The sequence below is a fragment of the Mobula birostris genome, chromosome X (assembly GCF_030028105.1).
Source record: "Mobula birostris isolate sMobBir1 chromosome X, sMobBir1.hap1, whole genome shotgun sequence".
NCBI lineage: Eukaryota > Metazoa > Chordata > Chondrichthyes > Myliobatiformes > Myliobatidae > Mobula > Mobula birostris.
This window is the reverse complement of record NC_092402.1, coordinates 73,751,705-73,823,793: the sequence shown is the minus strand read 5'-3', so window position 1 is coordinate 73,823,793 and position 72,089 is coordinate 73,751,705. Positions and strand designations below refer to the sequence as shown.

General features: G+C 44.9%; 1 protein-coding gene across 8 annotated transcripts; it reads left to right on the top strand.

Annotated features, from left to right (window-relative positions):
- The first annotated feature begins 40,197 nt into the window (after window positions 1-40,197).
- LOC140191392 (uncharacterized) lies at window positions 40,198-70,862 on the top strand. Of its 8 annotated transcripts, none has more exons than XM_072248777.1 (7): window positions 40,198-40,376; window positions 46,685-47,234; window positions 47,821-48,009; window positions 49,720-49,858; window positions 51,524-51,688; window positions 66,322-66,451; window positions 68,835-70,862. In XM_072248777.1, the coding sequence occupies exons 1-6, from the start codon at window positions 40,295-40,297 to the stop codon at window positions 66,412-66,414; spliced, it is 1,218 nt and encodes a 405-aa protein (XP_072104878.1). In that variant the 5' UTR covers window positions 40,198-40,294; the 3' UTR covers window positions 66,415-66,451; window positions 68,835-70,862. The 8 variants fall into 8 exon arrangements, 7 of the variants coding, with proteins under 7 accessions (XP_072104878.1, XP_072104872.1, XP_072104876.1 ...); XM_072248771.1 differs by having other exon boundaries at window positions 46,286-47,234; XR_011883818.1 differs by lacking the exon at window positions 66,322-66,451 and having other exon boundaries at window positions 46,286-47,234; window positions 51,531-51,688.
- The last annotated feature ends 1,227 nt before the right edge of the window (window positions 70,863-72,089 follow it).

Genomic DNA, 72,089 nt, shown 5'->3' with positions numbered 1-72,089 from the left:
TACAAAACTTAATTGATATAATTGTTGAAGAAAGTGCAAAAATGGGTCTATCTATCAATTGCAAAAAGACAGGATGTATGGTGATATCCAAAAAGAAGGAGAATCCTATCTGCAGACTGAGAATAAATGGGGAAGACATAAAACAAGTACAGAACTTTTGCTACTTAGGAAGCTGGGTGACATCAGATGGCAGATGCGACATGGACATCAAAAGAAGAATAGGGATGGCAAAAGACACCTTTACGAGAATGAAGAGTATACTGACCAATACTAAACTAGGCATGACAACCCGCCTCCGAGTACTGAAATGTTATGTTTATCCAGTTATGTTATATGGCTCAGGATGTTGGACAATATCTAGTAACATGAGGAAACGAATTGAAGCAGCAGAGATGAGGTTTTTGAGGAGGATGCAAAGAATATCATGGATGAAATGAATATCTAACAAGGATGTCATGAACAGAGCAAACACAAAAAGAGAAATAATGTATGAGAACATGAAAAGGCAACGTAACTTCATCGGACATGTGATTAGGAAAGAGGAGTTAGAATGCACGGTAATTATGGGAAAGATTGAAGGGAAGAAAGCAAGAGGAAGATAATGACAAATGATGATGAAGACAGCAGCCAGAGAACTGGAAATGAATGCCAATGAATTGATCCACTTGACCCGAAACAGGAGTGAGTGGGCCATGGCAGTCAAAGCTCAAACTGGGCACGGCACCTGATGATGATGATGATGATTGGTACAGAGGGAACAGTAGAATTCATGTTTAAGTTGTTGGCCTGAGGTCAACATAGTTACAGTATGTTGTTGCTTGTGTAAAGACAATAAAGTGCAAGCTTCAATGAATTAAGAGTTGTGTAATGAGTTGTCTTACCTAGATCAGTTGATGATTGGTCAACACAGGATGCCAGCACCACAGTCCTGTATCACTGTCATATGCAAGGAGCCCACCCTCAACTCTATCCCCAGCAAACCTGAAATCAATTATGATCCCTATATATAGAGCAGGTTATGGGATGTCCTTCCTCCTAATGTTTGAATCTTTGTCTGTTTGGTGCACAGAAGTGGAAGATTCACTTGGATTAATGTCTCCGATATCTAATCTGTATACTTCCAGCATGTAATGCACACCAAGCTATGTAATTTAATTTAATATTTATCCTGAGGTGGGTGCTTTGTTGTGATTCAAAATCAAATCCATCGCCTTAATAAATCTCTATCCAACTTGAGGAAGCTGAATTTCACGTACTAAGTCCCCAAATACTGAACTGAGCATGGCATGAGCTACTGCAGCAATAATCTTATTTTTCTACTTCTATCTGAATAAAACATGAGAAAATCATTTTTTTTTTGTTGGAACGTTTGGTCCTCAAGCAGAGGCTTGCTATGAACAGAATGTTCTCATGTTTTTAATTTGGTTGGTGTTGGCACTGAGTGGGATTTGGCTCAATCGAAGCCCATCCTGAGGGGAGTTCCCTGTCAGTTCTGATTCATTGCAATGTTTGGGACAGTGAGTTGATGCATGCATTGGCTAAACTTGTTGGTTATACTGCCAAGAAATAGAAACAGAAACCGCTGGAACCATTCACCAGGTCAGGCAGCATCTGTGGAGAGTAAGACAGTTACTGAGTCTTAGAACAGACAGAAAACAGGCCCTTCAGCCCAACCCATTCATGTTGACCAAGATGTCTAACACAGCTTGTCCTATCTGCCTGTGTTTGGCCCAGATCCATCTAAACCTTTCCTATCTGTATACCTGCCCAAATGATATTTAAAATATCACAATTGTACTTGCCTCTACTTGTCCTGGCAGTTCATTCCATATACCCACACCAGTTGTGTGAAAAGTTGTTTCTCAGGTCCCTTTTAATTCTTTCTCCTCTCATCTTAAATCTATGCCTTCTAGTTTTAGGTTCTCCTGCTGTAGAGAAAAGACTGTGGCTATTCGACAGACCCAATGTTTTATAAGCGTTTTGGATTGAAGACCCTTCATCACAACTGAGAAAGTGAAAAAAATATGCCAGCATTTAAGTTGCAGAGAGTAGGGAATGGATAGATAGGACTAAGAGGAAATCTCTGATTGGCTGCAGCCAGGTTTCCCAGGTGATCCTCATGGTTTACAGTTCTGTGTGGTTAATAAACTGATGAGGAAAAATGAAAGCGAAAGTAAATAAGTGAAAGAATATGTTAAGATTGTGAAATGCAGGTTAGAGCTATGGTTGAACCTGAAACCAAGGAAGGACGTTGGAAATGTCCATCAGATTAGGCAGTGGTATAGAGAGAGAAAACCAGAGCAGATTATCAATAGTGGTTATCTTAAATTGTTGAATTCTAGATTGAGCCTGGAATACTGCTCCCAACCATTGAGCTTCATTGGAACTAAGCAGTAGGCTAAAGACAGAGAGGTTAGAATGAAAGCAGGGTGGGAAATTAAAGTGGCAGGCAACCAGAAACATGGGATCACCCATGTAAACTGAATGCGGATTGTTACATAACCGGCAACAATGAATATAAATCGAGACAGGTTATATAAAAAAACCAAACATTTACTAAACAGGGATAAACAATAATTTAAAAAATCAAATGAAAGCCTTAACCAGAAGTTAACCGCTATGCAGCCGTTTAACAAATCGTCACTCGGCTCTGGCTCTTAAAGCGTTAAATGCGAAAACAGTTCTTAAAGTGGTAAAGTCAGATATAGTTCATAAAATGATAAATTCAAAAGTCCAACAGATTTATACGTTCAATTGGGAAAGACTTCTCTGGTGAAGGATTTCTTCATAGACGCGACTTTCCTGTCGGTTCTGTCCAAAGGATTCACGATGCAGTAAATAAACAGTTTAAAACAACTGACCTTAAATTCTATAGAAAGCAAATCTTGCATGAACTCTTTACTCTTTTGGCAAGAGTTATCTCGATGCAGGTCGCTACTCCTTCAACGAAGACTCAATAAGGTCGATCCTTTGTTAAACTGACGAACAATACCAACTCCTCTCAATCCTTCGGATCCTGTACTTCGATAAAGTCTTCACTCTTCCTTCTGCTACTACTAGAATAAGGTATATCAACACATCTAGCAAAAGTTTCGGTCCAGCAATGTTATTCCTTGCAACAGAACGTAACAACCGTTTAAAAAAATGAAACTGTGTCATAAAAACAAATGCGCAACAGAAATTGAGACACAGTACGTTCTAGCTGGAAATCTAAAAACTAAAAACTAACTACATCATCTGGGATCTTCCCTTTATATACCTGTGGTACACATGCCATCACGTGACCTCACATCGGCAGGAAAATTACATCAGGTGTCCTCCAAAAGACCACTACATCATTCTCAAAAAAAAAATCATCACAGATCTCCTTGAGGCATGTAACAGGGTGCTTTGCAAAATGATCACACAATCTGTGTTTGGTTTCTCCGATGTAGAGAGGGGAACACTGAGAGCAGCAAATGTCCCCCTAGGTTAGCTGAAGTGCATGTGAATTGTTGCTTCACCTGTATCTTTGGTTAGAGGGAAGAGACTAGGTGAAAAATCAGGGATTCAGGAGAGCCATTACATACTTATCCCAGTGAAAGCTTAAATAGGGCAACATGATTACATGTTACATTTTACATAAGCCCAGTGACCTTAACCTTCTGGGCATTCCTACGAGCACATGAGGCTATCAATTTCCTGATCCTCAGCTTGTTTACACTTAGATAGCCTATTGCAAAGTTATCTGAGCTGATAGTGTTGAAAGACGTGTCTATTTTTGGATTATAGAATGGCTGAAAATATATAACACAGAAGGAGGCCATTCAGTCCATCAGGGCCTGTGCTGGTCAAACAAAACTTCTATCCAAACTAACCCCACCTTCCAGCACTGGGTTCCTAACCCTACAGGTCACAGGTGTTCATTATACACCCAAATACTGTTTAAATGTGATGAGGACTTCTGCCTCCATCACCCTGACAGTCAGTAAGTTCCAGACCCCACAGCCTTCTGAGTGAAATTTTCCCTCTAATACTTCACCTCGACTTCTTCCACAGATAATGGGGATAGGCTCCCATTACTTATTAAGTGCCGCTCAATGGCATGCAGCTTAAACAACCTTTGACAATCAAGTCCAGCTCCTGACATTCACACGTGGCTTAACTACTAAGCCCAGCAGAACCACTTCTAATGATGGGAGAAGAGCAAAGGCGGTTTAATGGCACCTTAAAAGTAGTCACCTCAGGCAGATAGGGCTCATCAACCATAGTTGGTAGCTCATCTAGGAGAAGGAAAACGCTGATCTCAAACCTCTGCTGCTTTGTGGCCATACCTACTCATGGAGAAGGCTTCGGGAGTAAACCCTGAGGAAAAATCCAGAGCTGGAGTCCCTAAGGTAGTCCTACATTGAGTTCGACACTGACTGGCAATTACCGTTCCTTTGGGTTCATCAGATGCATGGAGAGAGGGAGCTTGCTACATGGGCAACAGCTTGCTCTCCATATTATATTGCCCTGGTTTGTGTACCTAGACAGCTAGGACACAACATCAGTGGTTGACTTGACAAACGGAGGCCTCAATTCTTCCACCAGTTACTTTAAATACAGTATGTACCTTCTGGTTTACAACTACATTTTCCTTTACAGAGTACTCATGCTGTGGCCTGACTAGTCCCGGAGACAGTTCCAGCATATCTGCCCTGCTCTTATGTCCTGTGCCCCAGCTAATAATGGAATATACCATATATCTTCTTTATTACCTTGTTGACGTGTCTGGCTACCATTATGAATCTGTGAATGGATAGTCCAAGGTCCCCTCTGTTCTTCCACACCACTCAAGATACTCTAATTTATTGAACCTTCCCTTGTTTCATTTCCCTAACTGCATCAATATGAGTTACAAATAGCAAGGAGCAAGTACTGAGCTGTGTGGAACCTTGTCAATTGTGGCCCTTAATTTTGGTTCTAATTTACCACTCTCCCTTGGATCCCTTAGTCTTGTCAAAGATCTTGCTAAACTACATGAACCCTACATCAAATGCACTGCGCTCATCATCCCTCCTTGTTACCTCTGCAAAAAGCTAGTCAGACATGACCTTCCCTTCACAAATCTATGCTGACTATTCTTTTAAATGAAGGTTTATTCTACCCACTAGAATTCATTCTAGTGCTTTGCCCATCACTTTTTGTAAATTAACTGCCCTCTTATTAGGTAGTTTATGTATTCTTTTTCTTAAATGGTACAGCATTGGCTGTGCTTTAATCCTTCAGTATGACTCCTGTACCAAGAAAGAATGAAACATTCTGTTTCAAGCCTTCACAATTTCCTTTCTTCTTTTAACAGCCTGGGATACATTTAATCATCATTTGAGATTTGTCTGTTCTTCAAGATACTACACTACAGTACCTAATACTTTCTTTCTGACCATGTCCACCTGATTCAAAATTTTACAGTCACAGCATCATTGCCCTCTTTTGAAAAGACAATCACTAGGTATCCATAAAGAATTTTACCCATGTACGTCTCATCTTTGGCTCCATTCCTGTAAATAAGTATGCACATACAGGGAGACAGACTTGTGGAATAAAACATCAGCAAAGTCTAATAAAGCAGATAATATCATTGTCCTTCGAAAGCACCTGCTATTTTTTCTGAAGAATAGGTTAACAAAAGGATAAATTAGTTGAGTCAAACTAAGGGAGGAGTTGATCCTTAGCTGCTTGTTTTGAATAGGTGCCACAACATTGATCATTCATTATGTATATCTTATAACATCAGATCTCAGTCACTTCAAGAGCATGATAATCCAGATAAACATTGAGGCCAGGGAAGCCTTCCAGCCCAAAAAATTTCATCAAAGTTCAAAGTAAGTATAAACTACATATATATCACCATATACAGCCCTGAGATGCACTTCCTTTAGGCCGTTGACCAAAACTGCACACAATACTCCAAATTAGGCCTCAGCAACGTCTTACACAACATCGATATAAAATACAATCTTCTGTATTCAATACTTTGATCTATAAAGCCCAATGTGCCAAAAGCTTTCTTTATGACCCAATCTACCTGTGACAACACTTTCAATGAACTATGAACCTGTGTTCCCAGATCCCTTTGTTCTACCACACTCCTCAGTGCCCCACCATTCACTGTGTAAGTCCTATCCTGGTTGGTCCTACCAAAGTGTGACACCTCGCACTTGTCTGCATTAAATTCCATCTGCCATTTTTCAGCCCATTTTTCCAGCTGCTCCAAATCCTGCTGGAAACCATAATAGTCTTCCTCGCTGTCTACTACACCCCCAATTTGAATTAATCATTAAGGAATGTTGAATGCAATTAAACCTAATTTTTATGAAAGTTAAATCACATTTGACAAATATGATTGAAATCTTTAAGAATGCATTTGCATTGGTATTGATATTGGTTTATTAATGTCACGTGTACAGTGAAAGGCTTGTCTTGCATACTGTTCAGACAGATTAAATCATTAGACAGTGCGTTGAAACAGAGCAAGGTAAAACGTTAACAATGCAGAATAAAGTGTAGCAGCTTCTCAGAGTTCAAGCCTTCTGATCAAGGCCCAGCCTGCAGACAGTGTGAGGCCAGTAACAACTCCTGTCTCGTCGGAAAGGAGTCTTCCTGGAGTAGGGTTGCTTGTGAATGCAGCTAAAAGTGGGTGGTAAATTCATTCTAAGGCTAAATACTGGCACAACATTGATAGTCAATAAGTATTGTAAGGGAGAGTTGAAGAGAACTTTGAAGAGGTCAAGAGTCCATTTCATTGTACAAGAGGTCTGTCAAGAGTCTGATAATAGTGGGATAGAAGCTGTCCGTCGGGGAGAGTTGATGGAGGGGAACCTGCAGATGCAGTGCATTTAGATTTTCAAACAACATTTGGTAACGAAAAGCAAAGATCTTCTGTGGGCCAGGTCATGCCACGCAACACTGATCCTGACAATCACAATCCCTGACAAGACCCTGGAAAACATAGAACATAGAACAGCACAGTACAGGCCATTTGGCTACCATGTTGTGCTGACCCTTTAAACCATGCCAAGATCGATCTAATTCTAATCCTTTCCTTTCACATAACCCTCCCTTTTTTCATCCATGTGCTTATCTAAGAGTGTCTTAAAAGTCCCTAATGTATCTGCCTCTACCACCACCCCTGACAGTGTGTTCCATGAATCCATTACTCTCTGTGTAAAATATGTACCTCTGAAACCTCTTCTATACTTTTCTCCAATCACATTAAAATTATTCCCTCTTGTATTAGCTACAGTATTTCCACCCTGGGAAAAACACTGACTGTCCAAGTTACCTATGCTTCTTATCATGTTCTGCACCTCTGTCAAGTCACCTTTCAACCTCCTTCCCTCCAAAGAGGACAGCCCTAGCTTGCTCAATCGATCCACATAAAACATGCTCTCTAATCTAGACAGCATCCTGGTAAATCTCCTCTAAACTTTTCACATTTTTCCTATAATGAGGTGACCAGAACTGAACACAATATTCCATGTATGGTCTAACCAGAGTTTTATAGAGCTGCAACATTGCGTCGCAGCTCTTGAACTCTATTCCCAGACTAATAAAGGTTAACACAGCATACACCTTCTTAACCATTAAACTAAAACTTGTGCTGTAACTCTGAAGGATCTATGGATGTGAGCTTCAAAATCTTTCTATTCCTCCACACTGTTAAGAATTCTACCATTAACCTTGTATTCTGCCTTCAAGTTCGACCTTCCAAAATGTGTCACTTCACACTTTTCCAGATTGAACTCCATCTGCCACTTCTCAGTCCAGCTCTGCATCCAATCAACGGCCCCTTGTAACCTTCAACAACCTTCTACACTACCCACAACACCACCAACCTTTATTTCATCTACATACTTACTAACCCACCTTTCCACTTCTTCATCCAAGTCAATTATAAAATTCACAAAGCATAGGTGTCCCAGAACAGATCCCTATGGAATCCCACTGGTCATCAACCTCCAGGCAGATATGCTCCATCTAATACTATCTTCTACCTTCTATGGGCAAAACAATTCCAAATCCACACATCCAAGCTTCCCTGGATCCCATGCCTCCTGACTTTCTGACTGAGCCTACAATGTAGAATCTTCTTAAACATCTTAATAAAACCGTATAGTCACAGAATCATAGAAAAGTACAGCACAAGAATGGGTCCTTCAGCCCATCTAGTCCGTGCCAAAACTATTTAAACTGCCTACTCCCTTTGACCTGCACTGGGACCATAGCCCTTCATATCCCTACTATCCATTTACCTATCCAAACTTCTCTTAAACATTGAAATTAAGCTCACATGCACCACTTGTGCTGGCAACTCATTCCACACACTCATGACCCTCTGAGTGAAGAAATTTCCCCTCATGTTCCCCTTAAACTTCTCAGATTTCACCCTTAACCCATGACCTCTGGTTGTAGTCCCATCCAACTTCAGTGGAAAAAGCCTGCTTGCATTTACCCTGTCTATACGCCTCATAATTTTCTATACCTCTATCAAATCTCCTCTCAATCTTCTACGTTCTAAAGAATACACTCCTAACCTATTAAATCTTTCCTTATAACTCAAGTCCTCCAGACCTGGCAACCTCTTTGTAAGTCATCTCTGTACTCTTTCAACCTTGTTTAAAGCTTTCCTGTACGTAGGGGACCAAAACTACACACAATGCTCCAAATTAGACCTCACCAATGTCTTATTCAACTTCAACGTAACATTCCATCTTCTGTACTCAACATATTGATTTATGAAGGCCAATGTGCCAAAAGTTTTTTTTATGACCCCATCTACCTGGGACACCATTTTCAATTAATTATGGAACTGTATTCCAAGATTCCTTTGTTTTAGTACACTCCTCAGTGCTCTGCTGTTCACTGTGTAAGGCCAACCCTCATTGGTCAAACCAAAGTGGAAGAACCCCACGTTTGTCTGCATTAAATTCCATCTGCCATTTTTCAGCCCATTTTTCTACCTGATATAGTTCCCTCTGCAAGCTGTGATAGCCTTACTCACTGTCCACTACACCCCCAATTTTGGTGTCATCTACAAATTTGCTGATCCAGTTCAGCACATTACCATCCAGATCATTGATATAGATGACAAACAACAAAGAACCCAGCACCAATCCCTACGGCACAGCACTAGTCATAGGCGTCCAATCAGAGAAGCAGCTGTCTGCTACCTCTCTCTTGCTTCTCCCACGAAGCCAATGTCTAATCCAATTTACTACCTCATCTTGAATGCCGAGCAACTGAACCTTGTTGGCCAGCCTCACCTTATCAAATGCCTTACTAAAAAAGATACTTTTTTTCCCCACTACATGCCTTCATCCACTTTCCTGGCCACTTCCTCAAAAAACTCTATTAAGATTGGTTAGACATGACCTACCACATATGAAGCCATGTTGACTATCCTTAATTAGTCTATGTCTATCCAAAGACTAACATAATAGGTCCCTTTGAATACATTCCAATAACTTTCCCACAACTGAAGTCAGACTATAATTTCAGGCCTGTAATTTCCTGGTTTATGTTTAGAGCTTTTTTTTAAACAGCAGAACAAGAGTGGCTATTGTCTAGTACCTCACCTGTCGCTAAGGATTATTTAAATATCTCTGCAAGGGCCCTGGCAATTTCTGCACTTGCCTCCTGTAAGATCTGATGGAACACCTTGTCAGGCCCTGGGGATTTATCCACCCTGATTTGTTTCAGGATAGCAAACATCTCCTCCTCTGTAATCTGTACAGGGTCCATGAAGTTGATGCTGCTTTGCCTCACTTCTATAGACTCTGTGTCTGTCTCCCAAGTAAATACAGATGCAAAGAGTGCATTTAAGATCTTCCTCATCTCTTTGTCTTTCAGAGGACAAATTTTGTCCCTTGGAATCCTTTTGCTTTTAATATATCTGTAGAATCCCTTAGGATTCTCCTTCACCTTGTCCACTGGAACAACTTCATGCCTTCTTTATGTCTTCCTGATTTCTTCCTTAAGTGCTCTCTTGCATTTCTTATACCTTATTTGTTCCTACCTGCCTAAACCTGTTATGCACCTTCTTTTTTTCCACATCTGGATAACCCAAAAATATCCCACTTTGGATATTCTGTCTTTCCCCCCACCACTCATCAGGAAGAAAATACTAAAGACTGAAAGCAGTAACCACCAGGCTTAAAGATGGCAATGTAATGATCTGATCTGTATGAACAGTATCCAAGACAAGCTTTTCATTGTATTTTAACGTGTGTGACAATAATAATAAACCAATACCAATACCGATGCCCTCTAACAATCCCAAAGGATGATCAAGCAACACACATCAAAGTTGCTGGTGAACTCAGCAGGCCAGACAGCATCTATTGGAAGAGGTACAGTCGATGTTTCAGGCCGAGACCCTTCGTCAGGACTAACTGAAAGAAGAGCTAGTAAGAGATTTGAAAGTGGGAGGGGAAGGAGGAGATCCGAAATGATAGGAGAAGATAGGAGGGGGAGGGATGGAACCAAGAGCTGGGCAGGTGATTGGCAAAAGGGATATGAGAGGATCATGGGACAGGAGGCCCAGGGAGAAAGAAAAGGGGGAGGGGGGGAAAAACGGAGGATGGGCAGCATATAATTCTCCGTAACTTCCGCCACCTCCAACGGGATCCCACCACTAAGCACATCTTTCCCTCCCCCCCCTCTGCTTTCCACAGGGATCGCTCCCTACGCAACTCCCTTGTCCATTCGTACCCCCCATCCCTCCCCGCCGATCTCCCTCCTGGCACTTATCCTTGTAAGCAGAACAAGTGCTACCCATGCCCTTACACTTCCTCCCTCACCACCATTCAGGGACCCAGACAGTCCTTCCAGGTGAGGCATCAAAATTCATCTTCCGCCAATTAAATACATTTCCATAACGTCTGTTTCTTTCCTCACCCAAGGCTATGATAAAGGTCAAGGAGTTGTGGTTACTGTCTCCAAAACGCTCACCAACTGAGAGTTCTGTCACCTGACCAGGTTTGCTGCCTCGTTCTAGATTTAGTAAACTCTCCTCTAGATGGCCTGTTAATATAATGTATCAGGAATCTTTCCTGGGCACACCTAACAAATTCTGCCCCATCTATGCTGCCTGACTTGGTGAGTTCATCCAGTGCTATTTTGTGTTGGTCAAGATTTCCAGCATCTGCAAAATCTCTTCTGCTAATGATTTGCCACCACACCTAACTCTTTTGCACTAAGGAGGTGAAGTCCCAAACTTGCTGGCTGATTTCTCACTGAGATCTTTCACCGATGCCAGATTCCTGTGTGGAGTCTGATGCCAGTACACAAACTTGATTCAATTGCCCAGCACTTGTCCCTAACTCAGAACAATAGTTCCATTTATTGTGCTAGACAGATCAAATGTCTCAGATTTTTTCTTTTTTTAAAATCAAAAGTCACCGGGACCAGACGGGATGTACCCCAGGCTACTGTGGGAGGCGACGGAGATTACTGAGCCTCTGAGAATGATCTTTGCATCATCAATGAGGAAAGGAAAGGTTCCGGAGGATTAGAGGGTTACAGATGTTGTTCCCTTATTCAAGAAAGGTAGTAGAGATAGCCCAGGAAATTATAGACCAGAGAGTCTTACTTCAGTGGTTGGTAAATTGATGGAGAAGATCCTGAGAGGCAGGATTTATGAACATTTGGAGAGGCATAATATGATTAGGAATATTCAACATGGCTTTGTCAAAGGCAGGTCGTGCCTTACGAGCCTGATTGAATTTTTTGAGGATGTGACTAAACACATTGATGAAGGTAGAGCCGTAGGTGTAATGTATATGGATTTTAGCAAGGCATTTGATAAGGTACCCCATGCAAGGCTTATTGAGAAAAGAAGGAGGCATGGGATCCAAGGGGACATTGCTTTGTGGATCCAGAACTGGCTTGGCCACAGAAGGCAAAGAGTGGCTGTAGACAGGTCATATTCTGCATGGAGGTGGATAACCAGTGGTGTGCCTCAGGGATCTGTTCTGGGACCCTTACTCTGTGATTTTTATAAATGACCTGGATGAGGAAGTGGAGGGATGGGTTAGTAAATTTGCTGATGACACAAAGGTTGGGGGTGTTGTGGATAGTGTGGAGGGCTGTCAGAGGTGACAACGGGACATTGATAGGATGCAAAACTGGGCTGAGAGGTGGCAGATGGAGTTCAACCCAGATAAGTGTGAGGTGGTTCATTTTGGTAGGTCAAATATGATGGCAGAATATAGTATTAATAGTAAGACTCTTGGCAGTGTGGAGGATCAGAGGGATCTTGGGGTCCGAGTCCACAGGACACTCAAAGCTGCTGTGAAGGTTGACTCTGTGGTTAAGAAAGCATACGGTGCATTGGCCTTCATCAATCGTGGGAATCAGTTTAAGAGCCGAGGTCAGACCCCACTTGGAGTACTGTGCTCAGTTCTGGTTGTCTCACTATAGGAAGGATGTGGAACCATAGAAAGGGTGCAGAGGAGATTTTCAAAGATGTTGCCTGGATTGGGGAGCATGCCTTATGAGAATAGGTTGAGTGAACTCAGCCTTTTCTCCTTGGAGAGACGGAGGATGAGAGGTGACCTGATAGAGGTGTATAAGATGATGAGAGGCATTGATTTTGTGGATAGTCAGAGGCTTTTCCCCAGGGCTGAAATGGCTATCACGAGAGGGCACAGTTTTAAGGTGCTTGGAAGTAGGTACAGAGGAGATGTCAGGGGTAAGTTTTTTACGCAGAGAGTGGTGAGTGCGTGGAATGGGCTGCCAGCGGCGGTGGTGGAAGCAGAAATGATAGGGTCTTTTGAGAGACTCCTGGATAGCTACATGGAGCTTAGAAAAATAGAGGGCTATGGGTAAAGCTTAGGTAGTTGTAAGGTAGGGACATGTTCGGCACAGCTTTGTGGGCCGAAGGGCCTGTATTGTGCTGTAGGTTTTCTATGTTTCTAATACAGTTTTTGTTTAAATTTCAGTTCTTTATCTGTGTGTATCATTTGTAATAGCACGTGGGGATGAAATGTTTGGGAGAGTCCCTTCAATGCAAAACTTTGGTGCACAGGAATAAAAACTCTTGGGATTCTAGACCATGTATCAGTGTATTTTTGGAAAACTTGGGAGAAAGTTTAGATTCTCCATTGGTGATGGGATAATGTGTTATAAAAGATTCCCCCCAATTCTGCACAAGGATGTCATGCTGCTGGTGACCTAGATCCCAATCTATTGGAGATCTCGGACACCAATCTATTGTTCTTATTGTATTTTGTTTTCATCGTTTTATCTATTATGTAACTTATGTTTAATTGATGTTCTTCTTGTGAGTGTTGTGCCTCTGACACTATGTGCTGTGATACTGCCACAAGTACATTTTTCATTTCACCTGTGCATATGGCACTAAATTGGCTTTGACTTTGGGAGGAAACAGCTATATCAAATTCACCATTTTCACTCTGAAAAGAGGACATTTTGGCAGAGAGTTATCATTCAGGAAGAGCAGGATTCATTCCTCAGGGACAATGTACATTTTGATTAATGTCCACAGGTATTTCCTTCAGAGCCTGAAGCCCTCTTCATATTGGGTTTGAAGAAAAGTAACTCTTGCCAGAGAAAGAGATTGCAGTATCTAAATATTTGTCTAGTTGAATTGAGCCCATGTGTCAACGAAAAAAAAGAAAACCTTGCTACTGCACAATCTCCAATGGATTAGGGTTTTCCACCCACCCAGTCTTGGCCTATTCAACCCTAATGGTGAATTGTGTAAATTACTTTGTGGAAACAATTTTGTGTTATTCCACTAAAATCATGGCTCCAAACAGGCTCATCTTAAGCTTACTTCTAAGAGCTTTGAGGTTTGCTGTGCTCACTTTCTGCTTTTATCAGCTCTTTCGTGCCTTTCCCTTTCCAAACCCCAGGTTTTTATTAAATGATCACTTCATTGTCGGATTGAGTGCAATAACTGGGAGCACTACTTTGAGAAAGAGCTAGCATCATCCTTTGGGATTTAGAGGGCATCAGTATTGGTATTGGTTTATTATCATCACACACATATTAAAATACAGTGAAAAGCTTGTCTTGGATACTGTTCATACAGATCAGATCATTACATTGCCATCCTTAAGCCTGGTGGTTACTGCTTTCAGTCTTTAGTATTTTCTTCCTGATGAGTGGTGGGGGGAAAGAGAGAATATCCAAAGTGGGATATTTTTGGCTTATCTAGATGTGGAAATACTGTGTTTGGGAAAGGGAAAGGGTGTGAGAGTACAAAGGAATCCATCTTTGACCATTACCATTAAAAGAGTGTAACTATCTGCCAGTCTGGTTGTTGCCCTTCTCAGTGGATTGAATTCCATTGAAGTTAGAAAGGGCTGAGGTGACTGAAAACGGTGATCACCCCCAGAGTAAATTCCTCCTCCTATCTTGTTACCCCCCTCCTCATGTTGAATTGATTTCAGAGTAGAACCTGTTTATTTCGATTTCCAGGTCAAACTGCCTCGCAGCCTGGTAAATGAACCTTAGAACATTTAGTTCAATTTCCAGATCAGACACCTGCCATGGTGTGTCATTTGATTCTGCTGAAGAAATTAGTTATATTGTCCCAGAGCTCCCATCATTGCTCAACTGCTGGAAGAAAAGGATTTCAATAATGCTAATTCAGGCTGGAAAGCCACACTGTTAAGTCCTATTACATATCTCCTGACCTTCGGCTCCCAGCTCCTGTGGTACCAGTCCCTGAACTAATGATCTCATCCCTATGACTGACCATTCAGCCTAAGCCCTGATCCTTCATTTAGCCCTAAAGCCTGATTTATACTTCTGCGTCAACACGACACCGTAAGTACTGCGTCGCCGCAAACCCTACGCAAAGCTGACGCGGATCCCTACGCCAGAGCTTGTGTTGCTGCGACGCGCACCTCTCCCAAAATGTAACCGCGTGCCGCCACAACGCAGAACATAACAGCTGTGATTGGTCTGCTTGGTAGCATCGCATTTCCTCCTACGCTGCAATAGCTTGCCATTGGGCGACTGAAGGACAGGGAAGGAACTCTGGCTGCAATGCTTTCCATAAAGCGTTACAGACCCCTGAAATTATGGAGGACACATTTCGCTTTTACGAAAAAAGACGCTTGCTTTAAACTTGTTTAGCCTGAGAAAGACTACCATGACTATGAAGCCTTGCACGGGCAGGTGTGTGCACATGCGCGACGTGCCCAAATTGCCGAGCGATGCAGACACACCAACGCACAAGTATAAATGCTGACAATGCGCGTAGGCCACTCGCATAGGTTACGGCGTCGATTTGACGCAGAACTATAAATCAGGCTTCACTCTTTAAACCCTTCAGTCAGCCAGTACACAAATACCTCATGCTCCAAAATTACATAGGCCCTGCATTAGCCAACTGCTTGATTGACCCAGGCTCCTGTCAAGACCCCGAAGGAAAAACTTCCCAACACCAAGGTTCGTCTATTTCCCAAATCCCCAACTGAAGCTCTGTTCTAAGCACGCGATTTTGAATCAGTAAAGGCTTTCTGAGTTCAGCTCTCTCTTACTCCATGTATTTCTTTAGTAGCATGTTTGCGCGTGACTACATTGGTGACCCCGACGTTCCAGACGGCTTCTGGAGCCAGCGACTCAGCGCCCAGGCCATGAGTTCGAGCAACTCGTATAGCACGGTCTCTGTGAAGCTCCCGACTTCCTGGGGGCCACTCAGCCCCACGTTTGGTTCGAACAGGCTGAGGCCCAGTTCAAGATCAGAGACATTACAGCTGACGCCACGCAGTACTACTACTTGGCCAGCACACTCGACCAGGATCATCGACTTCCTATGCCAGCCACCAACGGAGGACGGGTACACTAAGCTTAAGGCACACCTGATCCGTACCTTCAGACTCCCCACCGCGATCGGGCCACGCGGATCCTACACATGGACGGCCTGGGCGACCGCACGCCATCCAAGCTTGTGAATGATATGCTGGCGCTCATGGACGGCCATAAGCCGTGCCTTTTATTTGAACAGTTGTTCCTCAAGCAAATGCCAGAGGACATTCGCCTCCTCCTCGCGAGTGAGGATTTCAGTGACCCACGTGGGGTTGCGGCTAAAGCAAATGTCCTTTGGCAGAGCAAGCAACGTGGAGCAGCCTCCATTGGCCTAGCCATGATTATGCGCCCCAAAGCCCAGGCCCCGCAACTGAAACCGTCGAGACCCATGGGGGAAAAAGACGAAAGTTCAGAACAATGGTGTTTCTATCACCAAAGGTGGGGCTCAGGCGCGCGCCACTGCCGTCCACCATGTGCTTTTCTGGGAAACGCCGGGGCCAGCCATCGCTAATGGCTACGACGGCTGGCCACCGAGACAGCTTCCTGTACCTCTGGGACCAACACTCCGGGCGGCGCTTCCTGGTAGACACCGGGGCCGAAGTCAGCGTAATCCCCCCACCGAACATGGACACTCGTAATGCGGTCCCAGGCCCCAAACTCCCCCCTGCAAATGGCACCAGTATTCGGACATACGGTCCGCGAACTATCTCATTGCATTTTGGGTCCAGCCGTTTCACTTGGACTTTCACATTGGCAGTGGTGTCACAGCCACTACTAGGGGCAGATTTCCTACGAGCCCACTGCCTCCTGGTCAACCTAAAAGGCCAGCGTTTGGTCCACGCCGAGACGTTCCAGAGTTTCCAGCTTGGAGAAGCCAAGCTACCGGTCCTCCACCTGGATTCCGTAACCCTCTCAGGTAACGAACTCACCAGGGTGTTGGCGGAATTCCCCTCCATAGTCACCCTGCAGTTCTCCACGGCCAACCCCAAGCACGGCGTGCAGCACCACATCCCCACGCAACGACCACCGCTGCATGCTCGGGCTCGCAGGCTCCCACCTGACAGGCTCCACCTTGCCAAGGAGGAGTTCCGTAAGATGGAAGAGATGGGAATCGTATGCCACTCAGACAGCTCGTGGGCATCCCCGCTGCACATGGTGCCCAAGTCTGCAGGAGGATGGAGGCCCTGTGGAGACTACAGAAGGCTCAACAACGCCACAACCGCCGACAGATACCCGGTACCCCACATCCAGGACTTCACGGCGAACCTGCACGGAGCGACCATCTTCTCAAAAATCAACCTGATCAGGGGATACCATCAGATGACGTGCCCAAGAGAGCCCTCATCACCCCATTCGACTCGGTGGGACACGACTTGGATTTCATTTTCATTTACTTGGATGATATCCTGGTGGCCAGCAGTTCGCACCAAGAGCACGTGGCACATTTGCGCCAGCTCTGCCAACACCTGAGCGACCATGGACTGGCAATCAATCCGGCGAAGTGCCAGTTTGGGCTGACGGAGATCAACTTCTTGGGCCACAGAGTCAACTGACATGGCGCAGTTCCCCTACCGGACAAGGTCCGGGCCATCCGCCAGTTCCCCAAGCCCAGCACGGTCAAGGGCCTGCAGGAGTTCGCAGGGATGGTCAACTTTTATCATCGGTTCGTGCCGGCAGCGGCACGCATCATGAGACCCTTGTTCAGCCTGATGGCTGGCAAGGCCAAAGAAGTGGCACGGGACGAGGAGTCCACGGAGGCGTTCGAGCAGGCCAAGGAGGCGCTGGCAAAGGCAGCCCTCCTAGTGCACCTGAGAGTCGATGTACCCATGGCACTCACAGTCGACGCTTCCGACACGGCAGTCGGCGGAGTCCTGGAGCAGCTCGTCGACGACCAGTGGCGACCACTTGCTTTCTTCAGCCGGCACCTATGGCCACCAGAGGTGAAGTATAGCGCTTTCGACAGAGAGTTGCTAGGGCTCTACCTGGCTGTTTAGCATTTCCGGTACTTCCTCGCGGGAAGGGAGTTCACCGTGTATACGGACCATAAGCCCCTCACCTTCGCACTGGTCGGCTCGGCAGCAGAGGCACCTGTCCTTTATTTCAGAATTCACCACGGACGTCTGCCACATCGCAGGGAAGAACAACGTTGTCACCGACACGCTGTCTCGCCGCTGCCTCCACTCAGTAGGCAGATCGTCCTCAGGAACAGACTCCGCAGCACTGGCGGAAGCACAACGGTCGGACACCGGGATCCCGGCTTACCGCACTCCCACTTCGGGGCTCCAGTTGGAGGACGTCTCCATCGGCCCGGCAGCGGATCGACTCCTGTGCGACGTGTTTACCGGCAAACCCCGACCCGTGGTACCAGCAGCATGGAGGCGTCGGGTGTTCGACACGCTGCATGACCTGGCCCACCCGTCCATCCGGGCGTCCATCAAACTAGTAGTGGACAGATTCGTCTGGCACGGTTTGCACAAACAGGTTGGACACTGGGCCAGGACCTGCGTACACTGCCAGACTGCCAAAGTCCAGCGGCACGTAAAGGCTCCCCTCAAGCAGTTCCAGCCGATGCACAGGAGGCTCCAACACATCCACGTGGACATCGTCGGCCCCCTGACAGTCCCCCGAGGTGTAGGGTATATCTTTACCATGGTAGACAGGTTCACAGATGGCCGGAAGCCATACTGCTCACAGACATGTCCAGAGTCCTGCGCCAGGACGCTCATTGCAAACTGGATCGCTAGGTTCGGCCTCCCAACGGACATCACCTCCGACAGAGGGGCATAGTTCACGTCTGGTTTGTGGACAGCACTGGCGCAGCTCCTGGGCACCCAGCTGCATCACACCACAGCGTACCATCCCCAGTCCAACGGTTTGGTAGAGCGATTCCACCGGCATCTCAGGTCAGCCCTGATGGTGCACCTCAGGGGCCCCAACTGGACAGATGAGCTTCCCTGGGCCCTACTGGGCATCCGCACAGCCCCCAAGGAGGACATGGACACCTCCTCAGCGGAATTGGTCTACGGTGCCCCCTGACGGTCCCGGGCGAGTTTGTACCAGAGGCCCGAGGTTTGGCAGAAACTCCAGCAGCGGTGCTAACGAGGCTGCGGGACAAGGTAAGGACCCAGGCACCGGTCCCGACCACCAGGCATGGTCCCACGCCATCCTTCACCCCTGAAGACCTCTGAGACTGTGAGTATGTTTTTATTCGCAGGGGCATGCACAGGTCACCTCTACAGCGGCCGTACAAGGTGATCCGGCACAACGGAACCACGTGTGTCGTGGAGGTGGGTGGCCGGGAAGAGACTTTTACAGTGGACCGTCTCAAACCGGCGCACTTGGACATTGAGCAACTAGTGAGGGTACTTGCACCGCGCCGACGAGGCCGGCCACCCAGGCAAGCCACACAGACTGGGGGCTCCACTCCCCCGATGGACGTTTCTTGGGGGGGGGGGGTGGCGGCCCGTACACGCGGGACTCGAACCACCATCGGGAGCCACGGGCAGACACGCAGTAGTGCGTTTGGAACTACCTGCTTGGGGTGGACCTTCCGGGGACAGTCTGACGTCAGGGGCCCATGGGAGGGGAGATTTAAGCGCGCGATTTTGAATCAGTAAAGGCGTTCTGAGTTCAGCTCTTTCTGCCTCCATGTGTTTCTGTAGGAGCACATCTGCGCGCGACTACACAGCCAGCATAGTCAAAGACTATACCCAACCCAGGTATTCTCTCTTCTCTCCTCTTCCATTGGGCAATGTTACAAAAGCTGTAAGCATGTACCACTAGGCTAAAAGGCAGCTTTTGTTATAAGACTATTAAAAGGTTTCCTAGTATGATAAGATGGACTCTTGGCCTCACAATCTACCCCATTATGAGTTTGCACCTGCACTGCACTTGCTCTGTAGCTGCTACGTCTTACACTTCAGCTCAATGCTCTGTGTAATGATTTGATCTGTATTTTTGATCTCTATTTGATCTGTATGAACAGTATGCAAGGCAGGCTTTTCACTGTGTCTCAATATGTGTGACAATAATAAATCAATTCCAATTTCAATTCCAGTTGGCACCTCGCTTCCCAGTCTCAGATATTCCCCACACACAGTGCAGAGCTCCAAAAAAGTGAGCAATAGCAATTCAAGTCCTGGGCCCCATGAAGTTTGCTGTACCAAGCCCATGACTAAAATAGCGACTACACATTTTAATTCCACATCCCATTCCCATTCTGACATGTCTATCCACGGCCTCCTCTACTGCAAAGATGAAGCCACACTCAGGTTGGAGGAACAACACATTATATTCTGTCTGGGTAGCCTCCAACTTGATGGCATGAACATTGACTTCTCTAACTTCCGCTAATGCCCCACCTCCCCCTCGTACCCCATCTGTTATTTATTTATATACACACATTCTTTTTCTCTCTCCCTCTGTCCCTCTGACTATACCCTTGCCCCCCCCTTCGCCTTTTCCTTCTCCCTGGGCCTCCTGTCCCATGATCCTCTCGTATCCCTTTTGCCAATCACCTGTCCAGCTCTTGGCTCCATTCCCTCCCCCTCCTGTCTTCTCCTATCATTTTGGATCTCCCCCTCCCCTCCCACTTTCAAATCTCTTACTAGCGCTTCTTTCAGTTAGTCCTGACGAAGGGTCTCAGCCTGAAACGTCGACTGTACCTCTTCCTGGAGATGCTGCCTGGCCTGCTGCGTTCACCAGCAACTTTGATGTGTGTTCCATGACTGAAATAGTTGATGGTAAACAGCAACTATCAATGTCCCATCAAACCTCTTTGTCCTTACACTATTCCAGCAAATCTTTTCTGCAGCACCTCTTGTAATATTATATTATTTTCCTGTAATATGGAAATCAGCTTACTTACAGTACTCCAAGTGACTAAGTCAAGGTCAATTTAACCTGCTTGTTTTTCAGTTCTATCCCTCTGGAAATGAACCTCAGTGTCTTGTTTGGTTCACTAATCTGAGCCACTACTTTAAATGATAAGCAGGTTGTGAGCACCTGTTCTAGATCACTTGAAAAATAATAAGTATTTGCAGCTTCTTACTGTCCTTCCTCACCTCATAATACCCTGAAGTATTTAATATTCAATTGATTACATTTGAAGTGTTCTCACTGAGCCTGAGACAAATGTGACAGACACATTAAATCAAATGTAAGCAAAGAGACTAATTTTCTGTAGTTTATAGAATGAAAGATATATCCTTTGACACCTAGCATATTTAATCTCAACACCACTCATTCAAGATGCTTAGGGAAGGATTGATAGAAGCATTGATTTCAAATAGTGTGTCAATTTTTGGCGCTATGGTAACCCAGGCCGTCAGAGTCTGGAGCTCAATCCCGACACTGTTCTGTAAGGACCCTCTGTACGTTTTCCCCATGGAATACGTGGCTTTTCCTGAGGGCTCCAATTTTCTCTCACAGTCCAAAGACATGCCAGTACGATAGATTCTGATTGCAGCCGTTCATAGAAGACGCCTTTTTTTCAATGTTACTAGTGTTAGTTGGAGCACAGCACTGGACCACAGTCAGGTTCCCTTGCTTCCCTTTCAGCCTGACTCTCGGTTTCCACTCCAGCAAATACTCCTCAATGCCTTTCTTCAAAGTGGCAGCTACACCATCATGATGCTGACCACCTTCCCTTCCTGAGTATAAAACTGTTTCACCAGTCAGACCCTGTCCATCTGTATTCACAGATGCCTCGTATATGTAGGTTGTAACAATGTATTTCTGCAGTTATTTGTACTAGCTTGCCAGTGTTGTACATGGTTTGTACATTCCAAACACCACTTTTGGCCTTGGTCTTGGTGGTGTCCAGGGCTTCCTTCATCGTGTCAGTAGCTTCCTTTTGGTTTTCACTACTGTCCATCATGCAAGTCCCGGGTGGAGACTCAGCATTACCGGTGCACACAGGTATGGAAGGATTCTTTTATTGCTGTTTCTTTAGCAATTTTTTTTGACCAGTCTGAGTTGTTAGCCCTGAGGTGAACCCCCGAACCTGGAGGACCGTTGAACCACTCTAAGTCTGGCCTCTACCCTTTGACCTGTATGGCATGAGTGACCCTCACAAGCATGAAAGCACAAGGCCCTGACTCCAGCCAACATACTCTCTGATCACTGAGGCACACAAGCCTCCAAACCCAACGACAAGGTTGTGGTCTTCTTGGAGGAGTTAGATTAATTGGTCATTGTAAATTGTCTCATGTTTAGATTAGGGTTAAATTGGCTTTTTTTTAGATTATGAGGACACTCAGTCCTCATTTATTATCATTTAGAAATGCATGCATTAAGAAATGATACAATGTTTCTCCAGAGTGATATCACACAAAACAGGACAAACCAAAGACTAACACTGACAGAACCACATAATCATAAGATAGTTACAGCAGTGCAAAACAATACCATAATTTGATAAAGAACAGTAAAAAAAAAGTCTCAAGTCCCAATCGACTCCTATAGTCCCCGATAGCAGGCGGCAAAAAGGGAGTAACTCCCCTGCCATAAACCTCCAGGCACCGACAACTGACAACTGCCGACTGAGTCCATCCGAAAACTACAAGCCTCTGACCAGCCCCTCCAATACAGCCTCCCAAGCACCATCCTCTGCTGAGCGCCTTCAACCTCGTCCCGGCCGCCAAAACAAGCAAAGCCGAGGACCCAGAGACCTACTCCTCCAGAGATTCTGGACCACACAGTAGCAGTGGCAGCGAAGCAGGCATTTCAGATGTTCCTCCATACCCTCACGTCTGTCTCCATCAAATCAGAATTGTGCACGGTCCCCTACTTAACAAATACAGGTATCATTCCGGAGCGGCTGCGCCGCCATCTTCGCCTCCTCCTTCAGGGGTTATGGGGCAGTGCGGCTGTATCTCTAAATAAATAAATAAATGCTCACAGGAGATCAAATAAGTTGCTTGTTACAAAGGTCCACAAAATCCCACTCTTCATTGGCAAAGTCGGTTGATATACAGGATGCAGAGTTGGAACACATGGATCTCGGATTGATCGAAAAGGTTTGGAAGCTACCTCAACTGGTCCATATTTGATCTTGGAATATGGACTGATGTTGATATAGCTTCAGAATGTTTTGCTGACATAACAGTAGGGAAATAGCTGAGCAAACAGCAAGGACAATCGTAAGAGACCAAAAAAAGTAATCAGTTTAACAAATAGAACAAACGGCAAGCTCAGTGCAACTGAAGGTGACAGATAAGAGATATTTGGAGTAATAATAGGATTGGGAATATCCACCCACTGGAAGGATGGTGATGGGTGTGGATAACCTTAAAGGAATAGGGGCTCCAGGCTATGTGTGATTCTGGGTATAGATCTCAGTAAAGGCCAAACGCCTAGTAATTGGACTGTATAGTGCCACACCAAATAATGCACTTCCCATCAAAATTAATATATTAATGAAACTTCAAGGACTTGAGGGAGTGAGTTATATTGAAAGGTTGGACAAGCTAGGACTTTATTCCTTGAAGTATAGGAGACTGAGAGAGGATCTTATGGAAGTTTATAAATATCATGAGAGGTAGAGATAAGATGGTCAGTCATAGCTTTGTCCTCATGGTGGGGGAATCAAGAACTAGAGGGATTAGATTGAATGTGAGGGGGAAAGATTTAGTAGGAACTTGAGGGGAAACTTCTAATACAGAACAGGTGTTATGTATGTGGAGTGATTTAAAATGTCTAAAAGTTTTGAGGCTGGGTGTTTCTTGTTTCTTAAGCAGAACTCAGAGAGGCTCCATACATATGTTGTAATGTTCAACAATTTGCAACATATCTCTGCTCACTGGCCCCATGATGTTTACTGATATATGAGTGGCCCACTCTCAGGCTATTCATGCAGAAGTAGGCATCCAACACTTGACATAAAGGGGTCCTTCCTGACCACGACCAAAGAGGGTACAAGGAGACTGATTCAGATAAGTCTTCCCTGGGTAGTTAATCATATCCAATAACAATATCTCATCCCGCAGTATCATGTGTTGGTCCAAGAACTGAACCCATACTAGCCATGGGATGACCTCACTACCCAATGACCCTCATCTACAAGTATGTTTGCAGGAGGACTGGTAATCATACTTACAATAACAAGCATCTGTACAGTGAAGGTAATTTGGGCCATAGTTCAGAAACTGCCTAAACTTTTAATATCCCAGCTTCAAAAGGCTTTGTAAGGAGCACAGAGAAGGAAAGAGACAAGTAATGCTGAAGTTTAACCGTGTCTTTACTTCTGATACAGTGGTCTGATGGTCTTGTTAGAGTGAGTTTTTGGGTAGATGATTCATTTACACTTAAATGACTCTGGCCACCAGTCTTCTGTTTGACAAAGTACTGTGGATTGAGTTCATAACAACGCATTTCCTAAAAGCTGTGAATACCGGAATACTAGCCCAGACGCTGCCAATGGAAGTGTGAAGTTTACAGGTTTATCTATAATTTATAAATATTAATTGTCCTCTATGTTAGCACGTAAAATACCAAATAAATGTATTGTGGATTTAACTTGCACTCCTAAAGGCTGGGAGTACCAACCCAGATATGCGGGCGTCAGGAGGTGTGATGTTTTGTATGTAGCTTCAAAAGGAAGCATTGTCTATACTTGTGAATACGAATTGTCCTTTGTGTTTAGCAAATAAATACCGAGCCCACATTGGGCTAGCAGACCTTTCCACCAAAGGGTCTCCGTCTGTATGATCAAAGTTGCTGGCGAACGCAGCAGGCCAGGCAGCATCTCTAGGAAGAGGTACAGTCGACGTTTCAGGCCGAGACCCTTCGTCAGGACTAACTGAAAGAAGAGCTAGTAAGAGATTTGAAAGTGGGAGGGGGAGAGGGGAGATCCAAAATGATAGGAGAAGACAGGAGGGGGAGGGATGGAACCAAGAGCTGGACAGGTGATTGGCAAAAGGGATATGAGAGGATCATGGGACAGGAGGTCTGGGGAGAATGATCCTCTCATATCCCCTTTGCTAATCACCTGTCCAGCTCTTGGCTCCATCCCTCCCCCTCCTGTCTTCTCCTATCATTTTGGATCTCCCCCTCCTCCTCCCCCTCCCACTTTCAAATCTCTTACTAGCTCTTCTTTCAGTTAGTCCTGACGAAGGGTCTCGGCCTGAAACGTCGACTGTACCTCTTCCTAGAGATGCTGCCTGGCCTGCTGTGTTCACCAGCAACTTTGATGTGTGTTGCTTGAATTTCCAGCATCTGCAGAATTCCTGTTGTTTCCGTCCGTATAATGCCTACTGTACCTTGTTGTGTCGAATAAAGAAGCTGCTTTGTATCTACCAGTGACTCTGTCTCTCCGGCAATTTCATCCACGCCACAACATTTGGGAGGCAGGCCATTCAGGATTGTTGCAGGGCTCGCCACGATGGGGTGCAATCTAGGCGTGGTCTTATTAAGGGCGGTATAGTCTATTAACCGATATGTCCCGTCTGTTTTCTTTACCGGCCACATAGGTGAGTTAGTAGTGGCCGCAGTCTCTCTGAGTATCCCCTGGTGTTTTAGTTCCTTCACTATACCCTGGACAGCTGCCAGCGTGTCAGGTTTTATAGGATACTGCTTATGGGGTTTATGCAAGTCCCCATCTATTTTAACTGTGTTTATCTTTACCTGCCCACAATCTTGCTTGTGTCTAGCCCACATGGCTGGGAACTGCTGACAAAGTAACCCATAGACACCATCCTGGCTCCAGTCCCTAATGATCGGGGCAGCTGCGCCTACGCTAGCCAGGCCGTGTATTCTGTTGGTTGTGCGCATTCGCTGCCCCTGACTTGTCCATGTTACTTCTTCTTTTCCTGAATCTATAACAGCTCCTGCTTCCCTGAGGATGTCTATTCCAAGGATCGTGCCCTCATTATTTGGACATACCCAGAAATACACTGGAAGCTGCACTCCCCCGATTTCTAGTATTTGCGACTCGTTTCTTTCAGCTTTTACCGTTTTCCCTCCTACTCCCGTAATATAAATAGCATGTCCAGTTGTTGGCAAGGGTAGGTCAGTTATCGATACCGATACCCGTGTCCACTAACATATTGCATTGCCGGCCCCCTAACAATGCTGTTGTATACATCCGCAGGTCATCAGCACTGGCAGTGGGGGCTGCTGCCACATCCTTTTCTGACCTAGAAGCCGTCTTTACTAGTTCTGTGATCTGCTCAGCAGTCAGATTGGACAGACTGAGTACTGATGGGGTGAGTGACTGGGTGCCTGCCGTGACCTTCGCCTGGGTTTTCCCCCTTTCTTTTGGACACTGTCTCCAGCCATGTCCCGATAGGCCACAGCTGTAGCATATCAACTCCTTCACTGTCTTATACCTGGTCTGGCAGTCCTTTGCTAGGTGCCCTGGTCGTTGGTAACTAAAACAAACTCTCTGTGTCGTCGTAACAACTGCACCCACTATACCCACTTTATGATTTCTCTTGTGTTTTCTTTGGTCTGTCTCGCTGGCCCACGAAACTATCGCAGAGTAGTTGGACGCCACCGTTATGCCTAAATCTAAAACTTCCTGCTGAGCTCAGGCCTTCCTTCAGCATTTTTAGGAAGACTGGGTTGTCTCTCCCTGGATTATCCAACCCTGAATACTCCTCATATGCTCGATATTTACATTCTGCATAATCCATGGCTGTCACGTCAACTTTTTGAATCACTGCCATTATCGTTCCCCAGCTACCCTCGCCTCCCCCAGTTGCCACCTCACTTCCCCTTTAAAAGAGCGATATCCTTCTTCATTACTGGCACTCCTGGTAGTTGCCCAGGTACCATCCCGCACCCCCTGAGCCATCCTGTCCCACATATTCCTCGGGCACTTCGCTTTCACCAACAAGTGTATACCTTTCAGGTGCATCTGGTGAATTTCAACCATTTCCTCCAGCTTACGCCAGAATTCTGAATTCCCACAGGCGACTTTAAGTGAGGGCAACTCAGACAAGATGTTCTGTTTCTCCCCGGGGGTGAAGGGCTTATGAATAGTCGTAATCAAGGTCAAGGGCTGGCTCGGATCATCAGGGTTCTCAACCTGACGTTGCCTGACCTCAATAGGTGCCATTCTGGTAGATCTCTCTGGGTAAAACCTCTCCCTGAGATATCCCCACACTAATTCCCACACTACGCAAAATATCATAGACGGGTAGCAGTTAAACAGTACATACTTAACACCGCAGAGTATGTATTCCACAATCTGTCACTTTTGAGTACCTGAACTCATGATGCCTGCTGTATTCCTTTGCATCACACTTGCAAACACGTACACTAAATGCAGCTCCCCGAACGAGTATACACGCCCCCTCCCCTGGGTCAGTTACCACCTTTCGCAACTGGTGGCTCCGTCTCACCAATTTAACACCAAATGTTGTAGCATGGATGAAATCACTGGAGAGACAGAGTTACTGGTAAATACAAAGCAGCTTCTTTATTCGACACAACAAGGTACAGCAGGCATCATACGGACGGAGACCCTTTGGTGGAAAGGTCTGCTAGCTCAATGTGGGCTCGGTATTTGTTTACTAAACACAAAGGACAATTCGTATTCACAAGTATAGACAATGCTTCCTTTTGAAGCTACATACAAAACACCACACCTTCTGACTTCATCATTTCCTGATGCCAACATGTCTGGGCTGGTATTCACAGCCTTTAGGAATGCAAGTTAAATCCACAATACATTTATTTGGTATTTTACGTGCTAACATAGAGGACAATTAATATTTATAAATTATAGATAAACCTGTAAACTTCACACTTCCATCGGCAGCGTCTGGGCTAGTATTCCGATATTCACAGCTTTTAGGAAATGCATTGTTATGAACTCAATCCACAGTACCTTGTCAAACAGAAGACTGGTGGCCAGAGTCACTTAAGTGTAAATGAATCATCTACCCAAAAACTCACTCTAACAGTCTAAGGCTTTGAGAGTCACAATTCAGTCATAAATATAAATTCCACAGTCAGAAGCAATACAGAAAATCCCCATGACAAAGAGTACTATGGCTAAATAAACCAAGAAACAGCAGCTGAAACCACCGTCAGGCCTGAAACATGTTTGCTTGTACATTTAAGGTCAACATATAATTAACTGGTTTCAACAACAGACTTGCAGATGGAGAGGTTTTGACGTCTGTTTTATCCCACTCAAAATGTAAGCCCATTATGAATACATAATTCAAGTGAAACCGCTGCTTTCCATTAAAATCAAACTGAAGCAAAGCTCCAAAATAGGGACTGCCCTGTTCTAAGCACTTAAATAGCATTTGACTACCTGGAATGTAATTCAGAGAGGTGACTGTGTAACGTATTAAAATTGTTTGAAACAAATACAGATAACAGATTAGGGAAGGGGGAAGATGTGAGGGCTTAATTGTTAAGGGCTAGGAGCAGAGAGGGGAATGTGAAATTTAGTGTTAAATCAAAAGAAAATCTGTGATGATTGCTGTTAGTGGCACAAGGAATGCAAGAGCACTCAGCCATGAAGGCACTGCAGTTGAGACATTGTGCCTTATTACCAAGTGGAACACTCTCTCCACTTCTGATCCCTCTATGAGGATTGTTCCTTCGTCTTACCCTTCCTGAACTCCACAATCAGCTCTTTCGTCTTACTGACGCTGAGTGCCAGGTTGTTGCTGCGACACCACTCCACTAGTTGGCATATCTCACTCCTGTATGCCCTCTCGTCACCACCTGAGATTCTACCAACAATGGCTGTATCATCAGCAAATTTATAGATAGTATTTGAGCTATGCCTAGCCACACAGTCATGACTTTTCCCAATGGCCCATTCCCAGGTTATCAGCAAGTTGCAGTGAAACTCCCTGAACACTACACTTCTGTTGTAATGAAAAGCTTTCTGAAATGCATAATCTATTGCAGATTTCAACATTACCACAGTCCTTTAAACCCAAGGGTAATAGGGATTCCAAGAAACATCTGCATTTTATATTCATCTTGTATCCTGGAAATGAAATATGGGAGAAAATAAAACTCACTTTATTAGGCATGTTTTAAATATTATTGCTCTCTGAAAATTAGACCCTATACAGATCAAAATAGGTCTTGGTGCCTTGAAGGAGAATAGCTCAAAAACTTCCTGCACATCTGGGAAGGGTGGGCAGTAAGTCAGTGACCTATTTTGGCTGACAGATGCTTGTGGCATGAGGAACAAGGAGAATCTGGGTTCATTGTGTCAACAGGGCTGTGATTTACTTCAGGCTCTGAGCTTTGGGAAGGGAGGCTTTTTTAACTGGAGTTTTATTTTTAGATTTTATTAGTCTGTAAGTGAGAAGTATTTCTCAGCACCCTCCCAGAGTGCTTTAAACTTTACATATTGAGGACCACCATGCACAGCAAGATGCCACTGCAAAGAGAAGCAAAAGGAACGGAAAGATTTCTATTTAGATGGCACCTTTCATAACCTCAACAAGACCTGATTTACAAACAATGAAACACTTTTGAAGAGCAGACATTCCTTTAATTTAAGGAAAGTGTGACAAGAATACACATAAATTAAGATGTTTGCTGGCCTGGGCTAGCACCAGTGGCATCAGCAGTTGGTCTGCCACCTGTCCTCAGGGGAGGGAGAGATAAGGAACACAATGTAGCAGCATTTGGAGATGTTAATGAAGGAGCCATCAGTCTGGGTATTGTCAAGATCAGCTCCCCCCTTTGATCCCTGAACTGTTTGAAGTGTGATGGACAGGCGATACCCCAGCAGGGGGATAAAAAGGGATAGGTTCGCTAAGGCAGGACACACGACACCCGAGGTAACGAGACCCTGGAAGCGGTGCACCTCTCACAAGTCGGTGGGAAGCTCTTGGACGGCTGATCGCGGGATCAGCCTTAGACGCACAGGGTGGAAAGGTATGATCAGCGGGAACCCGGTGTGTGTCCACCCTCGCTTGGGTGCCAGGTTCACTGCAGAGGATCGACCGCATCTGGAGGAGGGGTCACAGTCGGTGACCTCAGGTAACATCACAAAGGACCCGCCCGAAAGCTGCTTGTGAGCAATATCGCCGGTCTGTGAGTGGAAGCCGTTTCTGAATGATCAGTCGTTCTCGTTCTCTCTCTCCCTCCTCCCCCCCCATTGTCCATCGCCATGGCAACGATTACTGCGAACTGAACTAAATTGAACTGGACTTTGTGTCACTTTGAAATTGGTCATTTACCCCTGGACAACGATAGAGCTTGATTGATCCTGTTATCTTAATTCTGTGCACATGTGTGTTTATCATTGCTGAACTGTTGCATTTATTATCCTTTCGATTACTGTGTTGCTTGTTTCTTTAATAAAACTTTCTTAGTTCTAGTAATCCAGACTCCAACTGAGTGATCCATTTCTGCTGGTTTGGCAACCCGGTTACGGGGTACGTAACAAAAGGGATAAAACAGGTAAAGCCTTCACCACCATTGAACTGCATGGAGCATTGCCGTAGGAAAGCAGCATCCATCATCAGGTACCCCACCACCCAGGTCATGCTTCCTTCTCGCTGCTGCCATCAGGAAGAAGGTACAGGAGCCTCAGGACCCACACCACCAAGTTCAGGAACAACCCCTCAATCATCAGGCTCTTGAACCAGAGGAGTAACTTCACTCGGCCCATCACTGAACTGTTCCCACAACCTAGGGATTCACTTTCAAGGACTTTTCTTATTATGTTCTCAATATTTATTGCTTATTTAATTGTTATTATTATTTCTTTTTCTTTCTTTCTTTTTGTATTTGCATAGTTTATTGTCTTTTGCACATTGGTTGTCTTCCCTGTTGGTGCAGCCTTTCATTTTATTGACGTTATTGGATTTATTGAGTATGCCCACAAGAAAATGAATCTCAGGGTTGTATATGGTGACAAATATGTACTTTGATAATAAATTTACTTTGAACTTTGAAGGGAAAGTCAAGTTATAGATTTCCACAAACATTAACACATTCTGACTGTTTTTTTTTGGTATTGGCTGAGTGTTGATGAGAAAACACAGACAAGAATTCATTAAAGTTTCTAATTTTTAATCTGTAATTTATTGAGGTTTAGAGATTCTTCACCTGTTGCTCAGGTTCAGGAGAATTCTGGATGGGTAGGTTTAATACCCTAGCCATGTGCTGCTCCCATAACCTCGCGCAGTACACTATGAACTGCAATAGGTCATGTTATCCACAATCACTGATCTGTGATCCACCACCTTACAGGTGCTCCCCAGGGTATGAGCACCTGACTTATGCACTGCCCATATCTGAAGAGGCATTGGAAGATTGGCAGCAATAATTTTCTGACTGCTGGCAACTTCTGCCTCCTGGGAACTTGGTTCATGGCCACATTTATGACTTTGTTGCGAACATTCACCCTGCCATAACCTGGGGAAAACCTGTATACCTTTTTTGGTTCATTGCTAGCAAATGTACTGAAGCTTATTACCAAGTGGAACAGACCTCTGTTAAAATTAGAATAGAACAACTACATTAAACTGAGGGAGACGTACTTAAACAACAGGAATTCTGCAGATGCTAGAAATTCAAGCAACACACATCAAAGTTGCTGGTGAACACAGCAGGCCAGGCAGCATCTCTAGGAAGAGGTACAGTCGACGTTTCAGACCGAGACCCTTCGTCAGGACTAACTGAAAGAAGAGCTAGTAAGAGATTTGAAAGTGGGAAGGGGAGGGGGAGATCCAAAATGATAGGAGAAGACAGAAGGGGGAGGGATGGAGCCAAGAGCTGGACAGTCGATTGGCAAAAGGGATATGAGAGGATCATGGGACAGGAGGCCCAGGGAGAAAGAAAAGGGGGAGGGGGGGGAAAAACCCAGAGGATGGGCAAGGGGTATAATGAGAGGGACAGAGGGAGAGAGAGAAAGAATGTGTGTATAAAAATAAATAATGGATTTCTGGACTGCTTTGTCTGCTGCTTTCACAGAGACATTACCCAGAACTTTATGGAACATAGATAAGCATAATCACATTACATCACTGACCTTTACAGCAGTATTTATTTAATGCAATCATAGAACTTTATACCTTTCCCTTCAATAAAAGGTTGCATGAGTCAATCAAAGCATACATACAACCACAACAGGCACTATGAAAGCTTGTTGTCCTTCCGTTATGATAATGACTGACACTGCTTCCCAGGTCTATGATCAGAGACTACTGTTTTGTGCACAGGATCCACGCTTTGGAGATTCCAGGTGGTTCACAGAGCCGCTGTGGACCAGTGTTCTCCATCTCAGGGCATTCCAATCACTTACAAGTCTCTTGTCATGGAGGGATTGTTTTCTAAATCAGTGTGGGTGGAAGTCAGAAACAGGAAGGGAGCAATCATACTATTAAGAGTATCTAATAGGCTTCCCAATAGCAATAAGGACATTGATGAGTGGATAATAGGCAGATTTTGGAAAATGCAAATATAACAGGGTTGTTGTCATGGGGGTCTTCAACTTCCCTAGTATTAATTTGCACCTCCTTAGTGCAAAATATTTAGATGGGGCAGAGTCCAGGAAGGATTCCTGACCTAATATGTACACAGGCCAACTAGAGGAGAGGCTATACTGGATCTAGTACTAGGTAAGAAACCTGATCAGGTGAAAGATCTGTAACTCTTGGTTCAGCTAGCGGTTTAATCTAGGGGAATGCAGCCCTCGGCCCAGCCAAATTTAAGAAATCTTGTTTGGGTGGATGCTGCGCGATGTGTCCCCTGTTATAAATCAGTACCACAAAATAACAAATAGTACACAATATATGATTAAACAATTGAGCTTTATAATTCTTAATTTGACTGTATGGTTAATAAAAAAAAACAGAAAAGAGCCCATTCTCATGAAACAGTCTAATACACAACATTGGAGCTCACTGTTTAGTCCACCGGTTTCCCATTGACCTCCTTGGAGCGTAGCCGACCCTCGGACCCTCACTCCAAGTCCACTCCATCCAGCGGTCTACCAACTCTCTCCATTCGCGTCTTCTCTCCTCATCTCTCCCTGGCAAAATACCGCGAAATCCCTGCTCCCGGACCCACAAGAAAGAATAATATCCCTTTCATTGGATTGCCCACATTTCAAAGCCCTGTTGTCTCTTGTCATAACCCAAACATTGCTGCTACAGAGAAACCATTACATTAGTAGTGAAACCTTACAGCGCGTTACACCCTCCCCCCACCAAATTTAGTCATGTCCTCATGACGTTGAGATAATTCGCCAACCCTTCTGGCAAAACACAAAGCCCAATCCAGGTGTAAAAGGCAGTGACTTAGCTCCCCAACACGGTAGGGGTCACACTCTGTTCCCCTGGTGCTACGTAGGCCAGCCCATCCGGTGGTCTCGTAATTCCCTGAGACCTCCATACCCCCTCAGCTCACTCTTCAGGTTCAGACACTACTGGGGATACTTCTGGTCTACCTGGCAAGGCCTCCCCCGACCTATCACTCGTGTCCACCTACAACTCAGACCCCTCGGTCTTTTGGCCAAGCCCCACTTCATCCCTTGCAAGGTCCCCCTGCAACCCAGGCTGTCCACAGATAGCCACCCCTCCGCTTCACCTGACCCAGTGGGAGAAGGGCTTGAAGTCTCTTGCTCAATCAATGGGGATTTAGCAAAAGGCAGCATTCGCCACACATCCAGGTCCTCATCCTCCGAATCAGTATCTCTCTAAGGGGTGGGGGCCAGCCTAACCTCTCCTGTTGTGGGCCTTGCAGTCACTCCGCGTTTCTGCAGAGTTCTCTTACTAAGTGTAGGCTCCAAGTCGGGCTCTGGATCTACCTGCACCTCTTGTCCCAGGGGCAGCAGGTGGTTCCGATGGAGAATCTTGCCGGGGCCACTCCCCTCCTCTGGTTTCACCCGGAAAACTGGTAGGTTTGGCATCTGACTCTCCACCACATGAGGTGTAGCCACCCAGCGGTCAAACAACTTATGCTTCCCAGGTAGCCCCAAACTCCTTATGAGAACCCTATCTCCCAGCAGGAGTTGGGAGAACATCACCTTTTGATCATACCTCCTCTTATTTCCTTGATTCTGTTTGGCAGCCACAACCACAGCTAATTCATAAGCCCTTTTCAGCTCCCTTCTCATGTCAGACACATACTTCAGATAAGTCTTCGGTGATAAGTCACCCTCATCAGTCCCAAAACAAGGGTCAATGGGCAACCTCGTCTGCAGCCAAACATCAGATACTGTAGTACGATGAACATCCGGTAGCTTAATTTCAGGTACAGTTGTAACTGTGGACCAGATGTCCAATATGTTGACTCCACCTGCTCTTCTTGCTGATCTCCAAGAACCCAAGCGTTTTTAGCAAGGTCTGGTTAAACCTCTCTGGCTGGGGATCACCCTGCGGGTGATAGGGCGCGATCCTCGACTTCTTGACTCCAAGCATGCAGTCGACTTCTTGACTCCAAGCATGCATTAACTCATGGATGAGTCTGCTCTCGAAATCCCGTCCCTGATCACTATGGATCCACCTAGAAAGGCTATAATAAACAAAATACTTCTCCCATAACACTTTGCCACTGTTGATGCCCTTTGGTCCTTGGTAGGAAAAGCCTGTGCATATCTGGTGTAGTGGTCTGTGATGACTAAGACATTCGCTGCGTTGCTGGCACTGGGCTCTATTGACAAGAAATCCATACACACCAGGTCCAGGGACCCCACACTCTGCAAGTGGGACAAGGGAGCTGCCCGCGTAGGCAGCGTCTTCCGCCGTATACATCAAATGCACGTCTTGCAGTATTCTTCGACCTCCGACTTCATCCGGGGCCAGTAAAACTGGTCTCTGAGCAATCCATAGATCTTTTCAACCACCAAATGTCCAGCATCATCATGAAATGACTTCAACGCAATCCTCCGATACTTCTCCGGCAGAATCAGCTGGCAATAGTGAGGTCGGTCCGGGGTTGATGTGACCTGGTATAGGATCTGATTCCACAACTCCGACTGAGGCCATTCTCTCAGTAGTGGGGGTACTGATGCATGTTTCGTCTTCTCCGCCTGAACCATGTCTCCCTTTTCGACTGCTGACCAAATGATACCAATGCCCGGGTGGTCTCACTGAGCCGTTGCCACTTCCCCAAAACTCAATTCCAGCAGCTGATTTGTCTTCAGAGTGGTCAGGTTACAGTAAACTTGGGGGATGGTATCTTCAGAAGCTCCCAATTGATCCGCCGCTCGATCTGGCCCCTCCTTTCCCTCTGCCTTCACGGTGATGGCAAACTGACACAGGGCCTTCACCCCTGGGGCAGGAACACTCTCCCACTTCTCGTCCCTGTCCAGTCCCTCATGCACCCGTCGGGACAAAGCATCAGCATCAATGTTCCGGCTTCCCGGCCGGTGCTTCAGGCTGAAATCATAGGCAGACAACGCCGCCAACCACCGGTAGCCCATGGCATCCAGTTTCGCTGAGGTCAGGATATAAGTTAGGGGGTTGTTGTCCATTCTCACCTCAAACTTGGCCCCGTAGAGGTAGTCACTCAGCTTATCCATCACTACCCATTTCAATACCAGAAATTCCAACTTGTGCATGGGATAATTTTTCTCAGAGGGTGACAGACTCTGGCTGACAAACACAACAAGTCTCAACCTGGTGCCCTGATCCCGATAGAGGACACTCCCTAAGCTCTCTCTGCTGGCATCCGTGTGCAGTACATACAGCAATCGGGGGTCAGCAACAGCCAGCACCAGTGCCTGGGTCAGCAGCTCCTCACATTTTGCAAACCTCTGTCCAAGAGGCTTCGACAGGCTAAGATACTTTCCACCCTCCTGTCCTTTTTTCGCCCTCTCTTTCTTCCCCAAGGGAAGGTAGCCGTACAGAAGCTGATTCAATGGGTGAGTCACTTTCGCGTAGCCTTTCACAAACCTCCAATAGTAACCACAGAACCTGAGGAACGAGCGCAAAGCGCTCACAGTCTGGGGTCTTGGCCAAGTGGTCACCACTTTAATCTTAGACAGATCTGTAGCTACTCAATTCCATAAGGCTATGTGCCCAACATAGCTAACGGACTTTTGGCAGAACTGGCACTTGTCCAGGGAAAGTATTAACCCTTCAGCTTTCAGGTGGCCCAGCGCCTTCAGCAGCCTCACTTCATGTTCTTCCAAGGTGGATCCAAACACTATGAGGTCATCCAGATACACCAATACCTTAAGTAAGTTCATATCCCCCACCATCTTCTCCATGACCCGCTGGAAATTTGCAGGGGATACCAATATGCCCTGGGACATCCTTTCAAACTGGAAAAATCCCAGGGGGCATATAAATGCTGTCTTCTCTTTGTCAGCCTCACTCATGGGGATCTGGTAATATTCACTCCTCAAGTCCCGCACACTGAACTACTTGGCCAGCGCGTCTTCAATCCTTGGGACCGTATACTGGTCAGGGACGGTGTGCCTGTTCAGAGTCCTATAGTCCACACACATGCGTACCTTCCCATTCTTCTTTAGGGGCACTACTATTGGGGATGCACAGAGGTTTCGGGACTCGATGATGATCCCAGTTTCCTTCAACTTACACAAATGTTGCCGAATGACCTCCACATCTGCAAGGGCCAGCCTCCGTGACTGCTCTCTAAACGGGGTGTCCTCGGTCACCCGGATAGTGTGACGGGTGCTCTTGGAACAACCCACATCAAACTTGTCAGTGGAAAAGATACCTTCCAGCTTCAACATCTTCTCTACCAACCTCCTCTTCAAACCCAGAGGAACCGGGGAGTCCCCGAAGTTGAATGACTCAGCGGTCAACTTTCCCCCTTTTTCCAGTAGTTTCTCCCTGGCTTGTCCCACAGGTACACTTGACATTACCGTCACCGAGAAAAGATGCACGAGGGGCATCCCCCGCTTGAAGGTGACCTCCCTCTTCGTGACAATCACTGCCATCCTGCTCGCCTGTACAACCAAGGGCATCTGCAATTCGGGCCTCACCAGTACCCCAGCAGGCATTCCCGACTCCTCTTCATGGTCTTCCGGAGCATCCACTGAGGACCTCACCCTCAGGCACTCTGGGAAATTTGGGGGTCCCCATCACTCTCACTACTTTCCCAGGCCGTACCACCATTGGCTTCGACTGGGTGAACCACACAGTACTTTGTCTAAATTCGGTACCCAGACCAATGCAGCCACACACTTCCTCAAAAGCAGCTCGAAACACTGGGTGCATGGACAATGTTCCCAGAAAGCTCTCACCCGCCTTCTCCCTGCAGGCCCCCATGAGCCTCCTCACAAGAGGGGTGCTGGTCCCCACCAGAAGTGAAACGCCGCCCATCACAACAGGGTCTGAGCAAACCAGTACCAATGTATCAAGGACCTCAGACATCCAGGACGAGCTCCCACAATTGTAAATCTTGGTTTGGCTAGCAGCTTAATCTAGGGGAAGACAGCCCTCGGCCCAGCCAAATGTAAGAAATCTTGTTTGGGTGGATGTTACACGATGTGTCCCCTGTTACAAATCAGTACCATGAAATAACAAACAGTACACAGTATGCGATTAAACCACTGAGTTTTATAATTCTTAATTTGACTATATGGTTAGTAAAGAAACAAAAAAGAAAAGAGGCCCATTCTCATTAAAAAGTCTAATGCGCAACGTTGGAGCTCACGGTTCAGTCCACTGGTTTCCCGTCGACCTCACCCTCACTCCATCCGGCGGTCTACCAACTCTCTCCATTCACGTCTTCTCTCCTTTTCTCTCCCCAGCAAAAGACCGCAAAATCCCTGCTCCCAGACCTGCAAGAAAGAACAACACCCCTCTCATTGGATAGCCAACATTCCAAAACCCCGTTATCTCTAGTCATAACCCAAACATTGCTGCTACAGAGAAACCATTACGTTAGCAGTGAAACCTTACAGCACGTTACAGATCTCTCAGTGGAGTAGCATTTTGGAGATAGTGACCACAAATCCATTACCTTTAGCATAGTCATAGATAAGGATAGGAGATCCAATATGAGAAGCTATTTAATTGGGGGAGAGTTAGTTACGTCAGGAGCTTGGGAGCATAAATTGAGAAAAGATGTCCTTAGGGAAATGCACAATAGAAATGTGGAGGTTGCTTAGGGACCACTTGATTGGAATTCTTGATAGGTTTGTCCCAGTGATATCGGGAAAGGAGAATAAGGTGAATGAGAGTGAACTCTCTCAAACTATCAGGCCCCAGTGGTGTACTTTGTAGGATTCTGGAAACCTGTGCAACCAACTGGCAGGAGTGTTCAAGAACATCATCACTCTCACTGCTGTGGTCAGTAATTCCCATCTGCTTCAAAAGGACAACAATCATACCAATGCCCAAGAAGAACTCACATCTACATTGATGAAGTACTTTGAGAGGTTGGTCATGGCCAGTATCAACTCCTGCCGAAGCAAGGATCTGTACGCAATTTGCTTATCGCAGCAACAGGTCTACAGCAGATACAATCTCACTGGCTCTCCACTCAGTCTTCGATCACCTAGACAACAGTAATAACTACATCAGGCTGCAGTTTATTGACTACAGCTCAGTATTCAATATAATCATAATTCTAATCAAGAAGCTCCAAAGCTTTGTACTTTGTATCTCTCTCTGCAACTGGATTTCCTCACTGGGAGACCACAGTCAGGTCAGATTGGAAATAACATCTCCTCCTCGCTGACATTCAACACTGGCGTAGCTCAAGGGTGCTTGCTTAGCCCATTGCTTTGCTCTCTCTACATCAGCAGTTCCCAGCTATGAACCAATACCATTAAGCAAGGGGCCTGTGGACTCCAGTTTGGGAACCCCTGCTCTACACCCTCAGCTTGTGGCTAGGTACAGCTCAAATGCCTTCTATAAATTTGCCAATGACACACCATTGATGGCAGAATTGAGCTCAACATCAATAAGACCAAGGAATTGATTGTGGACTTCAGGAAGATGGGCCATTTCAAGTTCCTGGGTGTCAACATCTCTGAAGATCTATCCTGGGCACAGCATACTGATGCAATTACAAAGAAGGCATGACAACGGCTATATTTCATTAGGAGATTGAGGAAATTTGCAATGTCAACCAAGTCTTTGCAAATGCACACCCAATTTCTACAGATGTATTGTGGAGAGAATTCTAACTGCTGTCTGGTATGGAGGGGTCACTGCACAGGATTGGAAAACTCTGCAGAAAGTTGTAAACTCAGCCAGCTCCATCCTAGGCACTAGTCTCCTAGCCATGAGGCTACCTTCAAAAGTCGATACCTCAAAAAGGTCATTAAAGCAGGCCCATGAATCATTCTGAGTAGAGGGAGAAAGCTTGCACTATGTTCATGAACTTGATTTAAAAGTGATTGATCAGACAGTCTACACTTACAACAGTAGGACCCACCCCAGACATCTAACCTATGTTAACTCCCCTCTTTTCCCATCAGAATGGCAAAACAATCAAAATTATGTGGATCAAAATCAGAATATAGTCTTTGCTAGGCCTTGTTCTAGGTGAGTTAGTATCCTGAACAGTTGCGTTGTGGCCTGGTTCGGTAATTCCAAAGCATGGGATCACAAGAGGCTGCAGAGATTGTGGATATAGCTCGGTCCATCGTGAGCACAGTCCCCTCCTTCACCGACAGCATCTGCAAGAGGTACTGTCTCAATAAGGTAGCATCAGTCATCAGTGATCCCCTCTACCTGGGTTACGCTCTCATCTTATCAGTGCTACTGTCAAGCAGGATATACAGAAACTGAAGTACTGAAGTAAAACTTAGAATACTTACCTTGACACGGAGAGACAGAGTTACCCAGGTAAACCTCGGTACTGAAGTAAAACTTAGAATACACAATCCTAAGTGGCCGGGAACGTTAATTACCACACTGGCTAAACAACACTCTGGCAACGAGTGGATGCAAAGCCGAGCTTTTGATGCTGCAGGTCTTGATGAGAACCAGGTGTATCGCCATCAAAGGGAACTAGGAGAAAATGGGGAATTAACAGTCGGGACTGTGACACTATGTTTTTATCCTTCAGCAAGTTTCATGCATGATGCAGTCTTTCAGATCCCTTGGATTTAATGTATAAAATCATCAAGGTACTGGGTCAAGCAAAGCCAGGTCTGGAAAATGGGGCTCAATCCCAGCCACATGTGGGTCAGTCCCACCTGGGCGAGGATGGGGTTAAATCTCGTCTCCTACTTTACATGCCAGTGCTTTGAACCAAGTAAATTTGCAGCAACTTGGCTGAAGAGAGTTGGCAACTTAATCTCTCTTTATTTGCTGTTCTTGGTGTAATTTTAAGCACGGTGCAGAGAAATGGTGCTCACTGTAGAGCCAAGTAGCTGATTGGAACAGGAAGAGTTAAGTTGTGGTCACATTGAAGTGAATATAGTAATCAAAGCAAGGATGCAGTATGTATCCAATTATCCCAGCAGCGTGCCAACAACCACATCATATTTTTGCTGTCGTCCCAGTGCCACGAGACGAAGAAAAGGCAGCAGTGCTTGCATGTGAGTGCAAAACTGCCTGGGCTCAACATAACTCATGGGTTAGAAGGATTCAAATAAAAACTGTGTATCTGAGAACTCATGGTTCAACCAGTGATCCAGTACAACTTTGACAGAACATTTCAGATGTTTCACCTGACGATGCTCTTCCTCCTTCTCAAAGGTAAGGGTCAGCCTTTCCTCTTCTGGGTGCTCTAGTTGGCTGTGTCACAACCCTGAACCACTGGCTGCTTTGTCTTGTTACCTGCCTTTGTAACTTGTAATCCAGTCCCAATGTAATTCTGACACTGCGATAGATAAATGTTCGAGGTCCCAGAGAGTAAAAACTATTCTGGAGTTTTGCTTGAAATGTGAGAATTAAAAGTACTTACATCACTGTACTGTAGTTCTTGTTACAAACAGATCATTTAGAGCTGACTGAGTGGCTTCATGACTAACTGAATAGATGGAAACGTTGTCTCAATTGGACCACGGGAAATGTAGAAGCCAATTTTTACACAGCAAGGTTCCATGAGCAGTAATTGACTGAATCATTTAGTTCAGATATTGACTGAGGAAAGAATGCGACTTTGTTTTCTGTTGACTAATACCGTTGGATCTTTTAATCTCACACAATAAGGAAGTAGACCTCAGTTGCTCAGAGATGGTGGATATTACCAACAGCAGTGCCCACCAGTTCACGGTGTGGGATCAGTGGCCAACTCCAGCCGCCCAAGTGGACCCACCATGACTCAGGGAGCAGATGCTGGTCACTCATGCAACACCTCAGTACCGCAGGATTCGCCCAACAATGCAATGCTGCATCAGACGGTCCAGCAGCTTCACACAAACTCAGACTGGTATTCTGTAAACTCAGATTACTGTCACCTGCAGTGCGCACAGGGGCTCAGAGGGTGTTCCAGCACTTCAGCAGTTAGACTTTCAGCTGATCACCAGGTGTCTATGGCATCGCCCTCAATGACCCCTTGACGTCCTGACTCCCACGTTTGTCACGTTACTATGGCAGTGTCTGCCTGGCAGTCAGCTGTTTTAGTTCCCCTTTAAGTTCAGTAAGCTTAGCTCTTGGGGCTCTTCAGGAGACACAAAATAAGTAAAAATTAGAAGGTACAGTATGACATCTGGTTGGAATGATGCAGGTAAGCTAGAATTGTGCAAATCCTGGAATGATTTACTCATAGATCCAATCATGGGCACAACTCTTGTGCTCCACCATTCCCTCTGACTTGAACCAAACACTAATCTTTTTCTGTGCACTTAGTACAGAGTCACTCCCATAAATGATATCCCTGCCAACCTGAGTGCAGAGTCTCCACCAACGGTACAAAGCTTGGTGCTGCATTGACAGGTCCCACCCAGCGTCCTCCTGATAGGCTCACTACAATGCTGACACAGTGAGGTCTACTCCTGGTGATCAGATTCAGAGCTGCCTGTGTTGCCCTCCACACTTAGTCTTCTCCACTGACAGAAAGCTTCTGTCCCCGGCCACTGCAGCCATTGCTCAATGAGCAGTTGGACAACTTCATGCATGTAGAAATAGGGAAAGCTTGGAGACAGTGCAAGAGGGAGGGTAGGCAGGTGAGGGAGAAAGGATGCGCTCAGACCGATGGTTTGAGATGTGTCTGTTTTAATGCAAGAAGCATCATGAACAAAGCAGATGAGCTTAGACCGTGGATCAGTACTTGGAGCTATGATGTGGTGGCCATTACAGAGACTTGGATGGCTCAGGGGCAGGAATGGTTACTTTGAGTGCCAGGCTTTATATGTTTCAGAAAGGACAGGGAGGGAGGCAAAACAGGTGGGGGCGTGGAGGCATGACAGTGTCATGACTGCAGGAAAGGAGGAAGTCATGGAGGGATTGTCTACGGAGTCTCTGTGGGTGGAAGTTAGGAATAGGAAGGGGTCAATAACTCTACTGGATGTTTTTTATAGACCACCCAATAGTACCAGGGACATCAGTGAGCAGATAGGGAGACAGATTCTGGAAAGGTGTAATAATAACTGGGTTGTTCTGGTGGGAGATTTTAATTTCCCAAATATCGATTGGCATGTTCCAATAGCGAGGGGTTTACATAGAACATAGAATAGTACAGCACAGTACAGGCCCTTTGGCCCACAACGTTGTGCCAACCCTCAAACCCTGCCTCCCATATAACCCCCACCTTAAATTCCTCCAGATGGGGTGGAGTTTGTTAGCTGTGTCTAGGAAGGTTTCCTGACACAATATGTAGATAAGCTTACAAGAGGGGAGGCTGTACTTGATCTGGTATTGGGAAATGAACCTGGTCAGGTGTCAGGTCTCTCAGCGGGAGAGTATTCTGGAGATAGTGATCACAATTCTATCTCCTTTACCACAGCATTGGAAAGGGATAGGAACAGACAAGTTAGGAAAGTGTTTAATTGGAGTAAGGAAATATGAGACTATCAGGTTGGAACTTGGAAGCATAAATTGGGAACAGATGTTCTCAGGGAAATGTACAGCAGAAATGTGGCAAATGCTTAGGGGATATTTGCGTGGAGTTCTACATAGGTACGTTCCAATGAGACAGGGAAAGGATGGTAGGGTACAGGAGCTATGGTGTACAAAGGCTGTTGTAAATCTAGTCAAGAAGAAAAGAAAAGTTTACGAAAAGTTCAAAAAACTAGGTAATGATAGAGATCTAGAAGATTATAAGGCTAGCAGGAAGGAGCTTAAGAATGAAATTAGGAGAGCCAGAAGGGGCTATGAGAAGGCCTTGGCAGACAGGATTAAGGAAAACCCCAAGGCATTCTACAAGTATGTGAAGAGCAAGAGGATAAGACGTGAGAGAATAGGACCAAACAAGTGTGACAGTGGAAAAGTGTGTATGGAACCGGAGGAGATAGCAGAGGTACTTAATGAATACTTTGCTTCAGTATTCACTACGGAAAAGGATCTTGGCGATTGTAGGGATGACTTACAGAGTGTTGAAAAGCTTGAGCATGTAGATATTAAGAAAGAGGATGTACTGGAGCTTTTGGAAAGCATCAAGTTGGATAAGTCACTGGAACTGGACGAGATGTACTCCAGGATACTGTGGGAGGCGAGGGAGGAGATTGCTGAGCCTCGGGCAATGATCTTTGCATCACCAATGGTGACGGGAGAGGTTCCGGAGGATTGAAGAATTGCGGATGTTGTTCCCTTATTCAAGAAAGGGAGTAGAGATAGCCCAGGAAATTATAGACCAGTGAGTCTTACTTCAGCGGTTGGCAAGTTGATGGAGAAAATCCTGAGAGGCAGGATTTATGAATATTTGGAGAGGCATAATATGATTAGGAATAGTCAGCATGGCTTTGTCAAAGGCAAGTCGTGCCTTACGGGCCTGATTGAATTTTTTGAGGATGTGACTAAACACATTGATGAAGGTAGAGCAGTAGATGTAGTGTATATGGATTTCAGCAAGACATTTGATAAGGTACCCCATGCAAGGCTTATTGAGAAAGTAAGGAGGCATGGGATCCAAGAGGACATTACTTTGTGGATCCAGAACTGGCTTGCCCACAGAAGGCAAAGAGTGGTTGTAGGCGGGTCATATTCTGCATAGAGGTCAGTGACCAGTGGTGTGCTTCAGGGATCTGTTCTGGGACCCCCTACTCTTCTTGATTTTTATAAATGACCTGGATGAAGAAGTGGAGGGATGGGTTAATAAATTTGCTGATGACACAAAGGTTGGGGGGTGTTGTGGATAGTGTGGAGGGCTGTCAGAGGTTACAACGGGACATTGATAGGATGCAAAACTGGGCTGAGAAGTGGCAGATGGAGTTCAACCGAGATAATGTTCATTGTGGTAGGTCAAATATGATGGCAGAATATAGTATTAATCGTAAGACACTTGGCAGTGTGGAGGATCAGAGGGATCTTGGAGTCCGAGTCCATAGGACACTCAAAGCTGCTGCGCAGGTTGACTCTGTGGTTAAGAAGGCATATGGTGCATTGGCCTTCATCAATTGTGGGATTGAGTTCAAGAGCCGAGAGGTAATGTTGCAGCTATATAGGACCCTGGTCAGATCCTACTTGGAGTACTGTGCTCAGTTCTGGTTGCCTCACTACAGGAAGGATGGGAAACCATAGAAAGCGTGCAGAGGAGATTTACAAGGATGTTGCCTAGATCAGAGAGCATGTCTTATGAGAACAGGTTGAGTGAACTTGGCCTTTTCTCCTTGGAGAGACGGAGGATGAGAGGTGACCTGATAGAGGTGTATAAGATGATGAGAGGCATTGGTTGTGTGGATAGTGAGAGGCTTTTCCCCAGGACTGAAATGACTAGCACGAGAGGGCATAGTTTTAAGGTGCTTGGGAGTAGTTACAGAGGAAATGTCAGGGGTAAGTTTTTTACGCACTGAGTGGTGAGTGCATGGAATGGGCTGCTGGTGATGGTGGTGAAGGCGGAAACGATAGGGTCTTTTAAGAGATTCCTGGATAGGTACACGGAGCTCAGAAAAATAGAGGGCTATGGGTAACCCTTGGTAATTTCTAAGGTAAGGTGATGTTCGGCTCAGCTTTGTGGGCCGAAGGGCCTGTGCTGTGCCGTAGGTTTTCTATGTTTCTACAACAGAAAGCATGGGTGATTAGCTGATGCTTTCAAACAACCATTGATCCATAAGTAAATTTGGAATGTTCATTTTGTGTTTATGGCCGGCTGGATGTTGAAAGTGGGAAAGTATTCTGAGGGGCTGCTGGGGAATAGAAATATATTTGTGGTTACTAATATCATATGCATTAGTTCCTCAGCAATAGCCAGAGCAGCAAGTGCTTGAGTAGGTTACCCCCATTTCCTGCTCAGCTTCCTCCAAATCCCCCTACTCTTGTTCTCCAGCTTATCCCTGTGGAGTAGTGAGCCTGTGCAGTGTCCAAAGGACCACACACATCTTGGACACCTGATCTGCAAGACTCATCCGGAATAGTACAAGCAGCAGAAATATTATTTCGCTATGTAACTGTTCCACTTCACCCAGGGCTGAAAGAAATTTAAATTTCTTACCAGTATGGCTGAATGGCCAACATCTTGCTGGCAGTTTCCTTACCGGAATGCTGTACCAGATTGTACTACTTTACTTTTGCCTCTGTCTTTGCATCGCAGCAGAGCCACTGCAGGTGGATCACTCATTGAACCACATCGATAGTGGATAACTTTTATCCAACAGCTGCTATTATTTGGTTTGCTGTGGTGAAAACAAGGGGAACAACCTATTAGCCTGGTGTTTGGACTGGCCGATGTTCATAACTGGCGTTTAAGCAACCGTGCACAGGACAAAAAGCAAAAAAAAGCAAGAAGTTTTGGTCTCATATTCTGGCTGCTGTTGAGGTTCTGAATGAACCATTGGCCACATTGCCTGTGTTCAGAACCAATTCCAGCATGAACTCAACCCTGACTTCAGCTCTCTGGGACTCAGCAATGGCAGCTGTGCTAACAACATTTGTTTCAAATATTGTTGGTTGTTGTGCAGCCTTATGTCAACAGATATAATCTAGAGGGACCTGCATTGTTGTTGCTATTGGGAAGCCACAGACCAATTCTTTGTGTTACAGAGAATAAGCTTTTTATAGGAACAAAATCTTCTAAACTCTTCTTCTCATGAACTGTGAGAATTTGATGCAGTGGTAATCATAGTGCAGTAGCTGTTTTATACGCAGGGTAAAAGGTAATTGGATCTCAATTGATCCTATTACTCTTTTTCAGTAGTCACTGACTCCTGCTACAGACCCCTGACTAGAATATAAGCCTGGTTCCAACTCACACTCTGGACCAGTCCTCCTCCTCACATTAACCTTGCAACAAAGGAATCCACCCTTTCCAATCCCAGAAATCAAAAGGCCACTCTTTCCAAAGATGAAATAGTATCCAAACATTTCCAGTTTTTGTGAGGCAATTTTGTGAGTTGGAAACTAGATTTGTCCTGCCACACAGTCATATCACACAACTGTAAGTCTATAATATAAGATCTATTCAGACAAATTGGAAATTTGATTAAGGCCCCACTTTTAGCATCAGTAGCAATGAAGAACCATGGCAGATGTGTTCTAATCACATCATTTGGTGTTGAAATATTGAACAGGTGATGGAATCTCTGCTCTTTCACATGAGAGAGTCTCTTACATTGGACTGAGGAAAGCAGGAGACCATTCATCAGGCTCATCCTACCCCCTTCACTCTCAATCAATGGTGAAACGATCTACTGCTGACCATGTGTATTTTGAAGATCCTCTCATCTTCGATGCAAGTCCTCAGTTTAAAACTTTTGTTATTCACAAATCAGAAAGTGAAAGCAGGGATGCCATCCTCGAGGTGTCTAATCCTGTCCCACATGATCTTATGGGAGTTGGAGCAAGACACTACAAGGAGATTGAAAAATCTGTCACATGCTGTGCTCTTGATTCTCGACTTCTAAGGAATTCTAATCCACCTCAAAATAACAGACATTCAAATTCAAATTCTAGTGTTTCTACTCCTACAGACATTTTTCCTGTCAATGAGGTGATAGAGGGGAGTGGCTTACATCCCCTGGAGCCTGACACAGAAGACACCAACCCTGGATCTCAAAGAATAACCAGCATGGAATTTGAAGGCACCAGCAAAACATCCGGCAGTATGGTTACACCTTCCAATGAAAACAGACAGAAGTATCTGATTACATCATACACATCAAACTCTCATCTGGACCATAGCTATATTCCAACAAAGTCTGAGAATGTCTTGCAAAGAGGTCTGCCTTCATTAGATGGGGTCTCAACCAGTAGCAGAAAGATGAATGAGAGTAACAACAATTCAGAGGGGGTATCAGACACACCAACAGCAACATCAGAGCAATGGGAGCATTGGCCTTTCCAGCGGACATTAATCACTGAACCAAATACAATCCAGAGCTCCAATGACTCCTGGAGTGTTTGTAAGCCAGGATATATCCATAAGAATGACTCATGCTGGTCTGTTTGTGAACTGATTCCCAATTATTGTTACAACGGAGGTGAATGTGGAGTCATTGAAAATGTTGGTGCGATTTGCAGGTAGGAAGGACTCTTTTAAACTCCGTTCATTAATAAAATATATAATTATCTTTCTCCGTAAATCTTATCACAGTGATCATTGTTTCAGGTCATCTGTGGTTACTCCCTGATAACCCCCTTCTCGTCTTTCTATATCTGCAGTTGTTCCTACTATACAAAGCCTGAAACATGTCAACAGTGAAGAACAAATAGTAAAATGGTAGATATTATTATTCCCAGTAATTTCTAACCTAATATTATCTAATCTAAACCAATCTAATACAAACTAATCTAATCCTTATTAGTCTCTTCCAGGCAAAGGTAGTCAAAGTGAACTGTTCCTCATCCAGTTGAAACCCACAAAAGTGTATTGTTGAACCTTGAGATTGCTACTTACTTTTAAATGTTAACTAATCAGATTTAGATGCAGATTCAGATTTATTTATCACATGTACATCAAAACTTACAGTGAAATGTGCCATTTGTGTTAACAACCAGCACAACCCAAGAATGTGCTGTGGCAGCCCACAAGCTTCGCCACATATTCCGGCGCCAACATAGCATGCCCACAATGTTCATAGTCCCTGCTATCTCTCTGTGTGATTAGGTGCAGTGCAAAGGATCACACCTGGTACAGAGGACGACGGTGCCAGACAGTGATCACGGAGGTTCAGCTAACATGCATACTGATTGGCGCATCTCTGCTTGTTGCTATCCTGTTCCTCATTCTCATAGTGACCTTTACCCTGAAGCTGCGGTCTCTCAAAAAAGCTCAGCAAAGATTTGACTCCAGAAGGTTGGTAACAAATTGCACTTTTCATTATCTGTATACAAAATGGCAAAGAATGCCAGTTATTAGAAGGCGATTTAGTGTGCTTGAACAAGCTGGTGTGTCTGATGGGACCTTTGGGCTCTGGCAGTGCTGACGAGGAATTCAGATGCCTAGAAACACAGACAAATGCTGGAGAAACTCAGCAGATCAGGCAGCATCTCTGGAAAAGTCGACGTTTTGGGTCAAGACTCTTCTTCAGGATTGAGAAGGATGGGGGAAGACGCCAAAATAAAAAGGAGAAGGGGAAAGAGGCTAGCTGGAAGGTGATAGGTGAAGCCAGGTGGGTAGGAAAGGTAAAGGGCTGGAGAGGAAGGAATCTAATAGGAGAGGAGAGTGGACTATGGGAGCAAGGGAAGGAGGAAAGGACCCAGGGGGAAGTAATAGGCAGTGAGAAGAAGTAAAAGGTCAGTGGGGAATGGTGCGGGGGGGGAATTTGTTTACCAGAAAGAGAAATCGATGTTCATGCCATCAGATTGGAGGGTACCCAGCTGTAATGTAAGGTGTTGTTCCTCCACCGTGAGAGTGTCCTCATATTGGCACAAGAGGAGGTCATGGACCGACATAATGGAACAGGATGCACGCTGCCTCTGAAACTGCTGCGTGCACCTGAGAGAGAGGGAATGATTTCTAATGGTCAATAAATTGGTGACCAGATAGTTGGCTGGAAATCCAGGAAAGTTTCCTGCTGCTACCATTAGTATTTTACTACTATAAACTGACAGTGCCTCAGATCAACATTGTATCCAAAGGTAAACACCTCCAAGAAATCCACCCAGCTCCCAAAGATGATATTGCCAAATCCATAGATCCGCAACCTTTGACCTGGGGACAGGTGCATTGTTAAACTGATATTTAAGTGGCTTATTGCTGTGCTGTTTATTGGGCTGCTAGAATGTAAGAGCCCAAAGGATGCAGGTAAATTGGCTGAGTATAAATAGGGACACTGCTGTCAACATGAACGTGGTGGGCTGAAGGGCCTGTTTCTATGCTATTGGACTCCACAACTCTATTATGTAGGTTGAACATGAACCCACGTTGCATTCGTTAAACACAACGTTAGCCAGAACTGGCTCTCCTGATTTGAGTCAGCAGCCCAGACCTAGGAAGGCCAGGAATTAGTTCCTGCTTCTGCTCTCCTTTACTGCCCTCAATGGGACACAATTGCTAGGGGCTCTGACGACAAATGAACAGGGCATTTCCCATCCTGGTTCAGGTACAGACATGTGGAACTGTTTCTTTGGTGGGATTCAATGGATCTGCGGACGTGTGGAAATGTACCCTAAGCAAGAATGGGCACCCTTAGGAGGGGACAGTAAAATATGATGCCCTAGAAAGTGGTTTGACATATTCTTTCCCATTGTGCTCAGCATGTGATGTGAGACTATTGGAGGTGTTCATGATGTGGCGATATCAGTGCATGCAGCAAATCAAGTTCATTCAGTCGACTGTAGCTACTAGACCAATATCTTCTGCAACTGTAGTTCCTTGTAATAAGTAGAGAAATGTCTAGTCCACTTGCTTTTCCAATTTAATTTAAGCTTTTCTTTCATGTATTTGGTTTGAAAACCCTCCTGTTGCCTGGTTGACTTCACTACTTGTGCTGTGTGTGAAAAACAAGCATGATGAGATCATTAGGCATGGCTGGCCTTCTAACTTGTGCTTCTATTTATTCAGAAAGCTGTGGATTTCCTCGGGGCTCCAAGGAAACTCCTCTTTCACTTCTGAAATAAGTCAGCAGGGAAATCATTCCCCATTGGCTAGATGTAGCCCTGACACCCAATGCACGCCAGTCAGTGAGAAACACCTGACCCAGGTAATCACTTGAAGATTATATACTTTCATTTATTTCATTAATTTTGGTCTTCTTCTAGTTGCCATCTTTAACCTGTTTGTTTCATCTACTTTTAAACTGAGTGCAAGCCTAACAATGCCTTAATTTTAAAATACTCTATCTTTTTTTCTCAGATCCTGATACAGTTTGTGCTCCCTATGTTTGCAGCCTGCTCCAACCCTATAACAAGGTTACTCCAATTCATTCCTGATATTCATAACTCCACCACTGACACCCAGTTTTCAGTAAACTAGAGCAAAGATCTAGAATTCCCACCAGAAGCTCTCACCTCTCTCTTGCTCTCTTCTTTTAATATGCTTCTTAAAACCTACCTTATGTCCAAGTATTTAATCAATAGGTTTGTACAAGAAAATAAGGGAACAAGAGCAAGAGTAGGCCACTTGACCCTCAAGCCTGCCCTACCATTCAATGTGGCTGATCTATGCTGTCCTCAACTTCCCTTCTGTGCCAGCTCCCCATAACCTCGACCACTGTTATCCAGTAATCTCTTGTTAAAGGCAAGCAGTCTTAATTATCTGTAATTGGATCTACCCAGAACAATGGGATGTAGTTTGCCAATTTCTCTGACCTATTTTCATTAATGCTTAGAAACTACCACTGGTCTTGATTTTCTAAGTCTCTCCTTTCGTTCTTTCCAGCCCCCTACTCTTCCTTCCCTGTCCATGTCATTGTGCTCATCATGACCCATCACCGAACTTCTACCTATTTTCACTCTCCAGACACTTCACTTGCTCCCTCAAAACCCTTCGTACAGTGCCCCTCACTCTCATGCTCTCAGTATGGAGTCTTCAGTCACTATTAATGGAGCAGTCACTAAAAACCAGTTTCTTTTGCCTGTTCTGTGAATGGCAGGTTCCACTGTGTGTGCATCTGATTGTTGGGGCTGATTGTTGGTCATGCTCTGTAAAACTACGCTCACCAGCAAACATCCCCCATGGTCATCTCCACTGTGATGGCTGAGTTTAAAAGGAAGAAACTGCCTCCCTCTCCTTGGGGCTAAAAACTTGAAGGGATTCAATAAAAGCATTCACAGCCATGGACCAAATAATAAACTAAGTGGGGAAGAATATCTAGAAGTTGAATTGTCCCTTAATAAGAAGGTGAAACCTGAGTTACTTCATGAGTATTCATGCTGGTTGGATGTGGGTGCAGTGCAGCTCGTCCCCTGGTTATGAAAGGGTTCTGTACCTTTGAAGTGTTCATAACTCAAATAGTCTGCAGGTTGGAAATGCAGCCTTGAACCGAGTTCCCAGGCAGCGGCCAGCAAACCCACTCCATGCTCTCCCAAATGCTTACTCATAACCTCTGGAAGACCTGCATTTGGCTGCATTACAAATGAAAATTTAATTTTGAACCAAGTAATGCTCAATGCTGCTTTAAACTGATCTCATGAGGATCAGTGCCTCGTAACATATGATTACCCACCCATTCTGGTGCTAATTGATATTAAGGCTCCAGTCTTCCCACCGATATCTTAATGCTTTTGTGTTATCCCAGATCTTCCCCCACTAAGCCATGGTACTGCTGGATTGTGTGTGTGTGTGTGTGTGTGTGTGCACCCTGCACCAATATTAATGGCTACCAATTGGTTCATTGGTTCTGTAGTGGGGTGAGTGTGTCTTTCAGTTTATAGATTTCGAGCTAAGCACCTTGGGGAATATGAGAGAATGCAAGACATGTATCGGCAATTCCTGGAGGAGTCCAGAACTGAGTCAAGATACAAGCGACAGGAGGCAGCTGCTGAGATCCCCTCCCGCGGTGGCTCCACCTGCGGGTGGAGCAGTGTCACAAGTTAGTGTCACAACATTTTGAACTGTATTGCACATACATTGTCTCCAAACGCAAAGAAGTTCACCACTCACAGCTTTGGACCTGAGCTTACACACGTCCCATTATGACAGATGCCCTCTTCCACTGCTGTTTGGCAATTCAAACAGTTCAAAGTTACACAATATACACAGTCATAGCAACAGAGGAATGATAACCCAGTAGTTTACAGGACTTCTTACATTTGTCAAGGCTCTGGGTAGGGGAGGGCTCCCGCTTTACATAGGCAGTGAGGTCACATGCAGGTCCGTGGACTTGCCAAAGTAGGTATCATACCTCACTGGTCCCTGAGATAATGGGTTCTTCATGCATAGGAATGCTCATGATATTCAAGAGAACTATGGGCTTAAAATGTCGCAGGTTTGTCCAGTGCTGAGAATAGCAATCGTAGAGGTGACATTTATATCTCAGGTAATGAGCATTTATTCACAGCACTTCTCTGCATCTCTTTGAACTATTCAGAATGATTCTTCAAGGCAGGTGGAAAAGTCTTCATAAGCAGGATTGCTTTTTAACACTCAGGCCTACTGTGACTGACTGGTGGAAGCAGTTAATCTTTTCAAGGACAGTTGGTAATTCATTTCCCACTGATGTTTACCTGCTGAAGGCTCAGACTCTCAGTAAAAACTAGTTGAATATAATCACCAACTTTTACAAGCATGATGTAGATTTTACTATAGACAAGTGCTAAAGCTTTCAAAAGTAATTGTAGATGGGGTTTACACTTGTTGAGTTGTACACCTAAAGTCAGTGACGTGATAGCGTATGTTAGTTCATCAGTCATTACCTCCTGCTTTCATGCCTGAGTATGGAGACCAGAGCAATGGTGCAGGGAATCAGAATCAGGTCTATTATCACCAGCATATGTTGTGAAATGTGGCAGCAGTACATTGAAAAACTATAAATTACAGTAAATATATATATAATCTGATGGCAGAGGGGAAGAAGCAGTACCTGAGAAGCAATGGTAGCAACGAGAAGAGGGTATGTCCCAGGTGAGGGGCAACCTAGTTAATTTCAATACCATTCCTTCAGTGTGATCACCTGCAGATGGAAAGAGGGCCTACTGTGCCTATTCATCCAGCTCTCCTCATCCTCTGACAAACAAGAGAAGATCTGCAGATGCTGGAAATCTAAGTAACACACACAAAATGCTGGAGGAACTCAGCAGGCCAGGCAGCATCTATGGAAAAGAGTACAGTCGACGTTTTGGGCCGAAACCCTTCCGCAGGACTGGAATAAAAAAGCTGAAGAGTAGATTTTAAAGGTAGGGGAGGGGAGGGAGAAACTCAAGGTGATAGGTGAAACCTGAAGGGGGAGGGATGAAGTAAAGTGCTGGGAAGTTGATTGGTGAAAGATACAGAAGGCCGTGGAAGAAAGAAAAAGTGGGGAGGGGCACCAGAGGGAGGTGATGGGTGGGCAAGGAGATAAGATGAGAGAGGGAAAAGGGATGGGGAATGGTGAAGGAGAGTGGGGGGGGGGTGGGGGGCATTACGGGAAGTTCAAGAAATCGATGTTCATGCCATCAAGTTGGAGGCTACCCAAACGGAATATAAGGTGTTGTTCTTCCAACTTGAGTGTGGCCTCATCATGACAGTGGAGGAGGCCATGGACGAACATATCAGAATGGGAATGGAAAGTGGAATTAAATTGGGTGGCCACTGGGAGATCCTGCTTTTTCTTGTGTTTCTCTCTCTCCTCCCCCTACCTTTTAAATCTACTCCTCAGCATTTTTTCTCCAGTCTTACCAAAGGGTCTCGGCTTGAAACGTCGACTGTACTTTTTTCCTAGATGCTGCCTGGCCTGCTGAGTTCCTCCAGCGTTTTATATGTGAGCTTCGTCAGCCTCTTACTGGAGGTCCTCAGGCAACAGCTGAGCCTCCTGATGGCAAACCAGGAGCAGCTAATGATAAAGCATTTACTTTGCTCTGGAGAATAGTTCAGGCCACACCTCATCATGAGGACACCAATGACGTCTCTGTGGGTGCCTGCTTCTTTGGAAAAGGCTAACAGTAATGAATTTCTGGTGATGTACTTGGAGCATAGGCAGGGGATGCAGAATCCCTTACCCACTGAGTTCCAACCTCTGAGGCAGGGGTTACCCTTACCTTTGAAACCGGAACGTAACGTGGACTGATCAAGAAACAAAGGCCCATGTGACCTTCCTGGTAAATGTTAGAGCATCAAATTTATGATGCTCTACACAGAACAATGCAGCACAGTAACATGCATTTCTGCCCACAATGTTGTACTGAACTAATTAAGGTAATGATACCTAATTACTTCTGCCTACACAATATCCAAATCCCACCATATTCTGAATATTCATGAGCCTAAGAGCCTTTTAAATGCTGCTATTGAATCTCCCTCTCTCACCTTTCCTGGCAGTGCATTCCAGGCACCACCACTCTGTGTAAAAGATTGTCCTTCACATCTCCTTTGAACTTAACCTCTCACTTTAAATGCATGCCCTCTAGTATTAGACATTTCAACCCTGAGAAAAAAAAACTGTCTACTCTGTATATGATTCTCCAGATTTTATAAACCTCAAATTTCTCCTCAGTCTTCGCCGCCCTAGAGAAAGCAACTCAAGTTTGTCCAGCCTCTCCTCATAGCACATGCCCTCTAATCCAGGCAGCATCCTGGTAAGCTTCTTCAGCGTCCTCTCCAAAAATCCAAAAAATCCAAAAACCCAAAAATCAGAGATGCAAAGGGACTTGGGAGTCCTTGTGCAAAACACTCTAAAGGTTAACTTGCAGGCTGAGTCGGTGGTGAGGAAGGCAAATGCCATGTTAGCATTCATTTCAAGAGGTCTAGAATACAAAAGCAAGGATGTGATGCTGAAGCTTTATAAGGCACTGGTGAGGCCTCACCTTGAGTATTGTGAACAGTTTTGGGCTCCTCATCTTAGAAAATATGTGCTGGTGTTGGAGAGGGTTCAGAGGAGGTTCACAAGGATGATTCCAGGAATGAAAGGGTTATCATACGAGGAATGTTTAATAGCTGTGGGTCTGAACTTGCTGGAATTTAGAAGGATGAGGGGTGATCTCATTGAAACCTTCTGAATGTTGAAAGGCCTAGACAGAGTAGATGTGGAAAAGATGTTTCCCATGGTGGGAGAGTCTAGGACAAGAGGGCACAGCCTCAGGATAGAGGGGCACCCCTTCAAAACAGAGATGCGGAGAAATTTCTTTTGCCAAAGGGTGGTGAATTAGTGGAATTTGTTGCCACGTGTAGCTGTGGAGGCCAGATCATTGCGTGCATTTAAGGCAGAGATGGATAAGTTCTTGACTGGACACGGCATCAAAGGTTTCGGGGAGAAGGCCAGAGTGTGGGGCTGAGGGGAGAAAAAGAGGATTAGACATGCTTGAAACATAAAAATATAGAAAACCTACAGCACAATACAGGCCCTTCGGCCCACAAAGCTGTGCAGAACATGTACTTACCTTAGAAATTACCTAGGGTTACCCATAGCCCTCTATTTTTCTGAGCTTCATGTACCTGTCCAGGAGTTTCTTAAAAGACCCTATTGTATCCTCCACCACCACCGTCGCCGGCAGCCCATTCCATGCACCCACCACTCTCTGTGTAAAAAACTTACCCCGACATCTCCTCTGTACCTTCTTCCAAGCACCTTAAAACTGTGCCCTCTCGTGCTAGCCATTTCAGCCCTGGGGAAAAGCCTTTGACTATCCACACAATCAATGCCTCTCATCATCTTATACACCTCTATCAGGCCACCTCTCATCCTCCATTGCTCCAAGGAGAAAGGGCCACGTTCACTCAACCTATTCTCATAAGGCATGCTCCCCAATCCAAGCAACATCCTTGTAAATCTCCTCTGCACCCTTTCTATGGTTTCCACATCCTTCCTATAGTGAGGCAACCAGAACTGAGAACGGTACTCCACGTGGGGTCTGACCAGGTCCTATATAACTGCAACATTACCTCTCTGCTCCTAAACTCAATCCCACGATTGATGAAGGCCAATGCACCGTATGCCTTCTTAACCACAGAGTCAATCTGCACAGTAGATTGAATGATGGAGCAGACTCGATGGGCAAAATAGCCTAATTCTACTCCTATGTTTTATGGTCTTATAAAGCCTCTATATCCTTCCTGTAATAGGGAGACCAGAATACAATGTAATACTTCAGATATGGCTTAACCAGAGTTTAATAAAGCTGTAACATAATTCCTGAATACTACTACCCTCTGTCTCAACTATCAAGGCAAGCATGTCATATGCCTTTTTTCCCCACCCTATTGACTTGTGTGGCCAATTTCAGGGAACCCAACAGTTCAAGCTGGACCCCAAACAGTTTACTCCCAGAACTGTCTGAGATAGTTGTACAAGGTAAGTGGGGTCGGCCTTAAACAAACGTTTATTAGAAATTTCTCTTCCATGTCAACCATGAGAGGCAGGCTCAGGGAGTGAGGTGAGGTCTATGCCATTCTCTCAGTGTGTTTACTTGCAGGTGACTGAGGAGACTCTGCTGGAAGAATAGAGGTAAGTTCCCTTTCCCCTGAGTAGAAAGCATCAGTACCTTCCTAACGCTGCAGTGCGCAGTGAACTGTGGACATGGTGCAGCCAAACTACCAGTGCCAGGACCATCACTGGGTCAGCAAGTTCACACCGATAGTGCCCTCGTGGTGTCAGGACAAAGCAGTACAGGCATGGGGCTGTGGTTGGGAGCCCGTTGGCAGTGACCACCAATCCCTCTCACAGACTCTGGAGAACATGGGTCCATTGGTCTGTCTTCCTCAATATGGTGTAGAGGTGGCGTCTGTAGATAAGAGACTGTACAGTGTAGTCTGTACACTCCTGTAGAGTGACTGCCATGCCTCTGACATCTACCTCCAGCTCCCAGTGGCAGTGGCACCGAAGCAGCCATAAGCACAGAGGTAAAGGTGGAGAAATGGCAATGCCCCCACCAACCAAGTCCCAGGGTGCACCCTTCTCTAAATCACACAAGCAGGCAATTGGAGCACCATGTAAAAATGCTCCCTTGTGAAGCAGAGAAACACATCCTAACCATACCCTTCTCACCTGACACCTACTATGCAGCAGCCAAATTCTACGAGCAAAGTGGTTCCTGCAGAATAACCTTGACATCGCAAGTGATGAACAGATGTTCTATCATTTTCAGGTGAAAGTGTTCCCAGTAACAGGGAGGGGGCACGACATTGCTAATTAAGGAACACAGCTTTTAAATAATTGGCGAATCTATTGGAGTGGCGATAGGAGAATTTTATTTTCTACATGATGAGTCACTTGACCTCGAATGCGGTGCCAAAAGAGGCAGTGGAAGAAGATGCAATCATAACTTTCAAAAGGAGATGGGATTCGTTATTGAAAAGTGAAACATATAATGTTCTGGGGACTAATTTCGTCAATCTATCTAATCTAAACTGCTCCTCATCTGCTGCTAGCATGTTCTGACCATTCTTCCAGCAAAGATGGTTTCTTCCTGTTTATTCCATCAAAGCCATTTATGCTTGTAGTCATCAAATCATAGAGTACTGCAGCACAGAAGCAGGCCTTTTAGCCCATCTAGTCCATGCCAGCCTGGTCTTCTAACTAGTCCCACCTACCTGCTTCTGAACCATAACCTCCCCCCCATACCTTTTTCATCCTATCCAAACTTCTCTTAAATATTACAATTAAACCTTCACCTACCACATCTGATGGCAACTCAATCCATACACACACCATCCTCTGACTGAAGAAGTTCCCTCTCAAAATTACTTTAAATATTTCACCTTTCCACACTAAATATATTACCTCTAGTTCTAGTCTAACTCAACCTGAGGGGGAGAAAGACTGCAAGCACTCACATTAGCTGTACACTTCATAATTTTGTGTATTCTCTATCAAACCTCCCCTTATTCTCCTGCGCTCCGGAGAATAAAGGCTTAAACTGTTCAACCCTTCCCTGTACCTCAGGTCCTCAAGTCCTGGCAACATCCGTGTAAATTTTCTCTGCACTCTTTTGTAAGGCTCAGCTATATTGGCTCATTTCTATCTAGGGGAAATCCCGCCCGGTGCCCACCTGGATGCCTCCAGCTGGGTCGGTTGCTGTACCACTGCCACCCAAATCAGTTCCAAACATCAATCATCAGCCAGCACACCCAGTACGTTTTACCAAGCACACTTTATAGATATTACTAAGTCTATGAAATTAATATAAGTTCAATACAGACAAAGAAGGAATGGAAAAAAAGGCGCCAGACTTATCAAAGTCCAAGTTCTTCGTTCACAAGTTGGAGCTCAGAAATTCCTGGCGACCACTTGGATTCTGTCAACTCGCGGCTCGGGACCACCCAGAGTGATCGACCACAGCCTTCCCACACGTCCGTCGTCCTTTCCATCTCTCCTCCGACTCCCTGCCAAAAACCCCCGTTCCCAGTCATATGTGACAGCATTATCACCCCAAGAAATGATAACATGAACACCCATTGGCCAATAGCACCCTGCTATCTGTATTAACCCAAGCAAATGTCTAGCTACAGACTTTCTCAGCATTTAACATAACATAGAAGCCATTTTAATCCACATACGCAGCAGTTTAAAAGACTAAGGTAACAAAGAAGCCATTTAAAATTTAACATACAAAGAAGAACCTCCGTACACTTTCAAGCTTGATTGGCTTAAATATATATCAACATATTTTATCTGTTTCAACAGCCTCGATGTCTCCAACCTCTGCGTAATTGAAGCCAGTTATCCCTGGTGCCATTCCAATGAATGTGTCATGTCCTCTCATTGTTTCTTCATTAAATGTAATGCACAGAAATAGATTCAGCTCTGGGCACTATAATTCCAAAGCTCATGTCTCTATCCAGAGTTATAGAACAGCTTTAATTTCCTTGCTTTGTATTTTATGATTTTTTAATATAATTCTGCTCCTTCTTCCTGTTACATTGCAATATTTCAAGGCATACAGCTCTGGACTCTGTTCCTGTACATTTATACTGTCCCAACATAGATCGTCGCCTCAGAGGAGAAGTGAGTAAACTGAATCAGAAGGAAGAAGAAATGTCTGTCCTCCAGTTTCTCAAGTCAAATCTAAGATGAGTTTATTAAAACAACAGGAATTCTGCAGATGCTGGAAATTCAAGCAACACACATCAAAGTTGCTGGTGAACGCAGCAGGCCAGGCCCGGACCTCCTGTCCCATGATCCTCTCATATCCCTTTTGCTAATCACCTGTCCAGCTCTTGGCTCCATCCCTCCCCCTCCTGTCTTCTCCTATCATTTTGGATCTCCCCCTCCCCCTCCAACTTTCAAATCCCTTACTCACTCTTCCTTCAGTTAGTCCTGACGAAGGGTCTCGGCCTGAAACGTCGACTGCACCTCTTCCTACAGATGCTGCCTGGCCTGCTGCGTTCACCAGCAACTTTGATGTGTGTTGCATGAGTTTATTAACATGTGCATAAGAATGGTCAGGTACAGGGGCAATGAAGTACTTGCTGGTAGCACATAGTTTCAGACAACACATAGTCATAGAGCCATAGAACACTACAGCACAGAAATAGGCCCTTTGGTCTATCTAGTCTGCACTGACTACTCCCATCGACCTGCACCGGGACCATATCCCTCCATACCCCTCCCATCCATGTACCTGTCCAACTTTCTCTTAAATGTTGAAATTGAAATCGCGTCCACCATTTGCGCTGGCAGCTCATTCCACACTCTCACTACCCTCTGAGTGAAGATGTTTTCCTCAGGCTCCCTTTAAACATTTCACCTTTCACCTTTAACCCATGACCTCTAGTTTTAGTTTTACCCAACTTCAGTGAAAATCCCTGCATGCATTTACCCTATCTATACCCCTTCATAATTTTATACACCTCTATCAAATCTCCACTCAATTTTCTATGCTTTAGGAAATAAAATCCTAACCTATTCAACCTTTCTCTATAACTCTAGTCCTCAAGCAAGTCCTGGCAATATTCTTGAAAATTTTGCCTGTACTCTTCTAATCTTATTCTCATCTTTCCTATAGATAGGTGACTAAAACTGCACACAATACTCCAAATTAGGCCTTACCAACATCTTTATACAACTTCAACATAACATCCCAACTCCTGTACTCAATACTTTGATTTATGAAGCCAAAGTGCCAAAAGCTTTCTTTACGACCATATCTACCTGCGACACCACTTTCAATGAATTATGGACCTGTATAACCAGATCCCTCTGTTCTACCACGCTCCTCAGTGCCCTGCTGCTCACTGTGTAAGGCCTACCCTGGTTAGTCCTCCCAATGTGTCAAAAGTCACACTTGTCTGCATTAAATTCCATCTGCCATTTTTCAGCCCATTTTTCCATCTGGTCCAGATCCTACTTCAAGCTGTGATAGTCTTCCTCACTGTCTGCTACACTCCCAATCTTGGTGTCATCCACAAATATGCTAATCAGTTTACCACATTACCATCCAGACCACTGTTATAGACGACAAACAACAACGGACCCAGCACCAATTCCTGTGGCACTCCACAAGCCACAGGCCTCCAGTCAGAGAGGCAACCCTCTGGCTTCTCCCACAAAATGTTTAATCCAATTTATTACCTCGTCTTGAATGCCAAGTGACTGAACCTTTTTGACCAACCTCCCCTGTTAAGTGCCTTGCTGAAGTCCATGTAGACAACATCCACTGCCTTTTCTTCATCAATTTTCCTAGTAACTTCCTCAATAAGCTATATAAGGTTGGTTAGACACAACCTATCATGCTGCCTATCCCTCACCAGTCTCTGTCTATCCAAATGCTTACATATCTGCTCCCTTAGAATACCTTCCAATTGCTTTAAAGTGTATAAGATGATGAGATGCATTGATTACGTGGATAGTCAGAGGCTTTTTCCCAGGGCTGCAATGGCTAACATGAGAGGGCACAGTTTTAAGGTGCTTGGAAGTAGGTACAGAGGAGATGTCAGGGGTAAGTTTTTTATGCAGACAGTGGTGAGTGCGGGGAAGGGGCTGCCAGTTTTTTTTTCTTTCTCTCTCTCCCTCTCCCTCCCTCCCTCTCTGAGTGCGTGGAATGGGCTGCTGGCGACTGTGGTGGAGGCGGATACGATAGGCTCTTTTAACAGACTCCTGGACAGGTACATGGAACTCAGAAAAATAGAGGGCTATGGGTAACCCTGGGTAATATTTAAGGTAAGGACATGTTCGGCACAGCTTTGTGCTTAAGACAGCAAACACCTCCTCCTCTGTAATCTGTACACGGTCCATGGCTTCGCTGCTGCTTTGCCCCATTTCTATAGGCTTCTCCTTCATCTTGTCAGCTACAGCAACCTCATGCTTCCTTTTAGCCCTCTGATTTCTGACAAGTGTTCTCTTGCATTTCTTATACTTCTCAAGTGCCTCACCTGCCTATACCTGCAATGCACCTCCTTTTCTTTCTTAACCAGGAACTCACTATCTTTTGAAAACCAAGGTTCCCTAAACCTGCTATCCTTGTCTTTTACTCTGACAGGAAAATGCAAACTTTGTACTCACAAAATTTCACTTTTGAAGGCCTCCCATTTACAGAGTACATCTTTGTCAGGAAACGATCTGTCCCAATCCATACTTGCCAGATCCTTTTTGATACCATCAAAATTGGCCTTTCTCCAATTTAGAATCTCAACCCGAGGACCAGACCTATTCTTTTCCAGAATTACTTTGAAACTAGTAGCATTATGATCACTAGATGCAAAGTGTTCCCCTACGCAAGCTTTTGCCACCTGCACTGTCTTATTCCCTGACAGCAGATTAAGTATCACACTCTCCAGTTGAGACTTCCATATACTGGCGAAGGAAATTTCCTGAGCACATTTGACAAACTCTTTCACATCCAGTCCTTTTACAATATGGGAGTCCCAGTCAATATGTAGAAAGTTAAAATCACCTACTATCACAACCTTATGTTTCTTGGAATAATCTACAATCTGTCTACAAATTTGCTCTACTAAATCCCACGGACTGTTGGGTGGTCTGTAATATAATCCCATTAACGTGATCAACCCTTTCTTATTCCTCAGAATGCAACCTCTCCAGTCTGTCCTGGTTGAGCACTACCGTGCCATTTCCCTGACTAGTAATGCCACCCCTCCCACTTCAATCTCTCCCGCTCTGTTGCGTCTAAAGTAACAGAACCCTGGAACATTGAGCTGCCAGTCCTGCCCCTCTTGCAACCCAGTCTCACTAATGGCTACAATGTCATAATTCTAGTTGCTGACCCATGCCCTAAGCTCATCTGCATTTCCTACAACACTTCTTGCATTGAAATATAATTAACTCAGAACATTAGTCCCACCAGACTCAATCTTTTGATTCCTGACTTTGTCTGAGGTCTTACCAACGTCTGTCTTCATAACCTCTCCACTAACTGTTTTGGCACTCTGGTTCCCATTCCCCTGCAACTCTAGTTTAACCACCACCCCATGCAGCACCGGCAAACTTTCCCACTAGGGTATCAGTCCCCCTCCAGTTCAGGTGTAAACCATCCCTCCCGTACAGCTCCCACCTTCCCTGGAAGAGAGACTGATGATGCAAAAATTTGAAGCCTTCCCTACCACACCATCTCCTTAGCCACATGTTAAACTGTCAGATCTTCCTATTTCTGGCCTCACTAGCACATGGCATGGATAGGAAGTCCTGTCCTTTAACTTAGCACCTAACTCCCTAAACTCACTTTGCAGAACCTTGTCACCCCACCCCACCCAGGTCATTGATACCAACATTGATCATGACCTCAGGCTGATCCCCCTTCCATTTAAGAATGCTGTGGACTCGATCTGAGATACCCCGGACCCTGGCATCCAGACTACCTGGGAATCTCATTCTCATCCACAGAACCCCCTGACTGCTCCTCTAACAAATAAATCCCCTATCACTACAGCTTGCATCTCTTCCCCCTTCCCTTCTGAAAAACCAGACTTAGTGCCAGAGACCTGACTTCTGTGACTTTCCTCTCCTAGGTCATGCCCCCCAACATTATCCAAAGTGGAATACCTGTGGTTGCGGGGAATGGCCACAGGGATACTCTGCACTAGCTGCCTATCTGCTTTACCCATTCTGATGGTCCTCTGGTTACCTATGTCCTGCACCTTAGATGCAACTACTTCCCTGTATGTCCTATCTATCACTCCTTCAGCCTTCCAAATGATCCAGAGTTCATCCAGTTCCAGCTCCAATTCCTTAACATCATCAGAAAGAAGCTACAGTTGGACGCACTTCTTGCAAGTGTTGTCGTCAGGGACACTGGAGGTCTCCCTGCCTTCCCACATCCCAACTGAGGAGTATTCCACTATCCTGCCTGACATCTGCACTGCTTTTGTTTCTTTTAAACTAAAGAATCTCCCTACAGCTTCACCTCTCCTCACTGAAACCTCGATGAGCTAAAGCCTGAACTCCTCACTCTAACACTGGCTCTATCACCCAATGGCCACTCGGCTTAAATTTAATTTATTTTTATTGGCCCTTGCCAAGTGTCTAATTATGCACAATCCAACATCTCCTCATGAACTGTGGTGGACATAGAATATAAATTATACATAAATTATACAGACAAGGCAGAGAAGAGGACAATAAAAATTGCGCAAATCAAGACATCAGTGCAAGAAAGAAAAAGAACACACTGGGCTTGTATATTTATGGTTATTTGGTAGGCTGAGTCTGAAATCTATTCAAAGAATTGTGCTTCTAATCCGGACTGACTCCAATGACTGTCCCTTCAGATGAGGTCCTATCCAATTCAGATGGTCAAGTGAAACAAACTGTCCTCATCAAGAAACTTGCTAAATCCTGGGCAATGAGCTTGAGTGCACAGACGGCAACTGCTGAACCACAGTACTGCAGTGTGGGGGCACAGAATGGGCTGGACCTCTGGTACCACTCCTGGACTCAGGGCTGAGTGATTCCGCAAAATCCTGAATAGGGGACTGTATGCACTTTGTATCTAGTCCCCCAGCATTCTGTCAGCCCCAGCTGGTGCCTTTGGTGATATTAATAGAAGAGACAATCTGGGCCAGAGTAGGTACATCACTCTCTGCTTGTTAGAAACTCCTCACCCCCTGGCCCCAAAACGAAATCTTAGGCTTTGCCCAAAGCAGACTCAACCCTCAGCTCTGCCCCACCATCTCTGCTGTCAAGCCCCTCCCTCAGTCCCTACACTACCATCTCATTCATGTCTTCACGTGGTTCCCACAAGAATGCCTTGGCAGCTAACACTTACTTTGACATAGCGTTGGTCCACCTGCTCTGTGACATATTACTTCCTGCCAGATTTGCAAATTGCATGGACAACTTACACCAGGCTCAGGAAAGAAAATAGCCAAACCTTATTTCTGGAGTGGTGAGTGACTTACTATCTCACAATGGTCCTTATCACTTGGAAAAAACCGTACCTGCAAAGCTACATGGTTCTGATGTGCTTTAACTACAACAGATCACAATGACTTACTCCCGAAACACTGACCCTTTTTGTTTCTCTCCCTAAAGATCTTTCCTGACCTGTTGAGTATTTCCAGCATTTTGTTTCATACTTCCACCATCTGCATTATTGCAAGGCTTATTGAGAAAGTAAGGAGGCATGAGATCTAAGGGGACATTGCTTTGTGGATCCAGAACTGGCTTGCCCACAGGAGGCAAAGAGTGGTTGTGGATGGGTCATATTCTGCATGGACGTTGGCCACCAGTGGTGTGCCTCAGGCATCTGTTCTGGGACCCCTTTTCTTTGTGATTTTTATAAATGACCTGGATCAGGAAGTGGTGGGATGGGTTAATAAATCTGCTGATGATGCAAAGTTTGGGGGTGTTGTGGATAGTGTGGAGGGCTGTCAGAGGTTACAGTGGGACATCAATAGGATGCAAAACTGGGCTGAGAAGTGGCAGATGGAGTTCAACCCAGATAAGTGTGAGGTGGTTCATTTTGATAGGTCAAATATGATGGCAGAATATAGTATTAATGGTAAGACTCTTGGCAGTGTGGAGGATCAGAGGGATCTTGGGGTCTGAGTCCATAGGACACTCAAAGCTGCTGCGCAGGTTGACTGGGTGGTTAAGAAGGCATACGGTGCATTGGCCTTCATCAACTGTGAGATTCAGTTTAAGGGCCGAGCGGTAATGTTGCAGCTATATAGGACACTGGTCAGACCCCACTTGGGGTACTGTGCTCAATTTTGGTCGCCTCACTACAGGGAAACTATAGAAAGGGTGCAGAGGAGATTTACAAGGACATTGCCTGGACTGGGGAGCATGCCTGAAGAGATTAAGTTGAGTGAACTCGGCCTTTACTCCTTGGAGTAACGGAGGATGAGAGGTGACCTGACAGAGGTGCATAAGATGATGAGAGGCATTGATCGTGTGGATAGTCAGAGGCTTGTTCCCAGGGCTGAAATGGCTAACACGAGAGGGCACAGTTTTAAGGTGCTTGGAAGCAGGTACAGAGGAGATGTCAGGGGTAAGTTTTTTTACGCAGAGAATGGTGAGTGCGTGGAATGGGCTGCCGGCAACGGTGGTGGAGGCGGATATGATAGGGTCTGTTCAGAGACTCCTGGATAGGTACATGGAGCTTAGAAAAATAGAGGGCTATGGGTAACCCTAGGTAATTTCTGAAGTAAGTACATGTTTGGCACAGTATTGTGGGCTGAAGGGCCTGTATTGTGCTGTAGGTTTTCTATGTTTCTATTATTTTGCTTTCACACAATAATCTGAACCAGGTCAAAATTACATTTCACTTTTCAGCATTAATCTTATTCATAATAATGACAGTCATATTTAATTTTAAGTATCAGGATCACAATGAAACTATTTAAAAGCAAAAACAGCCAAAAACAAGGATTTGCAACACTTTTCATATCCAGAAGGCTTCCCAGAGCATTGCACAGACAATTCAGGGTTTCTGGAGAATCAAACCACACAGATTCCTTTGGTTTTCGAGTTTTTGCTGACCATCAAGTTACCATGTGCGGGTCAATGGAATTATTTTGGATTGGCATCATGGTGGGCCGAAGAGCTATTTCCTGAGATGTGGTATGGTCTATTCTCATTTTTCAATGATGAAGGAAAGGCTTTTTAAAACAATACCTTTCATATCACTTTCAGGACACCTCTACTGACTTACAGCAGTTATTAAAGTAAGACCACTGTAGTGAAATAGGAAATGCAGCAGGCAATTTCTGCACAGCAATCTCCCAGATGTTGTAGGGACCGCTGGCAGTGAATGTCCTCATCTCCAGCGTCCTTGTATCTATATTCCCGAATGTTAAGTATTTTCTAGATTTGCTCTAGCATTGGAGCCCTCCTGCAGCCCAGATGTGGAGCTCAGAGTTGCAAGAACTCTCCAGCAGTTGCTCCAGGGAAAAGACAGGCAAGTTGGGAGGGATCAAAGTATTCCGTGTGTGCATGAATGTTCTTAATTCAGTGATTTCAAATGTACTTTTTGTGTTTGTTATACTAAATTGTTCATCATTAATTGTTTGATTTTAAGTTGAACATGAAACACTTTAAATGTTTCTGAATGTCAAAGATTCAGAAAGATTCAGTTTTTTGATGAGATTAATAGCTGACTAATCCTCGTTAGCCTGACAGTACTTTTTTCCCAGCAGCTTTACAGTTGTGGCCTGTTCCACATCCTCACCCCTGCCATAACCACAGGAGCACTTACACTCTCCAGGCCTCTCATACAGATCTGTTACTGACAACCTCAAGGCAAGCTGGCAGCCTTCACTGGGGCAAGTAAGGATAAGGGGTTCATTTTCAGTTTGGCAACCAGTGATCAGAGGGGCAGGGACTCGTGCTGTCCGTGACAATGTTTGATGATTTAGAGTAAAGGGCTACATGCTGTGTGCCAAGATTTTCAGATGATGTGAAATTTTGTGCGAAGACTAATTGTGAGGAGGATACAAAGAAATGTTGACAGATTAATAGGCTACAGGAGTGCAACTAGGAACATGTGAAATTATTCATTACAGAGGAAAGAATAATAAAAACAGATTATTATATAAATGGAAGAGATTGTAGAAAGCTGCAGGACAGAAATATTTGGGCTCACCAGGTATTCAGGAAGGCTAATGGGCTGCTGGCTTTTATTTCAAAGGTGATAGAATGTAAAAATAAGGAAATCTTGTAAAAAACTTTTCATGACTCTAGTGAGATCACATCTAAAGTACTGTTTGCAGGTTTGGTCCTCTAATTTAAACAACTACAGGAGGCAGTTCAAAGGAGGTTCACTAGGATGATCCTGGTATGGAGGGATTGTCTTGTTAGGCAAGTTTGAACAGATTGGTACTTATTGGCACTGGGAAGATGAGAGATGATCTTATTGACAGGGGTAAGTGCTGGGAGGATGTTTCCTTTCTGGTGAGTCTTGGGCCAGAAGGCATTGTTTGAGCACAAGGAGTCCCCATTTAAGACTAAGACTTCTTCACCCAGAGAGCTGCATCTATGGAATTACTTGTCCCAGAAAGTTATGGAGGCTAAATCCTTCAACATATTCAAAGGAGATTTCAATTTTTAATCAGTAAGAGAACCAAGAATTATGAGGGAAGGGGACCTCAGGGCAATTTGGAGCAGCCATGATCTTATTGGATGGTGCAGCAGGCTTGTGTACTGAATAACCCAGTCCCATTCATATCATCCCATGATTCTCTCCAGTGAAATGAAATCCTCTTGCTGTCAGAAATCTACTTTGAATGAATGACTTTCAAGGCTAAAAATGTAGGGTTGTAATTTGTTGCTGGTGACTATCGAAATAGCTGAAACTGAGCTGTGGAGACCAAATCCATCTCACAGTGCAGTGACCAGTGAGAAATATCCACCCCTCCTGGAGACTTATGGCTGAATGGAGAGATGCGATCTATGGAAGAGGAACTGAGGACACCCAGTTTTCAGTGCTGCTATTCAGCTGTGAAACCATGCAGCAGTGGGGCACATGATGCTGGAGCTCTTGATCTAACTCTCAACAATTGGGCAGGGGTGCTGGGGCTCACCTTTCACACTCAGTGTCAGGACTCGATGACATTTTAGGGAGGTGTATTATGCAACAGGACTCAAATCCAGTTAACCACAACTACTGAATCTTTGCACTCAACTGCTGGTAGACTTTAGGAAGAGGAAGTCGAGGGAACACACACCAGTCCTCATTGACTGCTCAGCAGTGGAAAGAGTGAGCAGCTTCAGGTTCCTGAACATCAATATCATCTCAGTGGATCTATCCTGGGCTCAACATATCAATGCAGTCACAAAGGCGGCACACCAGTGGCTCTACTTCATTAGGAGTTTGAGGAGATTTGGTATGTCACCGAAGACTCTAGCAAATTTCTACAGATGTACCATGGAGAACATTCTGACTGGTTGCATCTCCTCCTGGTGTGGAGGCCCCAATGCACAGGATCACAAGAAGCTGCAGAGGATTGTAGACTCCGTCAGCTTCATCACTGGGACAAGCCTCCTCACCATCTTCAAAAGGTGGAGCCTCAAGAAGGTGACATTCATCATCCCCACCACTTGGGACATGCCCTCTTCTCTTTACCACCATTGGGGAGGAGGTACACAAGCCTAATAACCTGCACTCAATGTTTTAGGAGCAGTTTCTTAAGCCATCAGATTTTTTGAACTCCCCATGAACACTAGCTCGCTATTCTTCTTTTACACTATTTATTATTATTATATCTTACAGTAATTGTTATGCCTGCACTGTACTATTGCCCCAAAGCATCGCATTTCATGACATATATCAGTGATAATAAATCTGATTCTTCTTCATCAAATGGTAAGGGGTAGCAAGGGGGTGGGCATATGCCAACCACCACTCAGAGAGTGACTCCTGTCCTGCATGACCTGTCTGAGGGGATGAGATAGGGTGAGTGTAACGACCCCTGATGTGGAGTGGCAGGGTGAGAGTAACCAGCACCAAGTTGTGGGCACAAAGGGAAAGTGTGGACAACCCAAAGGCATGAGTGACCACACTTAGGGAGGTGGCACAAAGTAAGTGTGGTCTGCCTTAAATAGCTAGTGTTAGGTTTACAATGTATGCTATCAGTGTTTAAGTTTGGATTTCACTACCCAAAGAAAATGCCAGCGTCTCGCTCCTCTGACTCTGCTTGTCTCTCTCATGCAGGCTGATTACAATTCTTGCATCCTTTGGAGAACAGAACGGACAGCAGTTTGAAGCACATTTGCAAATGAGGGTGTGAGCGTCTGATTCAACTAAAGTCACTGAACAGCAACCAATGAGGAAGATAAATATGAAGAGCAATGGTTCAGTAGCCCCTCAGGGAAGGAGGGATAGATCAATATTTGTAAATGTAATTTTGAGAGATTTTTGGCTTTGGATTCTTTGGTGAAGAACCTGAATGTTCACTCCCTCTTGCACCATCACACCATGGCTGCAGTGTGCACCACCTACAAAATCCATGGCCGTTACTTACCTGGGTTATTCCAACACATTTTGTAAAACAAGAAACCTCCACCATCAAAAAGGGCAAGGGTAGCAGATGCATAGGAACACCACCACCTGTAGGTTCCCCTTCAAGTTGCTCACCATCCTGACTCGGGAACATATTGCCATTCCTTCATCATCACTGAGTCTAAATTCTGCAATTCCCTCTTTAAAACCCCTGTGGGAACACCTCCACCAAAATAACGGCAGCCATTCAAGAAGATTGATCACCATTACCTTCTCAAGGACAATTTTTGGCCTTGATCATGATTCCCTCGTTCTTTGTGTGAATTTCAAGTCACAATGAGAGAAAAAAGTGACAAATCTTTTTGTGTAAATTATTATTAGGTTCGTTCACTTTGATTATATCTGTTAGACCCTGCTGTCACCTCCTTAATAGTTTTACTTACCTGCACTTGAGATATTTGAATGGTTAGTGACATTTTCTATGAATATCAGGTAAAATTGCAGATGTTGGAAATCTAACATAAAAACAGAAACTTTTGGAAATACTCTGCAGGCCAGGTCACATCTGTGGGAAGAGAAACAGAGACCCCTTTTGTCCCTTTCCAGTTCTGACAGAAGTTTTTGCTCCACATGGATGTGGCCTGATTTGCTGAGTATTCCTGCATTTTTGTAGAGCTCTGTTCATCATCACCTCAGTCTCTTTTCATTGACCCTATTCTCCAGTATATGTTTGCCCCCAAAATTGAATGACCTCACTTAAAATCCCATCCATCCGATGCACCTGAATCACGGAATAATTAGAGCACAGGAGGAGGCCATTCAGCCCACTGTATCATTACCAGCTATATAGGAGCAATTTAACATTTAACCTGCTCTCCTCCTCTACCTTCTCCTCATAGTCCTACAAATACTTTCCTGGCACTCTCCCAAAGACCTTCAAGTCCTTCCATTATTTAGTTTCCTTTAGTCTAGGACCTACAATAAAGAATACATACCAAGAACAAGACTGGACCCAGCACTGCTCCAGGGTCCACACTCCTCCAGACTGACTAACACCCTAATTAATAGAAAAGACCTATCCTGACTGCTGTATTCCATGAATCATACACCTCATTCTTAAAAGTGAGGCACCTTATCCAATGTCACATATTGAAAGGCCTAAATATTCTGGATGTGGAGAGGATATTTGCAAACGTCTAGAACCAGAGGGCTCAATCTCAGAATTTGAGGATGTCCCTTTAGAACAGAGATGAAGAGCAATTTCTTTAGCCAGAAAGTGGTGAATCTGTGGAACTCATTGCCACAGTTGGCTGTGGAGGATAAGACATTGGGTATGCTGTATTTAAAGCAGAGGTTGATATGTTCTTGATTAGTAAGGATGTCAAAGGTTACAGGGAGAAGGCAGAAGAATGCCATTGAGAGTGAAAATAAATAATTATGATTGAACGGCAGAGCAGACTTCATGGGCTGACTAGCCTAATTCTGCTCCTACATCTAATAGCCTTATGATCATTTGTGACAGAATCACTGGGCACGCTGTTTGAGTTGACATTGCAAGGTCTCTGTTCGTCTATGCAAAGTGTCCTATTCCATTTCCAGAACTTATTATGATTCAGTACCGTGTTATTATAGAACATTGTGGTGTGCAGTACTATCACACTTTTCTAGAAGTCTTGGCATTTTTATGACATTATTATTTGATTGTCCTTTTGCAATACACTTGTTAATATTGAATTGTGTGCTGATATTGTTTTACATTGCTCAAAGTTGTCAGTGAAAAAGCAGTGAATTTGTAGAAAGCAGACACTTAAAGCACGTTACATTTCTAAAACAAGATTACTGCTTTGGTTTATCTAGTGTCTCAGCAATGTTCTGCAGTTAAAGGAGGATCACACATCATATTATCAAACTTACATAATCTTCACAACACCCTGTCTGTTTCTTTTATATTAAGTCAAATAATCCTGAATAATTGATCTCAAAGTGAGGTGCAGTGAGCCCTTGAGGGAAAACAGACACTGTCAAACGTCAAGGATCCCTGAATTAAAGTGAGCAAAAAGGCTTATGCTGGACTTTGAATTAACATAATGACAATTTAATTTACTGCTTTGTTAAAGAGCTATATTGGCGCGTAGCCAGGTGGTTAAGGCGTTCGTCTAGTGATCTGAAGGTTGCTAGTTCGAGCCTTGGCTGAGGCAGCGTGTGTGTCCTTGAGCAAGGCACTAAACCACACATTGCTCTGCGATGACACCGGTGCCAAGCTGTATGGGTCCTAATGCCCTTCCCTTGGACAACATTGGTGGTGTGGAGAGGGGAGACTTGCAACATGGGCAACTGCTGGTCTTCCATACAACCTTGCCCAGGCCTGCACACTGGAAACCTTCCAAGGCGCAAATCCATGATCTCATGAGACTAACGGATGTCTATTTAAAGAGCTATGTTGAAATAACATGGCACATTTAAAGTGTCATGTTCAAGAAATACTGTGCACATTGACTCTGCATGGTTAAATCAACTTGTTAAATGGGTGGTGTGTAAGATATACCATTCTGGGATAATACAAAGAAATAAAACTACATGGTATCACCTTGTAACCCAATAGCTAAAGAGATCAGCCAGTGTGTATTGAACCCTGATGGAGAAACAAGTTTTGATTCCATTTCACGGTAAAATAACTGATCATAATCCTCAAACCAACCTTTTGAGATGGGTTAGGAAAAGTCATAGAGCCATAGAAAACCACAGCACAGAAACAGGCCCTTTAGCCCATCTAGTCTGTGCCAGACCATAAATCTGTACTTGGACATAGCCCTCCAAACCCCTACCATCCAAGTACCTATCCAAACTTCTCCTAAATGTTCAAACTGATCTGCTGGCAGCTCGTTCCACATTCTCACCACCGTCTAAGTGAAGAAACTCCTCCTTCTGTTCCCCTTAAATATTTCACACTTCACCCTTAACCAATGA

Coding starts and splice junctions, on each gene's coding strand:
- LOC140191392 (XM_072248771.1), top strand. CDS start 40,295: ATGGTTCAACCAGTGATCCAGTACAACTTTGACAGAACATTTCAGATG. Junction 40,377..46,285: donor GCTCTTCCTCCTTCTCAAAG/GTAAGGGTCAGC, acceptor AATATTGAACAG/GTGATGGAATCTCTGCTCTT. Junction 49,859..51,523: donor GTGAGAAACACCTGACCCAG/GTAATCACTTGA, acceptor TGTGTCTTTCAG/TTTATAGATTTCGAGCTAAG.